Here is a 72089-nt window from a genome sequence, read left to right as displayed (position 1 = left end):
GTGTTTTCAATCCCCCAAAGGGTCATATGACGTAACCACCAAGGTGCCCCCCTTACTTCCAAGTAGGTCAGGTATAGAAACGGCCAGACAGTTCTCCACCTCCCCAGTAACTAGGAAGGGAATTGGGAGTAAGTAGATCTAACACCAATACATAATCCCCCTTTAGGGCGACACACTGAGTGGGATGCGAAAGAACAAGGAATAGTCATCTAAGGAAAAGGGGGAGGTGAGCCATGTTTCCTAGAGACAGAAATGTGGATGGACAGTAGTACTTTTGCACCCAGGGGATTGGCGAGGAAGGAGCGGTGGCCCTGTGAATTCCGGGAAAGTAGAGTAAATGGTACCGGATCGCTCACTGGTAATCAGGCCGAAGTAAAGACATGTGCCCACTCGCCAATTAATCTACCCTTATGGTGTAAGCACCCCATAGCCGGGCCCTTAGACAAAGATACGTTGGGCCCTAGCCATGCGGGCCACTATATGACACACTGTCTGCCGAGGCCTGTGAGGCTTTGGAAAAAAAAAGAAGATATCCAAACCCACATCATAGAACAAGTTTGCATTTTTACACACACAGTCACCAATCACGGTGGAGGCAAATTTCAAAAGTGCCCAATTGGTAGCACTGTAATAGAGCGGAAGTTCAATGCTCACTATGTCCTCCGAGGTAAGTTCATAGAGATCCGGAATAAGGTGGAACAACTGGAATAACCGGGATCGATTAAAAAACGGGCTGACTGCAGAAGGTTCCATTTCTACTATCTTGATGAATTTAGAGTAGGCCCGTTTCCTGTCAGTTTTGAGAGATGTTCCCACTACCAAGGGAATCCGGATCCCGGGCTCCACCAAAGATTGCCAGAGTGTCCGGAGAGGGTTAGCCCTGCCCACCACCGCCACATCCTGATGGTGGTTGCATGAGGGTGGTTCCAGAATGGTGGCAATGGAAGAATGCCCAGTGTGATGCCCCTCCCTAATATGGACATCCACAAGAGCTGGAACTTTAGGTGGGCTTATGTTATCTGAAGAATGGTTCTGGGTGACCTTGGTGGCAGAAGTGGGGGGGTCTTTTGTTCAGAGGACCATGCAGTGTCACTTGACGTGTAGCTCCATCCGAGAGAGTGTTTACTGCCACATTTCTTCCAGTGCCAAAGGAGGCTGCCTGGGGGTTCATCAATATGTGCAGGGGGGCAGGGGAGGGGAGGCTGCTACCCTTGCCTCAGTCGCCCCTAGAGGAGAAGTAGACCCTACACCAGACTTTGTCCTAAGCCTTTTTTTTTCCTGGGAGAAGAGCTCCCGAATCAGCAAGGAGAGACTGCTCAACATCAAAAGCCTCCAAAGATAGTGGGTGTGATCGGGCTGTTACTGTTCAAAGAGGGGCCCTGCATGGCCACCGGATTAGGGGTCACCTTCTTGTGGGGCACAGAAATTAGAGAAACACTAGGCTTAGCAGGCCTAACTGGCCCAGCCTTATCCAGGCCGTTCTTTCTCTACTGTAATTCGTTGTATGATGTATCACTGATGAGAGAGGGCATAGTTCTATTGGTCTGAGGTTCTTCTTGTCCAACAGAAACAAGCTGGGCCACCATACGTTTAATTAATGAATTATCCTCAGCCAGTATAGAGCAGAGTAAAAATAATGCATCAGGTTTAGCTAAAATCAGCTCCGAATGGGAGGGCCCAGCGGGCCCTGGGGTCTCCCCGGGGGGACACTTGGGACTAGCCTCTTGGGCAAATTCAGAGTCACCCCCGACCATGTTGGGGTAGTATGAGCATTCTGGTGAAACCAGTTGCTCCAAATTGGGAGTGACAGATAAATTGGAGATCCCAGAATTTATTAGACAATGCTTCAAAAGGGATTGATTGTTATCAATCAAGAAGGAGCTTTATAATAAGTTGAGTTGACCGGGTGAACCTCGCAAGGCTGTTGCATTGAGCTTGGGCTTGACTCAGTAGGGTTTATGGCTTTTGGGAGGATCTTCTGGCACTTTGGAGAAAGACAGACTCACACACAACCAGTCCGTTTGACATATCCCAATATCAGGGTCAGGCACTTAACCTTGATGACTTGCACCTGAACCCTGTTCCCTTTCCCCACTGGGATAAAAGGCGGAGCATGAGAGAACCCGGCGAGCAAGGTGAACAAGGTCATCTGAACCAGCAGTGCGGCAAGAGAATAGATCCTGTGAAATTGGAGCGACCATGCAACCAGAGCAAAAGGGGCCAAGAGGCGAGAGAAGCGCTGTTGTCCGGCCAGCAGCTGAATGAAGGTTGTGCATACTTTTCAAAGGAAACCTCCCCGCTAATGCAGAAGGTGAATGCAGGCCCTCCTTCGGGTGAACGACTGAGTTGGGAGGAGGCGAGCTGTGCTGTACCGATAGCCTTGGATTCGAGGAAATGCTGGATGAATGGTATTGAGTGCTAGTGGTGAGTGAAATATGAGACCAGCTGGCATTATCAAGTGAAAGATATCAAAGCTTTTGATGAGGTTCGCAGGGTTTCTTGAAACCGCGAGTGGAAATACATTGTAACCAGAAGAATAAATGCAGAAGTTGCGTGTGTCATAGAAAACCGTGAGGGAAGCCTGCAACATTGCAAATGTGTTTTTAAAATTGAAATATGTGAAGAATAACAGAGCGATCTGGTAATAGAATATTACCTTCTCGAAAGGCTCTGCACCCAAAGTGAAACTGTTAGATTGAAAGTAAGATAATTGGAAAAGACTGCAAATAACAGAAGGCCTTAGGAGAGGCCGACCAATGTAAAAAAAAGTCAAAGTGGTTATACGAAGGTGCAAGCAAAGTCCTCGTACAATCAAAAGTCTTTGACAAGTGGGAAACAAAGTGAACAATTGTAAAGTAAAGCTAAGTGAACTATGTTGTAAAGGCAAGTGTGAACCCGACAAAGGGACACCAAGAGAAAGCAAAGGGGAGCGAATCCCGCATTGTGATAGAGATGGTAGGCAAATGCGAACCCGACGGAGGGATGCCAAACCAAATATTTGCTTAAAAAGACATTAAGGGCCCGATTCATAGAATCCAGCGCAGAACAGGCGCAAGTGCTGGGCGCCGAGAAGGAGCGTGCGCCAGCCGTGGCACAAATAAACAATTGTGCGACACGTGTATTCATGGATTTCCCGAGGCATTACTAGCCGTGGCGCAAGGAACATCAAGCAGTGCCAGTAACGCCCCCAACACGCCCCGATGTGCAGTAAAATGCTAGTGAAATGTCTAACACGTCGCAAGCCCCCGGCCGCACCCCAGCCATATTGTGTGAAAACTCTGCGCGTACCCTGGCCGTACTCCAGCACAATTGCATGAAAACTCAGCGCTTACCCCGTGCACACCCCAGCGTAATCACCTGAAAACTCAGCGCATACCCGGCCACACCCTATTCGCTCCAAATCAACCTGCGAGACCCACACAATTCCACTGGAAGCAGAACCCTCCTGACGGGACACCCCAGCCCCCATCACCTGTGATGCCGCCCTACAGGCAGCCCCCACCACATGCGACCCCCCCAGCCCCATCACCTTAGCCTGCAGGCAGCCCCCACCACATGGGACAGACCATCCCCCATCACCTGTGACGCCGCCCTGCAGGCAGCCCCCACCACATGGGAGCCCCCATCACCTTTGACACCACCCTGCAGACAGCCCCCACCACATGGGACCCCAAGCTTGCAGGCAGCCCCCACCACATGGGACCCCCCAGCACCCATCACCCCAGCCTGCAGGCAGCCCCCACCACATGGGAGCCTCCAGCCCCCATCACATGTGACACCACCCTGCAGGCAGCCCCCACTACATGGGATCCCCGAGCCCCCATCACCTGTGACGCCACCCTGCAGGCAGCCCACACCACATGGGAGCCCCCATCACCTGTGACTCCACCCTGCAGGCAGCCCACACCACATGGGACCCCCCTTCACCAGTGACACCACCCTACAGGCAGCCCCCTCCAGACCGGACATCACCTGCATGCTGGATGCTGAGATCCCGACACATGGTCGCTCCATCGATGGCGTGTCGACCACCTTGACAGCCGTGTAGTGACACCATCCAGAACCTCCTGTAAAAAAGAATATCCTGCAAACAGAAACAAATGCATACACCTGGGCCACATCCCTGAGTGTGGCAGCTGCTCAAACACAATTGCTGTATGCAACCATCCCCCAACATACACATCACAGAAGTGAATGGTAAAGTGAGACCCTGCAGTCCATGTGACAAAGTCATGTCAATAATTGCCATGTAGAAATCGTCACACAGTGACAGAATTCAAAGCACCCTCAATGTGTGCCACATGAACAGACACTGCCCAGGCGTGTCACGGCATGAGCCTCAATGAGCTGACATTACCAGTGCACATAACCTAATAAACACATCACTGTTCCTCCCATGTGTGAAGGACATGACATCTTATCAAATCACATGTCATTATTAATGTGCATATACACAAGTGTAAGTACCTGCAAAGAGTCCAGGTAGGGGGAAGACAGTGATGACAGAGACACGGAAGTTAATAGGGGAGGTGACAATGAGATGTCGTCAGTGTATGGGATGTGGGGAAGGCGAAAAGGGGGTTGGTGGTGGAGGGTGCAGTGCAGTACATCTGAAGGACATCATAACAAATAGAACAATTAAGAAAATAAAGAAACTGCGGCCAGCTGGTGTCAAGTCCAAGCCTAAGTGTAGACAGCTGGTGTGAAGTGCAGGTAGGCGGCTGTTGGCATACATAAAAACAGTCCAAGTTTGGGGGATGCCAGGGAGGCAGTGCAGGTGTGCAAGTGTCGTACGAAAGAACCTTTGCCCAACTTCATAGGGTAGCCTAGTGACCAATGTAGATTCAGACAGGAGTTTATCAGGGCAAAGGAGAACCAAAAGCACAAGCAAAGAGGAATGATGCAAGTCCTGAATGAGTGAATGGCAATCAGACAGTGTGCTAGCCACCAAGACTGCCGCATTGGTCTGCCGATGTGTAAAAACAGAGAAATTGAAAAATTGACTGCCAGTGTAACATGCCCAACAACACCAGAGACAATGATAACAGCACAGACACATGCTGGTGAAGGCCAAAGCACGACATATGCGTAACACTGCATCAAGCAAATCCTGCTGAAATAACGTGACCATTTTACACACTCATCAGTCAACCCACCCACCACCCTCCCAAACACAGTGAGGACCAATACACAGTGATGCTGCACATGTGAAAGCCAATAACGCCTGACCGTGCACACCCAAACTCCCCCTTCACACCCAACACTGGTCATCCACATGTGCATATGCCCCACGCAAATATATCGCAAACATGACAGATGCATGCAAGTAAGCACACACATGACCAACAATGGACATTACCACAGACAAGAAACCGAGTAAGAAACCCACAAACTGGCTAAAGAAAGTGAGAGAAATGATTACTGTGAGTAAACAAAATAAAATATATTCTCCAGTTGAATTCTGTTTATACACGGTGGTCGGTCAAAAGGCCGAAAAAAAAATCTCGAATAACAAAAATCTCGGAAAAAAAGGCCGAAAAAAAAAATATCGAATTTTTATTTTTTTTATATATGTATTTTTTGGGTCAGGTAAGTAAATAAAAGGGTTAAAATAAAAAAAAATAGAAAAAAGGGGGGTCGGGGGGGGAACCCCCCCATTTCGAAAAAAAAACGTCATAAAAAAAATGCGATATTTTTTTTTTCGGCCTTTTTTTTCGAGATTTTTTTTTTCGAGATTTAGAACTTCGGTATTATGACTATAAACCGTTTATACACATTGCAAATAATAAAGCAAAATATGTACATGAAGAAATAAAAATAATGTTAAAATGTCCCCAAAAAAATCATATGTACATGAAAACCTCAAAGGATAGAAAAAATGTCCATGTCCATAAAAGTCTTTTTCAAATATAATGAAAATGAGAAAAAAAAAACATTTCAAATTAACAGAAAAACAGAAAAACCAAGTAAACTATGTACAAAAAATATGGAGCAAAGTCCATTCTACACTCCAAATAATAAAAAGATCAAAAGCAAAACCACACAAAACATTTCCGATTAACAGAAAAACAGAAAACCCAAGTAAACTATGTACAAAAAACATGGAGAAAAGTCCATTCTACACTCCAAATAATAAAAAGATCAAAAGCAAAACCGCACAATAAGAACAATGTACAAAAAATCGAGTGAAGTCCAAAATCTCCAAATAATAAACAAAAATAACGGAAACTTATATGTATGTAACTATTTACAAAGGCAGCGGGCTAGTCCTTCTCCTCACCATGCTCCCTCAATGTCTCAGCCAGGGCATCATCGCACACTGCGTCCACTTCCCCTCGGCGGGCCTCTGCTCTCACCTCGAGGGCTTGCAGGGACTCCAACATGGTCCTCTCCATCCCCTCCCACTCCCTGAAAGTCTCCTCGAGGACCTCAGCCCACCTCTCTGCCCGACGCAGTGTAATCTCTGCCCTGGCTATGGTGAGTCTCGCCTCCTGTGTCTGCTGCCTCTCTGCCCCGATTTGCTGCCCCAAATGCTCCAACACGGAAGACATCCTTTGCCGAAGGTCCACATTGGCATCCTGCCTGACCCCCGATACCTGCCTCTCTGAGATGGTATGCCCGTAGTCTTGTAGCCTTCTACTCCGAGCCTGCTGCTGCCAAATTGCCCGGTGCCTGCTCGTTAAGGACAGCCTCCAGGATGATGACAACACCCGGGGCCGTTCTGCACATGCCCTGCTACTTGGTGCCTGCTCTCCCTCCATTGCCACAGCTCCTGTCATCGGCTGGACCGGCGTGGTGACCACCTGGGCTGATCCTACGTCGACTCCCGACTCTGGCAGGGATGTGATCTCTACCAGACGGGCCGCCTGGGGTTGGACAGGTACATAGGGAGCCCTGGTGGTATCTGGGCCGGAAGGCGCCAGTGAGGACGACTGGCACACAGAGGAGGAAGACAAGGAGGGGGCTGCATTAGTGGCCAGCCCATGCACCCAAATAAATCGAGACCAGGAAATGAGCTAACCAGTTCAGGAGACGACGGACCTCATTGTGATGATGTGCAAGCCCATGATTGGAAGCCTGCACATCATCACGAATGGTGCTTGTATGCCTCGTGAGACCGGCTAGCAGCGGTTCCACCCTGTCTCGAATGGCAAGATCTGCAGGCATTGGTGTTTCCGTTTGTGTGGAAACATCTGCCACCCGCGGATGGGTACGGCCTGGGGCATGCCCCCAGGTACATCATGGTGCAGTCGCAGGCCCAGGGGCAGGATTAGGCACAAGCACCTCCACGGCGACCTGCACTGCCTCCTGCCCCTGAGTGGACTGCACCAGTCACACCCATCTCATCACCCCTGCCAGGCCCCATGGACTGGGCTGATGCGGCCTCCTCCTCCTCCTCCCCCCCCGCTAACCTGGATGCCTCCCCAGCGTCTTCCGTAGTGGATTGCCCCTGTGCATGCTCACCTGTCCCTCCCACTGCCGAGGAGTCCACAACCACCTTCGCCTTCTTGGACCTCACCTCAGCAGCTGCGGCCGATGTCTCTGACGAGGCACCAGTCTCCTCGCTCCCCAAAGATTAAATAACCTGGGGCGTGAACAGGCTTTGTGTCTGTGCCTGGTGGAGGCATCCCTGCTGTCTTGTTCCACAGCACCTTCTCTGCCATCTTCTTCCAACATTGCTGTGGGTAGGGAGACATAGAACACAAACATCAGGGCACTGTACCTATGTGTGTTTGGCACAAAACATATGCACAATGAAGTGCACTGGCAAATGTCACAACCATCATCACCCTCCAAAACACACAGGTATGTGCAATTTACACACATGCACACACATGTCTGTCCTTCACAAGAGACAATCACATCCTTGGACAATGCACTGTCAGCACCTACAAATTGTGCATGCTCCTCACATGCATCATGGGGCATAAAATGTCATTCACACACATCACCTGGCAGTCCTGAAGCAGGGCACGGAGCTATCACATCAGAGTCCACTCAATGTAAATTGGGCAGCAAGAATCGAGCACACAATCAAATGCTCCAGTAAAATCCTTCCAGGAGTGGTGGACAGTCACACACTCACTTCTCAGACAAATGCACATGTACACCATGCGTGTCCATGATGTTGACGACAGCACCCATGTGTCACACCTCTAACACGGCCACTTCTCAGACACAATAATAAAAAAAATAAAAAAAGACACATGTAAGCAACCACGTGCACGTCGTTACATGCTGCAGCATATCACACATTGCAACAGTAACACCGTTGATATGAATGAACACACATGCAGCACTGTCTGGGACATGCACACAGACATCCGTACAAGAGGCATACCTGCCATGAGGTCAAGGTGCACACTCCAACCACACATCAACATGTACATGCACTGTGGAGGGCACCAACACATGGACACTTACCAGTCGACTCCAGACGGAGCTGCAAATCCATGACATGGGCGTGCAGCGCTGCATAGAACTGCCCGCTCCAGGACCTGCATGTTGTCAGTGTTCAACCGGCGCCCCACTTGGTTGACACCAGCCTTGAGGAAGTGCCGGGCCTTGTTGTGGGTCCTGGCTTTGAAGTCCTCCCAGCGCTTGTGCACATGGTTGTAGTCCCGAGGTGCCCCCTCCGCGTTGATGGCATCCATGATCTCGGCCCAGATCATATTCCGCCCTTCCTTGCTGACTTGTGTTGGTCCGTGGAAGAGGGCATCATAATGCCCCAGGACTTGCTCCACCAGGATGTCAACTTCTCTGGCACTGAAGCTGACAGCCCTCTGCCTCGCTGCCGGGGGGTTGCCACTTGCCTCAGAAGATGTTTGTCCAGACATGGCAACCCCCGAGGCAGGTGTGGGTGGGCAAGGTGGTCCTGGGGCTGGGCTGTGGAGCGGTGGTCTGGCACATTGGGAGTCATCTGGATCAGCAGAAGTGGTCACAGGTCTGACGACAGGAGCACTGGCAATGGCTATACAGCAGGCACTAAAATTGCAGGGCACATGGGCTGCAGGCACACACAATGGGCAGGCAGAAGCAGATGGCTCCTAGGAGGCAGCTCAGGGAAGTTAGAGGCAGTAAAATTGGCTGGTAGACAGGAGCATGGGTCTTCCGTGTTTCCTGCGTGGGCAGCCGGAAACAGAGTGACTCTGCACGTGTGGAAACAGCGTGTTAGCGTGAAATCAGAGAAAAGGGCCTAAGCACATAAGTTATGTGACACGTGCTGAACATTGGGCGTTGGCGTTCAGGATCAGGATAAAGTTGTGCGTAGGAGACCATCACACGCTTGTGTGAGTTATAGCAGACGGACGTGTGGACTTTGCTGATAATAGCGTTTCCACGCAATCTCTTCACTACTGCGACAGTGCAAGCTTTTGTTTTGGTGGGGGATTGGCCTCCGCGCACACGCGTATGTACTTTTACCTTTTTTGTGAGGCTCGCGTACCCCCATTCTTAACATCACACTACTTTATGTGTCCTTCACTTATGCATTTTTTGTGTTGCTGGGTGCCACAGCGTACTGCGTAACGTTTGTTCTTTTCATGTGGGCTACCGAGGGGTCGCATGCATGTATTTTTCATTTTTGGGTGCCTGTGCGTTACGCAGCCTGTTTTTTTTCCCCAGGGGTTACATTGAGCCTTGCTGGAGCACACTGGTACGTTTGACCTCACGTGCACAGCCCCCTCACTGAAATTGCCCAGGACAATTGATAGCTTTGCCTCCCATTGCACCATTCCATCAGTGCCATGTATGGGAGGGCAACAAGTGGGAAGGGTGGGTGAGGTGGACAAGGTGGCTGAGGTGTCCGAGGTGCCCAGGGCCATGCAGGGAGAGATATGCCCCCCACCCAACAGGGCCAGGGAGATGCAACTGATGTTGATGTCACCAGCACCGGGGTCCAGGAGCAGCAGGGCCATCTGCTGTCCACACCAGCCAGGGTCAGGAAGCTGCTGGGGCAGCTGCAGCACCCACCACCCAGGCTCAGGGTCCTCCAGCCAGGCCTGTAGTGGTCCCAGCCCAGGGCCACAGAGACCCAGGGGCAGATATTCATGTATTTAAGGAGAAGGGACGTGTGGTGAAAGGTCCTGGCACCAGCACCCGGGGTCCAGGAGCAGCAGGGTCATCTGCTGTCCACACCAGCCAGGGTCAGGACAGGAAGTTGCAGGGGCAGCTGCAGAACCCACCACCCAGGCTCAGGGTCACCCAGCCAGGCCTGTAGTGGTCCCAGCCCCGGGCCACAGAGACCCAGGGGCAGATGTCCTTGTCTCTAAGGGGAAGGGACGTGCAGTGAAAGGTCCTGGCACCAGCACCCAGATATGGAGACACGCAAGAGAACCTACTGTCCCAGCATCAGTGGGTGATGCCATAGCCCAGTCCACCAGTGCTCCAGCCCCTACTGACCCAAGTGGTCCCAGCCACTCAGGGTCTGCACAACCTTGCAAGAAGGCAAAGTGTGCACTAGCGGAACAGGCTCAAACCCAAAGCACGGCACAGGATACCCACACGTCGATGAAGAGGAGCTTCAATGATGTGGAACTCCAGATCCTCATGGACTACGTGCGGGAGTACGAACGTGACATGCTCGTGCGGACAGGGAGCACACATACGCCTGCTCAGCGTATGGCCCACTGGCAGCACGTCACGGATAGAATCAATGCCTTGGGCAATGAGAGGGGCACCCCTCCTGAGGTAGTGAAGCATTGGAATGACCGCCGCCGCCAAGCCAAAGAGAAGTTGGGTGTCGCCAACGCCTTTACTCTGGTGACTGAAGGTGGGTCACCACTAGAGAACGATGAACTCACTCCACATGAAGAGATCATTAGTGACATGATTGATGTGGAGGAGATCCAAGGTGTGGGAGACCTGCCAATTTATGAGGGAATGTCCGGTGAGTGGTGATGCGTGTGTGTCCAGGACATGTGTATGTTGCTTGGATGAAGTGTTATGATTGTCTGGCAGTTCTGCCTGCATTTACATGACTGTCATGGTGGACTGACACGTGCTTGTTGTCCTGCAGACTGCATACGAACGATGTGCTGCAGAACGTGACAATCCTCATCACCACACCTGCTCACTCCTTCCATGTCACTCTCTGTCCAGCCTCTCTTAGCCCTCTTCCTGCTCCAACCTGTGATGGTGGATAGCCTGTGATAATCTTCCACTCCACACTCGTCTTCTCTCCTCACATCTCTGATGTCTGTGAGATGTCACCCTGCCAGCTGCATCTCCTCAGAGGTATTCTTTCTTTCCTCTCCTTCCCCCAGCAGCTCACTGTCTCCAGAGGACTGGCCATTCCTATGGTGGGCTACTGCAACAGCCTCTACCAAGATTCCTGTGCTTCTACTCTCTTCCCTCTGCAACTCATCCAGAACTGGACTGTGGGAATTGTCCTTTTGTCTTGGGGCCAGGTATTGTATCTCCCTAGGACTGTGATGATGGCACTGGCTGCCAGTGGCTACGACTGTTCATTTCCAAACCCTGTGCATTGTCCACAAGGCCTTATAGGTCCTGGGGCTGCATTTCCTTCAACTCCATCTTCCAAATTCGCTTCTTTTCTCATGGTCTTTAATCATCCCTTTCCTACTCCCTCACGGTCAGTAGCTTCTCATAGCAATTAGTTGGTGGTCAATGTCTATCTTCGGCTGGGGCCTCCCTCTGGTACAGCCTCCCTGCCTCAATGGAACTGGAGGTGAACCTTCTCCGGGTCCGGAGGCACTTCTCATGCTTCCTCATGTGTTGTGCTTTCTCTCCTCCTCTCCCCTGCTGGAGTCCTGGATGACTGAGAGAAAGCACTAGTCACCTGCCCACACTCTGATCTACAACACGGGCCTCTGAGCCACCAGTTGAACCCATGCACTGCCTCCCTACCATCCCCCCACTCTTGGTGGCTGTTTCCTGTATCCCTACAACCCACTACCAGCAATTGACACCTGATGTCTGCACTTACCCTTCCACTGCCACCAGCCTGCCCCATTTTCATTACTGCTTATGTAGTTGTATTTTAATTGGATGCCGTTCCCATTTACTGCACTGTCCACTCCCACTTCCAACCCCAGGTCTCCCCTTCACCGTGCCTATTCACTTGCGTGATGGCAATGTAACCTTGCCTCATGGGATGGTGTGTCTGGCTTCACTCTATTCGACCACCCTTGCATCGTTGCACCTTGTGACACTTGTGTGTTTTGAGTTTGTGAATTACATGTCATGTCATGTCACATCCATTGTACATGGCTCTGGGAAAGTAGTCAGCAAATTCCATCTCATGTAGTTTGACAGTTCAGGCATGGCTATGCTACATGGCATCTGTGTATTTGCATCAGTGATGTTGGTGACTGAACTATGCCAGTCAGGTGCTTGTGTGTGAAGCAGGTGCTACATGTGGTATTGAGCCCTTCCACACACGTCCATGGCTGCTTTCATGCTACCCTTCCCTTCCATTGACACTACGTACATGCGGGAGTTTGTGCCATGAGTGACATGGCAGGTTAATGTGTTGCATGACAACATTGTGATACCTATGTGTGTGGGCTATGCTATTTACATAGGTCTTCATTTATTTTTCTGTCCATGTGCAGGTGATGAAGCACTGGGTGCAGAGGAGGAGGAGGAACAGGATACTGAGCCGCAAACGAGCACCAGTGGAGGATGTGGTGTGGCAGCCCATGCTGAAACAATGGTGCTACAGTCCATCCCGGGCCTGACTCAGTATGATTCTGCCTCTGATGAAACCTATGGCTCTGGTGGTGAACCGGAATTTGATTCCTCTGTGCTGTTGCAGGAGAGTGCATTGAGTGTGGGTGCTGTTGTATCCCAAATGTCTGCGGGGGGCCCTCACAGGGCCAGTCAGTGTTGGTACATCCGTCTGTGGTGGTTACGGCTGCAGGGTCACACTCCACAGTATTGACTCCCGGTCCTGGGCCAGCTGATCAAGGAAGGCATGCAGTCCTGCAGCCACAGACAGCGGCATCACATCAAGGGCCAGGTTCCCTTGGGCCAGGCAGGCATGGGGTCCGCCAACGCGGTGGCCATGTAGCAGCTGGCGATACTGTCTGGGAGAAGTCCATGTATACTGTTGCACAACAACAGGGTACTTCATATGAGATGTTGGCTCAGGGCATGGATAGGGTGGCCAATTCCATGATCCCCCCAGAAAGACAGGTGGAGCACCAGCTGCAGACATTGTGGTCCACATGCCACTCACACAGGCTGCACATGGAGGCCAGCATCAGGAGCCGACGGGCAGAACTTAGAGCTCTGCAGGCATCCCTGGTTGCAGAGGGTCGGGCCCACAGGGACGCCGTGAGGGAAGAGTATAGGTCCCTCAGAACACAGGCTGCACTCAAGGCAGCTGGCAGTAGACGGTCTGAACAGCAGATGCAACAGTTGACTCATACCATCACAGAGGAAATCTGTGCATCCCGTGAGGTGTTGCATGGGGACCTCCGAGCCATCATGTTGCAGATGCAATCATCTCAGTACTGCATGGCCACTGCCATGGAGGACCAGGCCAGGGCTATGTGTGGTGAACCACCCTTACCACTACCACCTTCTAATGCTACACCAGAGGGTGGCGACAGCAGCAACAGATCTCCCGATCTATGCTAGCCGTGCGGACCATTAACCCATGAAGGTTTTTTTTCTTCTGAACATCCACACATGTGGGTGTTGATGTGCACCCTGCCCATCCTCCCTCCTGGGTGGCCCTGGTCCACCATGGGCATTTTTGATTTTTGTTTATTTGTTTCTTGTCTATTGTGCATTTATGTGACAGTGTGTCACTTTGTGTGGCATCCAAGGGCATCCACTGTAGGCTCTAGCTGGACCCATGCAGGCTTGTCTCGTGTTGGTACACTCCTTGTTTGTGCCTTAGGATCCAGACACATATGCCACTCCTGCTTCCCCTTTCCATGGGCTTCCAAGGAGTGCAGCATGTAAAAGTAACGTACACAGAGGCATTGGGCTTCCATTATATCTGTGGGCAGTATCAAGTCCGACCTCTGTATACACCCTAGTGGGATTCATGATTGTTTGTCCAGTGCATGGTTAGCATCCCTTTTTGTTTGGACATTGAGATCCTTCCTTTGTTCATGTTCCATCTTCATGTATTAGCTTGCCTATCTCCATTATTGTTAGCCTTCCTGCTGTATGCACTTTCCTGCTCTGTTTAGTTAGCAGTGCCGCACGAAAATACAAGGGTGCCATGTGCAAGTTACGACACATTGAGGCACATGTGCAATTATGATTGGTCACTGTCAGACAGATTTACTCTTGGGTCCTGTGTTTCTGGTATGTCTTACTGGCCAATTGATGTTCCTGTGTACATTATTATTTTGATGTGTGAGAGTGAGTTATTTCTGAACTTGTTCAGTTGAGCGCTTTGTGACAGTGCTGTTCTGTGTTTGTCATTTCTTTGGGCCTCATTACGCGGTAGGCGGAGGACCAAGGTGCTATTAGCACCTTGGTCCATGCCGGTAAAATACCAGCACCGCCTTGGTGGAAAGGGGAATTACTGCCCTATTCCAAGGTTGGCGGGGCGGTAATTCCCCTTTCCCCCATTGCCCTTCCCCATTCCCATTTTTGCCCCAAAGGGCTCTATGGGAATGGGGAAGGCGCTAATTACGGTGCCGCAAATTGCGGTACCGTAATTAGCACCCTGGTCCCTTTGTGGGTTGGTTTTTAACGCCTGCAAAAAGTAGGCGTTAAAGTCTCCAACCCGCAAAGGGACCTCGTAGTAAGGCGGTAAGGTTTAACGGTCACCGGTACCATTAACGGTGACTGTTAACCTTTACCGCCGTCCGTGTAATGAGGCCCTTTGTCTCTTTTGACATTGCATGCCATGGCATGGTGTGTCAACCAGGTGACATGAAGTGTGGGAGGGTTTAGGTGACATGCCAGCATTTAGATGTGTACTTTGGCATGGTCTTGGTGGCATACTCCATCTTGCATGTGTTCCTTTTGTGCACACCAGATTGAGTTAGTTTAAGTTCTAAGGGATGCACACAATGTAGCACTTCAAAGGACACATTCTCGGGGTGGTAAGGTTGGGACAGACGATTGTCCCTTTGTCATCATCGATTGTCACCTGGAATGTGCCAGGGCTGTGTGCACTCTAGCAGGGGTTGGATTTTAGGTGAAAAATGGTGCCACAAGCTGGGTACGGGCAGCCTCGCCATGTGCCCTTTCCCCTCCCATGAGTAGCCGCCGTGCATGTGGTTGGGGATGTGGAGGCACCACCATGTTCACCGGTACACCACGCCATGTTGCAACGTTGTGCAGGACACATGCTGCCACAATGATCCTGCACACTTCTGGTGGTGCATATAGTAGGTCACCCCCAGAGTGGTCAAGGAAGTGGAAGTGTGACTATAGCACTCTGAATGTGCCCTCCACTATGGACCTAGTTGCAATATGGGCTGCGTTGTATCTTACCTGGGGTGGTGTGGTGGGGTTCCGTATTGGCGTCATCATGTAGGTGCTCAGAGGGTAGGCAGTGTCCCCTGTGGCGGTGACATGGTTTGTCAGTGGTGTGGTTTTGTCTGTGTGAGACATGCATGCATTTGCAGGGCCATTTGTACTCAGCAATGAGCCATGTGTTGCCATGCCTCCCAGCTTCCAGGGCCTGGTGTAGGGGTGACATTCTGAATATGAAACTATCATGGGCGGATCCTGGATAGTTGGCATATACAGAGGTAATGATTCCCTTGGCATCACATACAACCTGCACGTTGATGGAATGCCAGTGCTTCCGATTGCGATAGATGTGCTCTGTGGCCCTAGGTGGACGTAAGGTCACATGGGTGCAATCAATGACACCAAGCACTTTAGGGAAGTACGCCACCCGGTAAAAATCCTGGACCACGGCCTGCCTTTCTGCGGGTGTTCTGGGCATGTATATGTGCCTGCGGACTGAGGGGTGTGCATTCATGATTGCCAACACCTGGTGTAGGCAGCCTGACTGCGTGGGCTGTGAAATGCTCCCAACTATGGCAGTTGTCCGCTGAAATGACCCAGCGGCCAAAAAATGCAGTACATTGAGTACCTTTTCCAAGGGTCTCAGTGCTTGGGATCACAGGGTGGGTGATGTGAGGTCATCTTCCCACTCCGTGACCAGGTCTAACATGATATGAGGTGGAAACCTATACCTGCCATAGACCTGGTCATCAGGCATCCCCAAAAGGCTGGTCCTGGGTAACAAAATGTGGGCCCTGGCTATCATCCTCCTCCTGCGGTGTCCCACGATCACTGCTGCGAAAAATTGTACATTCATCGTAGCTGTATACGCGCGTTGGTTTTTCACATGCCCTTTTTATGCATTGTTTTTCGTACGCGGTGACGCTTATGCCAGCTTTCGTGTGGCAGACGTGTTTCCGGATTTGCACGTCTCTTTCTGCGCCAGTGAGCCATGTTCGATTCAATGAATACATGTTGTTAGCGCGTGTGTGGGCATTGCGAGTATTTTACTGTGGTACTTCCCACGTAACGCCCACATTTATGCTTGTTGTTCCCCATTCCACGTGTTCTGCCCCCTTTTTAAGTGACTGCGCAAGACGGTATGCCCCTTCGCTGGGAGTCTCACGCAAGACATTTGTAGTGTCGCAGTGACGTGTTGGACCCACGCGGGTTGCTCGCAAGTCTCCAGTAAGCCTGCGCATTGTGTTCCATGGATTGACAAACGGGTTTTTGCACGCTATTCCACCTTTTTTGGCACAATTTATTCCATGAATCAGGCCCTAAGAGTTTCTGAGTGTTATAAGGTAGTAGAACTGTGAAAGTTAACTGAACTGTGATTTGAAGGCTACAATTAATTCGACAGAGGCACGCCAAGTTGATGCAAGGGAAGGTGAATCCTGCATTTTTGTTAAAGTGACTGAACAGTGGTGTAAAGACGAAGGTGAACCCAACAAAGGGGTATCATGAGGAAGCCTGGGAAGAGGGGAATCTCACATGGTGAGAGTTTGAGAAAAGTCTTGTGATGCCAAGCAAAAGACATTTTTATTTATTTATTTTATTTTATATTTATGCGGTATAGTTCAAACCTGTACTTTTCTCACATTAAACCAATCGAATCACAATAAATACATGTTAAACAAAAGATAGATAAAAAAAATATACATTGTACAGTCAAATCTTCTACCGATATAAACTCTTAAAAATTCAGAAAACTTTTCAAATAATGTAAAACTCTTATTAAAATCGATAATTCATTAGTATTTAAAATCAAGCAAATCAAGCAAAAGACAGATTCTGCCTTTTCTGAAGAAACTGCTTCCTGATGCTTATAGACTCAAGGGGTGCTCACAGTCATGCCACTGTTCCACCTTGTCCAGTGATGTAACGTGGGGAAGGGAGTACACTAATTCAGCAGTCCGGAACTATCTAAACTCTTTTGGACATTTCAGTTTGCACTACACTCTTTTGTTATACATATCATTGGGCCTCATTACGAGACAGCCGGTCCGGAAACAATGGTGGCGGTAAATCCGCTACCACCATTCTTTCCGGACCGGCTGATTAAGAGTCCTGCAGGCGGGAGGTGTCACTCCTGCCAGGTCTGACCTGGCGGTTTAACACCACCCGCCTGCAGGCCGACATGGAAACACTGGCTCTGTCATAGACGGAGCCGGTGTTTCCATGGTCCCCATGCCCATGGAGTCCTATGGGACTGCATGGGAATGGGGATTAACAGAATTCCGCCTCCGGAATTACTGGGTCACTGGGGTTGTAATGCCCCGGTGATTCCGGCAATCACAGAGGAGGAATGGTATAACAAGTCCGGCGATAACCTGCCAGAATTTCCAGCAAGGTTACCGCCGGACTCGCAATGAGGCCCATTGTCCCACACCCTCTTGTTATATAGAGTAAGTATTTGGCAATAGGTTTATTAGTATAGGCCATTTTGTTTTGACACAACACCAATAGGACAGGGTTTTCTTTACGTTGATGGTTGTTTTCTTTACTTTGGTTGTAGCTTGCTCCCATCTTAGAGTTAGGCTTAGATTAGGTGTTTTTCTAACCCTTATACTGTTTAATAGACATCCTTGTATTATACTCCTTGTGTCTGTCGTACTTCTGATAACCATGCCTTCCTTGCACGTTGCCACAAGTCAAGGAATATTGATAATGAAGTCATTGAAAGGCAAGATCTGTACAACTCTTCATATATGAAAGTTTAATATGGGGAAGATTGGAACAACATTGCCATCAGCCAATAAACATTACTAATGAAATTAACAAGCAAAACATGAACACGCATCCATATAAGGGATGCCAATGTGGGGGAAGTTAGAACAAGTAGCAACTGAAGCCAATGGAGTATAAAACAGTGAAGGAGTAAGAACTGTGTTATATTCAAAATAAAAAAGAGAATTGAAAGGTTGTAAGAAGACATGGTGAAGGTGTTGCATCAGGCAGTAAGTCTTTGTGGGAAAGATATCTGGCAGGTGAGTGTACCAGCGACCTACCAAGCCCAGAGGGAGTGATACCTGGCAGGGGGATACACCAGGTAATCCAGACAAAGTATCTGAAAGAAGAAAAGACATAGTAAAACAAGTTCCTGGCAGGGTAGTATACCAGGAAATCCTCATCAATAAGTTGCTGAGTGGAAGAGGCACTCTTTTTTTGCCATCCTTACGAAAATCATAAATTGCTTTGAAAAGATATTCTCTGTCCTTCTTAAGAAAGGCTTGTACAGGAGAGACATTTCCAATGACCTTGGGGAGCCATTGTTTGGAAGGGATGGTGTTTTCATCATCCCTAAGGAAGTGCTAAACATCATTGCTTGAGTTGCCAAGCGATACTTTGCCATCCTTAAGGCATCGTTTGTTTGAAAGATACACTTTTCATATTCTAGAAAGTGTTATGTGAAAGAGACAGTTCTACCACTCTTCAAGAACTATTTTGTAAACAATATTTCCAGTATTCAACCTGAAACATTTCAGGGGAAGGGAGTCCTCCCTTGGATAATAGGACTGTTCTGTTAGATTTATATACTTTGTTTTTGTACTTATTTTTCTGAGTTCAAAGTAGAGAGAAGGACATTTTGTTGTTCATTTTTAGTGTGAGGGTCAGATACGTTTTGGACACAAGGACAGTTTGTTTAAGTTGTACAATGAGACACAGACTGTTCCCTAGTTTTGATTTCATAGGCAGGGAAACTCTCATGTAGATAGGGATAGGAAGGTCTTTATCCAAATCCTTTTATTTTTAATAAAATGTCTGATGTTGAAAACATTACAACGTTGTGTCTGTCTCTCATTTCTGACCCCCTCACATGCCCCACTTTTATTTGGATGTTAATAAAGCTGGGTTTTGCTTTGCACTTCGTCTATTTCCGCAATTGAGTCTGGTTTGATCTGGTTCAGAACCTTTGTGTAATTTTGCACTTTCCAGGCTGTCTTAACAGATGCTAGCAGAGATGATGGTTCACTAGAGTCTTCGGATTGTCAAGGGTTCCCTGCTGTGGCCAAAAGACTACAGAAGTGACCTGTGAAGATTGGTATTACGCGCAACAGAAAGAGGTTGACCGGAGCCCCTTTTTAGAAAAATCCTGTCCCTGCAGGACACCCCGTAGGGAAGACGGCAGCTGGCAGTTAAGGGAAACTCGATAATGAAGACCCTCAGTGGATCCACAACATGTGTTGGGGTGATCAGGAAGGATCCCCATGATTGTGCGCCGTATTGATGACTAGGTGGGTGGCGAGCGGAACATGATGTTGCAATGTCATATGTATCGAGCATAGTTGATTTTGGATGGGATATGTTTTTTAGTGTTACTGGTCTCTAGAACTGTTACATATTAGATTTGCAGGCACATAGAAATATACAATGTTAAAATTACAAATGCAACATGAACACGATCCATACACAGGGATGTTCTGCAAAACATGGACACTGGGAGACAGAGAGGGTTTCAATGAGCATGCAGATTGCAGCCTGTCCTTAGATTCCACAGTAAAGAAGTAATAACATTTGCAAAACACATGCACAGGGAAATATATAAAAGGAGTTTTGATCACACAGAGAAGCATATATAAGAAGTTTAATAAGACGTTTATGTGAATCTTCATGCAGTGGGGTTTTGTGATTTTATTCTGACTTTGCAGTTAGCAGTTATACAATGCATTGTAAGGCAGCTGGGCCATTCTGGTTTTTCGTGCTTGGGGGTTTGAAGGAGGAAGAATGAGTCATCCAGTAGAAGTTCAGCTTGCAAGCAGGACAACGGTTTATAGTTTAACAGTTTCTGTAAGAAACAAATGTAATCTTGCTAGTTGCATTGAAGTCGCGTAGAGGGGGTTGACAATTTGTTTGGGCCGGCAATAAAGATGCGACCCAAGGCAAAGGTGTCCAGAGTTCAATTGTTTTCACAGGGTGAAACTAGAGGCTGTACGTGCAGGAGTAGTGATTGCATACATTAGAATGTCTTAAGAGGAGCCAGGAGTCTGGGCCGGATGAGATCGCAGTCTGTAGTTCAAAGAAAACCTGTTTGTTCAGCCCTTGCTCGTATTAGTACAATATCTGATCGGACCATGTGCAAATCACACTTAAGATTAAAGGATCTAGGCCAGTTGTAACTAAGTAATGAATTTTGTTATATGTGAATGTTTACTGTACCATGATATCACAACCTACCAGGAAGTAGAGACAAAGGAGTGGGAAAAAATGAAGGAAGCACTGAGGCTAGTGGCAGAGGAGATAGTGCTGCTATAGCAATAAACAGTTAAAGTGCAGGAAAGGGAGGAAAGGCAGATAAAGGATGTAGAAGAAGGAAGGTGGAGGCATGGGTAGGTTATTGTGAGGTTCGATAAATCAGTTATCAGAAGGGTTGAGGTAGACATAGAGTGCAAGGAGACTGCCACAGGTACAGGGGTTGAGTAGGGAGGATGGGAGATGGCACCCTATGGTAGTGCTGATTATGCTTTGTGCCTATGGAAGGTTCAGGGGATGCAATAGCTGGAGTAGATGATGAAGAGGAGGATGATTGAGATGCCGAGCAAGGAGAGCAGGGTGTAGCCGCACTACTTCCCACTCCAGTAGTAGTGATAGGTAATACTCCATAGAATCATAGGACGCTCTAGGGTACTCACATGGCCGTAGCAAGTAGTAAGGGTGAGATGGGGAAAACTCTTGTTAAATCAGGTGTAACTCATTTCATTCACTCCAGAAGGGTCAAGGAAGGGCATATTATGTCCCGTGGTAACACATGGATTGAAATAACCTGACGAAGACACTCCCTTCACTCACTGTAGTAGTGGGGACGTGGATTTATGCATTGGAGAAACATACTGCCAGTGTCCTGTTGGCCATAGGCGACATGAAAAGCCTATTTGCGGCTCTGATGGGGGAGCGGTCAGATGAGCTTTGGAAAAAAGTGGGACATCCGGGGGTCCAGTTAGACACAAACAGACATGACAGAGCAGCGTTTAATAATTATAGGGCACAGGTTTGGGGGGCCCTGCGAGTTATGTATCCGGATAAGCCAGATATAAATTTGATATTAACTAAGACAATGAAATTGGAGGATGATCCCGCTGCACACATCCAGTTTATTCAAGAGATGTGAAGAGCAGAGACAGGAGAAGGGCGGGATCAAATTTTGTATCATATGCTGAAGAAAGGGCTCCATAAGGAGGTCCAGCATGATTTAGATAAGGTGGTAGGAATGGAGTCCAACAGTTGGCCGGAGATTCAAGCACACATTGTGCATTTTTGCAAGAGAAATGGAGAGAGGCAGTGTAGAGCAGGCACAAAAGGCAGAGGTTAAGCTTGTTCAAAAGAAATAGGCAAAGATTTGTTTAGATGGGGCAGTATTTACGAATTCTATGGAGCGACAGCAGGGGCAATCGGGACAACAGGGACACAGTGAACCGGGTATGACACAAGGGAGGATGGACAGGTATGTTCCCGGTGCAAGGCCAATGAGAGGGTTTCCAAGAGCAGGAGAGGATGTCCGCGAGGGAGTGGGTCATTTGGTGGGTTCGGAGGAATGGGTCTTTGTCATGATCCCAGCAAATGAGCACAGTTCCCATTCAGAAATACAAGGGAAGCAAGGAACTTCATATCAGTCAGCGGGTCAACAGTGGCTTCAAGCTTGGCACAAAAGGCATTTGTCTCATTCATAGCATTGCACCCATAGGCTCACATAGCGCTTACATTTGTTGTTCCTACACTCAGCATGGCTGCCGCCAAGTCCATTGTAAACTCACAGCACATAATACACCTACTGCAGAGGGAGTTACTTAAGCCCCACATCCGCTGGAGCGCTCGCTTTGCCTCTTCTCTGCTGACAGCAGGTAACGCTACCAGCGATCTCCTGACAGAACCTGTCAAATCAATGAAGAAGTTAAGAGATATTAGTTTCTACAGAAAATCAACCGAATTCTATAGTTAGTGAAAAGACTTACCAAACCGAAGTATTTCCGAAGTGTTTCTTCAGTCAGCTGTTTATTTTGCAGTCTCTGCATCCTCTGTCAGAAGTTGAGACGCAGCTGCAGCATCTTCCTCACAGCAGTCTTCGTTCGCGGTCGCAGTGCCTTCATTCAGAAGTTTCCTCAGCAGTCTTTGCATCGCCTGAAGGTACTTCATCTACAGTTTTCCGAAAACCTGCAAAACAAAAGGTATTTTCGATAATGAATGAACTTTGTGTATAAGAAAGAAGAAGTTTTACATATGTTGCTTACCTGAAGTCCCAGCAAGTTATTCTTCACTTAGTTATTACCGCGCTCATCTCTGAAGGCTGCAATTACTCCGTTAAGACGAATTCACGTTTATTAAACGTTTCCTCAAAATGAGTACAGTCGCATCCATACCGCAGCATCTAACCTTTCCTGAGAACCAACAACCTGCAAAATAAAAGGGGAACATTTAGAAAGAGAGATCTCTCCAATGAAGGCACTGCTCAGAATCTGAAGAACTATATATATATATATATTTTTTCACCAAAGAAACCACCCAAGATAACTCTAAAAAGAGGCAAGAACATTATTTTGACAAGAATCTTTTGAACACTGCAGCCTCTCAAGTTAAAAGCTTCCAACCAACGCGCCCCTGTATAATACAGGAAGGAGAGCTCCACAAAACATAAGCAAAGGTGAGGAGGGAGGGATTTATCAAAGGCACACTGTAATACAGTTTTTTCCCGCCAATAGAAATTACAGTAGTTCTATTGTTATTATTGTTGTTTTCACAGAATAAGAGCCCAGATAACAGATCCTCTAGCTGAGAAGGCATTACGCTCCCGCGGAGTCCCAGGTAAGTGTTACAGAATCCGAAGCCGCACTTAAACTACTCCACCTGAGCATAATGGAGGACACAGGAATAGATCATTTATCCCAGCTTTTGGGAGAGTTAAGGGCAGAGGTCCATGCAGCTAGGTCTGAAACCAACTCTCTTAGGAGAGAGTTGGTGGTTAACAGAGAGCGCACTGAGGAATTGGGTCGCCAATTGCTACAGTCCCAAGCAGGACAGGCACCACTTCCTAGTGGGGTTTCACAGGGTCAAATCTCCGCTCCCAGTCCTCTTCTACAAGTAGTTTTACCCAGGAATATTCCCCTAACAGCCCCAGAGAGATTTACAGGGGACCCACAGAGTTTTGCAGTTTTTATGAACCAATGTAATTTACACTTTCTATGTAGACCTGGGGTCTTTCCTTCAGATCAGGCCAAGGTGGCATTTATGTTGTCATATTTGGGGGGACATGATGTGGACTGGTCCATATCCTTGGTGAATAGAGATGATCCATTACTGAGGAATTTCCCTGGTTTTCAGCAGTAGTTAGAGAAACGTTTTGCTCATCCTGCTCAGGGTCAGGCCTTAGACAATGAGCTGCTCTCTTTATGCCAACGCAACCAAGAATTGTTGGCTTATAAAGTCTCTTTCAATCGATTAGTAGCAGAAACAAATTGGCCTGAGGAGAAGAGAACCACACTCTTTCATCGAGGATTGAGAGGAGAACTCAAGGATATTTTAGCGCAAGTCGTGAATCCCCCTACAGGTTGTGCCGAATTCAAAGACCTGACCATACAGCTGGATCACTGAATGCAGAACCGGTGCTCTGATCAGGCCAGATCAGAGGCTAAATCATTTTATGTTCGTTCAAAAGACTCTGGAACTCGTCCAATGACTGAAAGTCACCCTGAGCCCATGCAGTTAGGGGTGTTCAAGGTCCCATCTCTAAAGAAGAACGAAACAAGAGAAGACAGCAGAACTTATGTCTCTATTGTGGTTCAGCAGGTCATCAATTCCACCATGGAAACCAGTTGGAGCTGTAGACAAGGTGGACAAAAAAAATCACAGAAAATGAACAGCCGGAAAACTCCAACGCCCGACAAGTGTAGAGGTCGACTTGTCGAGCCAAAAGGAAATTCAGATCTCTCATTTCGTTGTTCCAGTCATCCTAAGTAGCGACTTTCAACCTTCCAAGATGTATGCTCTGGAAGCATATGTGGACAGTGGTGCAATTGGAAACTACATGGATTACGAACTAGCAGGCAAGATGGGTATTTGTATACATCCAAAGGCTGTGGTAGAAAATATCACTGCAGTAGATGGAACTCAACTAATATCCGGACCAGTGACGAAGTGTACTGAAGTTTGGACCTTGCTTTGCCAGGAAGGACATCGGGAAAAGATATAGTTTGACCTAATTAGTGCTCCACGGTTTAAAGTGATTTTAGGAATTCCATGGCTAGAGAAACATAACCCACAGATTGATTGGCATGCCAAAACCATAGTTTTCACTGAGGAATGCAGGACATCCTGCTATGTTCAAGGCAGAACCCTGAAGAAAGAGCTTCCAGAGATTTAATGTAAAAAACCCACTTAGGGTTGATAGGAACCCTTACCCGGAGTATCAAGACTTTCAAGAAGTATTCGAAGAAGAACAGGCTAACGTGCTGCCTCCTCATCGGCCATATGATTGCGAAATCGGTTTGATCCCGGGCTCAAAAACCCCATGCAGCAGAATTTACACCCTAACTGAACAAGAAAATATTCATTTAAAGACCTATTTAGATAATTAGCTGGCCAATGGGTTCATTCGGCCCTCCAAGTCCCCCATGGCATCTCCTCTGTTTTTCGTGCCCAAGAAAGAAGGGGACCTTTGTACCTGCATAGACTACCGTGCCCTCAACCAGATCACAGTCAAGAACCCCCTTCCAGTCATTCCAGTGTTAACGGATCAAGTTAAGGATGCCAAGATTTTTACTAAAATAGACCGTAGAGGACCTTACCACTTAGTGAGAATCAAAGAAGGAGATGAATGAAAGACTGCTTTCTGCACAAAGTACGGATTGTACGAATATCAAGTCATGCCCTTTGGATTATGTAACGCCCCAGCAGCCTTCCAGAATTTTATGAACGATGTTTTGAATAAATTGCTTGTTGTCTGCACCGTAGTGTACCTTGACGACAATCTCATTTACTCGAACTTGGTCCAAGAACACATAACCCATGTAAGAGCAGTACTCCAGAAACTTCGACAACACAAGCTCTTTGTTAAACTAGAAAAATGCTCCTTTAATACGACCTCAATGGAGTTTCTGGGATTCATATTGTCGCCTATGGAAATCGAAATGGATAACCGAAAAGTTGACAGAGTTCTAAATTGGCCTTCCCCATCATCAGTGAAACGAGTCCAAAGTTTTTTAGGATTTGCAAATTTCGACAGATGCTTTATTGCAGGATTTTCACAACTGGTCCACCCAATAACTTTGTTGCTGCGAAAACACAAAACCTCCACTTGGACCCAGAAGCAGAAGAGGCCTTCCAGACATTAAAGAAAAAATGTACCACCGCTCCCGTTTTGAAGCACCCACAACCTGAGCTACCATTTGTAGTGGAAACCGATGCGTCCAGTGCAGCAATGGGAGCAGTGCTATCCCAGAAAGACACTGAAACCGGACAACTGCATCCAGTGGCCATCTGGTCCAAGAAGTTCTCAACAGCCGCATTAAACTACAGCATCACAGACAAGGAACTACTAGCAATCAAACACGCATTCAAAGAATGGAGACATCACTTGTTAGGGGCCTGGCATACTGTTACTGTTTTTACAGATCACCAAAACCTGCAATATTTGTGCAACACCAAAGCCCAGTCATCCCAACAACTCAGTTGGGCTTTATTTTTCGTAGAATATGATTTTGTCATCACTTATCGCCCAGGGGTACGTTATGGCAAGGCGGATGCCCTGCCAAGGATTGGAGAAAGGGAAGAGATTCAAGGCACAACAGAACCTGCAAACATAATTCCAGAAGAGAAGATACTGGGAGTCACTGGATCCTCTGAAGATTTGAAGGAACAAATTCTACTTAACATGACCACTTCAGAATTAGACGCTTGGGAGTCAAGAGAACCTACGTTTTGTCTTCAAGAAGGTCTACCTTATTTTCAGAGTCGACTTTACCTACCCCATCAGGAGTTGCAAAAGAAAGTTATGGCAGACTACAATGGAGCTGAACCAAACAAAGACCATACGTTGCCATGTGGTAACCCCCATATGCACTCCTAAGGGCTCTAACAAAACCCAAATTCGATAAGATGGTCTGTCAACAAGTGCCCAGCAAAAATAGCTGCTTCATTGAAGCAGACCCCAATAAATGTTCAATATGCAACTCTCATAAATCAGACATTTAAATGTGAACCATATTCATATTCAAAATCACAACATGAACATTTAAGGTCAAAAAGTTTAAAACCAAAAAAAAATTCAAGAACAGTTTTGTTAGAAATTCTTTCTTAAAGAAAAAAGAAACAAAATGTTGACAGCATCTGGATTCAAACATAAGTAATCCCAAAATTACAGTGTGTAAACCATCATAGTCAAAGCAACAAACACATGTAACTCAAATTCCTTTTATAACACAGCTGAATCGCAGGAGAATACTCCTTATCCCTGTATTCAGTATCTATAGAATTCGCAAGAGCTCCCAATGAATTTATGGTACCCTAAAGCGGATACTCAGTGGGCAGTATTTCTCAATAGTCCAAATAGCTCCTTTGAAGAAAGTACATAGCCAACGCGTTTCGCATTATACAAAATCCATCCTCAGGGCAAGGAAAGCTATCTGTTCACTGCTGCACATCGACCTACGCACGTAACTAAAAAATGTATAAATAAATGTATATCAATGAACGTGCTCTTCAATCTAAAGGTAGCTGTAGTCTAATTGAAAGATAAAGAAGCACTAACCTTCATGCTTCATATACCATATTCAATTGAGGTGAAACCCTGTTAATAAAAAGAGAGAACTGATATTAACTACTACTGTTCACTAATGACTTGAAACCACATAAGGAGCCCAAAGGCTACAAAAGGTGCATCTTGAAAGAGCTACTAATTACACCATACTGCAAAAATTCCTCTGAGGTATAGCTAATCACTAAAGGCTTAAAGCAGACAATTGCTCAGACAATATAGAAGCTGCATTGGGTTCTGCATGTATACTGACCCAGTATGGGAAGTAAATCCACACCACTGTAGGAAATGTAGAATAGTCAGACGGTTAGCAACAACTGGAAAGAACTGGAAAAAACCCAGAAAAGGGGCAAAGATTGAGCCATAAATACAAACACATTGCTAGTCAATGCCATAGCAGATCTCAAGGCGATGTAACCCTGCAAACCCTGGGCACCGTCTGAGAAAACCTGTCCCCATGCCTTCAGCGAACTCGTTAATATCAGTACGTACACACTTTAACAGACTCAATGCGGCTGACACACGTCTCCGCTGTAAAGACTTACTAGATTCACGGCATGAAAAGCTCCAAGGGACACAACCGGCCTGCAAGTAAACGCACAGCCGGTTGTCGGAAAACTAAATAGGTTCTCGTAGCAGCCCCGCGCATACGTGCCATCTTGGTGTGGGCCTAATCTGTCAGCCGCGTCAGACCCAACGGGTACTGAAGTGCCATAGGGGAAAACGCTGTGACAATAAGTAAATAAACATAACAATAAAGAGCAGGAGTACTATTGAACAGCAATAAATGGAGTTTCAAATGTTGTAGGCCCGCCTCGGGTCACCGGGGCGGGCCTCAGATGGTGTCGGGGCCTCCCGACACCGGACCAGGAGCTGCGATCACGCAGCTAATGATAGGCAGGGATCACCCTGCCTTAGCCAGATCACCGGCCTCTGTGGTGATAGCTGGGAGCACCCAGCATAGGGGCGCCGTGGCGTGGGGGCACCCAGGCCAAACAGCGCACGAGGCCACGAACACGTGGCAAGCCCTTCCCCCAATAACGGACATGCAGACACGAGTTGCCACTTCCTGGGGCTCTGCTGCACTGCCCTCGCTGTGCCAGCAGAGCCCCTTTTATTAAGCGAGCGTCATGACGAAGTCATGACGCTCACATCACAGGAACACTAGACCACCACACAACATCCCTCCTTTATTATAAACAAACAAAACCAAAAGAAACCCACCGCAAATAAAACACTATCCAGGGTTACACTTGGTGCCTTCTAGTCCACGCACCCTCTGTGTCCCCACATCATCACAGCAAACATTGGGTGCATTCCAGTCCGTGCACCACCTAAGATCTACTGACAATTCGCACATTTTAACACTGCAAACCAACAGGTGTGTTCCAGTCCGCACACCACGTGGCCTGACGGCGGGCCGCCTGAGCTTAGAAAATCCCGGGATCAAACTAGCCACTGGCGCTGCTGCAGGACAGGAAGAATACATTTTCTTCATCTTCCTCCTCTCCGGCATCGTAGTATACTCCTCTGAGACCCTCAGCCACCTGGACCGCCGCCACTCTGGGGTTCTTTCTCCCCTTCAGCTCACTCCCTCCCGCTGCCGCCACCAGGCTGGCTGGAGTTGGAGCTAGACACACCCGTGCAAAGTGATCTGCTTTCCCGCACCGTCCACAGATGTGCCCTTTCGCCGGGCATTCCTGCAGGTGTGGAAGATCCCACCCGCACTGATGACACATGGTGGCATTGGGGTCTCTCCTTGGCCAATCTCCCCTCCTCATCGGTTTTCCTCCTTGCCACTTGCCGACAGCTGCCACCTCCTCAATTTTCACTCGCTGCATGGGGGCCTCCAACTTGAGATGGTGCCTGGAAGAGTCCATAACTGAGGCCTGCACCTCTGCCAGTTCCTCGGCCCGACCGAGGTCTAGTATTCGGTCGATGGTCAGCGTCGGGTACCTCAGGACTTGTTTGCGTAACTTCGAGGAGCTGCAGCCATAGATGATTTGGGCTCTGATCTCCTCCCCCTCGAGGTTTCCCAGGTCACAGGACAGTGCAATGCCACACAGCTTCCCATGGAATGCATCGAGGCTCTCCCCTTCCTCCTGCCTCGCACACCTCATCCTGAACCGTTCGTAGTCCCTGTTGACCATGGGCCAAAAATACTCATTCAGGGATGCGATGGCTGCACTGTATGACTGATCTCTGGGCGTTAACGTCTTGAACAACCTCTGAACGGCCAGCCCGGCCGAGTACAGGAGCGTTGGGCGTTTGGCTGTTTCCTTCATCTCGACTGCAGCGAAGTACAACTCCAGGTTCTCCACCCAGGCCACCCACCGGGCCCCCAGACTTGCAGGCGCACCGAGGACATCGAAATGGGGTATTGGTGCCAACTGACCCCAACATGTTGAGGGGTGCCCGCCCTTGCTGGGCTTCAAGTAGTGTGACCCTTTAGGGGAATGGCTTTTGACGGTGGCAGAGGTGTCCAGATGGGGGCAGCCCGTCAAGGCAACACACTAGGCGAGTTCCCCCCGTTGCTGTCGCTATAGGCCCCTCCCTCAGCGCTCACTGATCATGGGCCTCAGTAACGCTGCCCAGCAGGTCTTTTCCAGCAGGAACACGAGCACTCCAACAGGAGCCGCTACCCCTGAGGCGGAAGGCAATCACAGGCAACAGGGCAGATGGACATGGAATGGCTTTCTGTCGTCACTACTGCCCTGTCTACCACTCACCAGTTGTTCTGGGGCCTGAAATGAGGCCCTTTTCTTTGTCCTGGGGCTACGCAGAGACCAGGCCCCGCCCCTTCTCGTGAGCGAAGTGGAGATGGCTTAGCCCCGCTCTGTCACTGGGGCAACGATAGATATTGCACACCACCCCTTCTCAACTACTTGTAGACGAGGTGAGCAGCTGCCCATCATCCGTTTTTTTTTTTTTCCACACAAACGTTTTTCACCCGTTGGCAGCCCGGGGCTCAGCGGGTGTGTTCGCCGCTCTGATGAAGCTCACAGGTGAGCCACGGGCGGGGCTCCAGGCTCCGCCCCCTTCCTTTGTTCTCGGCCTGGGCACCCTTCGGCTCACCCACCGGGCCGTACTGCACCCGCTTTTCTTTTTTCTGTTTTCAAGAAGGACGGCCGCACTGTGCACATCCCGCCACGCGAATCCGTCCTTGTTGGCACCGCTGCGGGCACCAGGCGACCAGTGCAGGAGCACCCCTGCAGGTCCCGGGGCCACCCGCAACGCTGCCGCTCCCCACATGTTCCTTCCCCACGGCCGCCAACTGCGGCCGTGTGCGCGGGTCTTTTCTTTGCCCGCCGCGAGTCCCAGCAGGCGGGCGCAACTTCCTCGACGCCAATGTTATAGGTCACCGGGGCGGGCCTCAGATGGCGTCGGGGCCTCCCGACACCAGACCAGGAGCTGCGATCACGCCAGATCACCGGCCTCTGTGGTGATAGCTGGGTGCACCCAGCATAGGGGCGCCGTGGCGTGGGGGCACCCAGGCCAAACATCAGACGAGGCCACAAACAAGTGGCAGGCCCTTCCCCAATAACAGACACACAGACACGAGTTGCCACTTCCTGGGGCTCTGCTGCACTGCCCTCGCTGTGCCAACAGAGCCCCTTTTATTAAGCGAGCGTCATGACAAAGTCATGACGCTCACGTCACAGGAACACTAGACCACCACACAACATCAAAGCTACTTAACGAGGGCAAGTGCATCTGCCCCCTAACAGATGAATATCAATCCCCTCTGGGATTAGTACATGTAGAGCAGAATAAAAGGGCCAGAATTGAGGAAAGCGCAGAACGAGCTCTGCTCTGGCCCCATTAATGGCCACATACACTATCTCTTCCACTCACTGGTGGGGTGCCAGGTGCAGCACGCCCCCACCTCTAAAACTGGTACACCAAGATGCATAAGCTCAATCCAGCGTAAAGGCAGACAAGGGGGAAGTGCAGACGCAATTCTGCTCTGACCCCCCTGCCGACTGGAAGGTGCACAAACGATTGTACACGCCTGTGAATACAGAGACAGGCGTGCTTCCAGAATCAAAAAATAATAAAGGCAAAACGTATAATACAGAGTCTTAATTGTATGCAAACATGCCCCCGTTCCTGTGTCATCTGGAATCCAGTCTCAATCCCCTGTGTACGGAGGCTCCGACTAGTCATGAACACACCTAATAAAACTTGGTGTGTCAAAGGTAAAGCTAATTCCCGGAGTCGCCCAAAAAGCCATCATCTCGCAGGAAAATCCTGCTCACAGTCTAGGTGGTTAGCCACAAATCAATGAGCGACAGTGTTCACAATATTCAAAGAGAATCCCATAATTCCACAGTGTGATAATGATACATGAGTGTAATGAAACACAAATAACTCAGGGGGTAATTCATAGAATTCAGCGCACAAGTGGCGCACGCGGCTGGCGCACAGTGTGCACGTGCGAATCCCTGCGCCAGCCGCGTGCGCTAAAATCCATTTCCGCGCACAGCGTATTCATGGATTCCAGCCACCAAAACCAGCCGTGGCGCACAGTGGCGCAGCGACCCTGCAGCAGCGCCAGTTATGCCCCCAAGAACGCCTCTCGCGCAGGGAAAAGCCATCAATATACCCAATCCAGCGCAAAGGGCTCTGCTAACCCTGTACCAGCACGACAAGCGGGCTACGTGTATCACTGGGGTGCGCGGGAAGTACCTCACGCGATTGGCCCCGTGCGAGCAGGGTACGCGTATTTCAGGGGTGCGCTGGAAGTTCCACACGCGATTTCCGCAGGGTACGTGTATTTCAGGGGTGCGCGTGAAGTTCCACACGCGATTTCAGCAGGGTACGTGTATTTCGGGGTGCGGGGGAAGTTTCACACGCAATTTCAGCAGGGTACGTGCATTTCAGGGGTGCACGGGAAGTTCCACACGCGATTGGGCCCGTGCGAGCAGGGTACGCGTATCTCAGGGGTGCGCGGGAAGTGCCACACGCGATTTCAGCAGGGTACGTGTATTTCAGGTTGCGGGGCAAGTTTCACACGCGATTTCAGCAGGGTATGTGTATTTCAGGGGTGCGTGGGAAGTTCCACACGCGATTGGGCCCATGCGAGCAGGGTACGCGTATCTCAGGGGTGCACGGGAAGTGCCACACGCGATTTCAGCAGGCTACGTGTATTTCGGGATGCGGGGCAAGTTTCACACGCGATTTCAGCAGGGTACGTGTATTTCAGGGGTGCGCGGGAAATTCCACACGCGATTGGACCCGTGCGAGCAGGGTACGCGTATCTCAGGGGTGCGCGGGAAGTGCCACACGTGATTTCAGCAGGGTACATGTATTTCAGGGGTGCGCGGGAAGTTCCACACGCGATTTCATCAGGGTACGTGTATGTCAGGGTGCAGGGGAAGTTTCACACGCAACATCAGCAGGGTACGTGTATTTCAGGGGTGCGCGGGAAGTTCCACACGCAATTTCATCAGGGTACGTGTATTTCAGGGTGCGGGGGAAGTTTCACACGCGACATCAGCAGGGTACGTGTATTCCAGGGGTGCGCGGGAAGTTCCACATGCAATTCCATCAGGGTACGTGTATTTCAGGGGTGCGCGGGAAGTTCCACACGCGATTGGCCCCGAGCGAGCAGGGTACGTGTATTTCAGGGGTGCGCGGGAAGTTCCACACGCGATTCCATCAGGGTACGTGTATTACCGGGGTGCGCGGGGAGGAACACACATGAATTGCACGTGTGGGTCCTCCCAGGTGTTCCCTCTACACCCTCCACGGCCCCTGCAGGTGACTCACACCACAGGGGCCTACCCTGCACATGTCCTGCAGGCACCCCATCCACCATGGCCATGCCCCCCAGCCAACCCACATGTCAACTTGCACTACTGCCCACCAACGCATGTCCCCCTGCACCCCCAGCCACCAGGGGCACCCTCCACCAGGCCCCCACCCATGTCTCCCACCACCCCCAACCCCCAGCAGTGCGGGTCACCCTCCACCAGGCCCCCACCCATGTCTCCTACCACCCCCACCCCCCAGCAGTGCAGGGTCACCCTCCACCAGGCCCCCACCCATGTCTCCCACCACCCCCACCCCCAGCAGTGCAGGGGCACACTCCACCAGGCCCCAACCCATGTCTCCCACCACCTCCAACTCCCAGCACTGTGGGGCACCTGCCAGCAGGCCCCCACACATGTGCAACTCATGTTCACCACCCCCACGACCCCCCAGCACTGTGGGGCACCTGCCAGCAGGCCCCCACCCATGTCCAACTCATGTCCCCACCCCCCCCCCACCCCCCAGCACTGTGGGGCACCTGCCAGGAGGCCCCCACCCATGTCCAACTCATGTTCCCCACCACCCCCACCCCCCAGCACTGTGGGGCACCTGCCAGCAGGCCCCCACCCATGTCCAACTCATTTCTCCCACCACCCCCCAGCAGTGCGGGTCACCCTCCACCAGGCCCCCACCCATGTCTCCCACCACCCCCACCCCCAGCAGTGCAGGGTCACCCTCCACCAGGCCCCCACCCATGTCTCCCACCACCCCCACCCCCCAGCAGTGCAGGGGCACCCTCCACCAGGCCCCCACCCATGTCTCCCACCGCCCCCGCCCCCCAGCACTGTGGGGCACCTGCCAGCAGGCCCCCACCCATGTCCAACTCATGTCTCCCACCACTCCCACCCCCCAGCAGTGCGGGTCACCCTCCACCAGGCCCCCACCCATGTCTCCCACCACCCCCACCCCCCAGCACTGTGGGGCACCTGCCAGCAGGCCCCCACACATGTGCAACTCATGTTCACCACCCCCCGACCCCCCAGCACTGTGGGGCACCTGCCAGCAGGCCCCCACCCATGTCCAACTCATGTCCCCACCCCCCCACCCCCCAGCACTGTGGGGCACCTGCCAGGAGGCCCCCACCCATGTCCAACTCATGTTCCCCACCACCCCCACCCCCCAGCACTGTGGGGCACCTGCCAGCAGGCCCCCACCCATGTCCAACTCATTTCTCCCACCACCCCCACCCCCCAGCAGTGCGGGTCACCCTCCACCAGGCCCCCACCCATGTCTCCCACTACCCCCACCCCCAGCAGTGCAGGGTCACCCTCCACCAGGCCCCCACCCATGTCTCCCACCACCCCCACCCCCCAGCAGTGCAGGGGCACCCTCCACCAGGCCCCCACCCATGTCTCCCACCGCCCCCGCCCCCCAGCACTGTGGGGCACCTGCCAGCAGGCCCCCACCCATGTCCAACTCATGTCTCCCACCACTCCCACCCCCCAGCAGTGCGGGTCACCCTCCACCAGGCCCCCACCCATGTCTCCCACCACCCCCACCCCCCAGCAGTGCAGGGTCACCCTCCACCAGGCCCCCACCCATGTCTCCCACCACCCCCACCCCCCAGCAGTGCAGGGGCACCCTCCACCAGGCCCCCACCCATGTCTCCCACCATCCCCACCCCCCAGCACTGTGGGGCACCTGCCAGCAGGCCCCCACCCATGTCCAACTCATGTCTCCCACCACCCCCACCCCCCAGCAGTGCGGGTCACCCTCCACCAGGCCCCCACCCATGTCTCCCACCACCCCCACCCCCCAGCAGTGCAGGGTCACCCTCCACCAGGCCCCCACCCATGTCTCCCACCACCCCCACCCCCCAGCAGTGCGGGTCACCCTCCACCAGGCCCCCACCCATGTCTCCCACCACCCCCACCCCCCAGCAGTGTAGGGTCACCCTCCACCAGGCCCACACCCATGTCTCCTACCACCCCCACCCCCCAGCAGTGCAGGGGCACCCTCCACCAGGCCCCCAGCCATGTCTCCCACCACCCCCACCCCCCAGCAGTGCAGGGGCACCCTCCAACAGGCCCCCACCCATGTTCCCCACCACCCCCACCCCCAGCACTGTGGGGCACCTGCCAGCAGGCCCCCACCCATGTCCAACTCATGTTCCCCACCACCCCCACCCCCAGCACTGTGGGGCACCTGCCAGCAGGCCCCCACCCATGTCCAACTCATGTTCCCCAGCCAACATGTCATCACAATCTAGATCCCTGGTCCCTATGGTCAGCCTCCAAATGCGAAACACCCACCCGAGTATTGCATCCACCCACTCATAATTGGCAATTACATGACAGAACACCAATTGCAAGTTCCGAAACAAACACATTTCCCTCACATACACCCAATGGGTGTCAGTGAATCTCAAAACCCATATCATGAAATGCATGAAACCAATGAGATGATACTACACATTGAAGTATGATAAAAAAATATGTATTAAAGCAAACATAAATAGAATCAAAAATAAAGAAACATAAATGTGAATGTACAAAAATTAAAAGAAGCATGTCCGTGAAAAAAAGCAAAACCAAAAATCATATTCCAAAGTAATGGTGTCCAAAGTCACTGTCCACAAAACAAAATCCAATGGGAAATAAAAAAGAAAGCCATTGCTCCATGGTTAAAATGTGAAAGAAAAATACAATCCAACAGTGAACTATGTACATGGGAACAAACCAGGGTCCATTATCCCAACAAAAGAAAGGAAACCCATCTAACTACACTAACTAATAAAATAAACTATATACAAAAATGTGGCCAATGTCCGAAAGGTCCAAATTAAATCCAAAAAAAAATGAAACCTAACACTACCTACATAACTATGTACAAGGGTAGCGTGCTAGTTTGACAGCTCACTTGTGGATGTCCCGGGCCAGGGCATCATCGAACTCCTGCTCAATGTCCCGGAGGCGGTCCTCCTCCATGGCCCCGAGGGTCCGCAGGGCCGTCAACGTGTCCACCTCCAAACCCCTGCAGATTGCTTCGAGGCACTCGGCCCGCCTCAGGGCCCTCCACATGGAGTTCTCCGCCCTGACCATTGTGAGCCGTGCCTCTTCCGCCCGCTGCCGCTCCGCATCTATGGCGTGGCCCAACCGCTGCCACACGGAAGACACTCTCTGTCCTGGGTCCTCCTGCCCTCCGGCCGATGCCAGCCCCTCCGATGTTGGCTTCATGGCTCCTACCACGTTGCTGCTGCTGCTGTGCCTCTGCCCGTGCACTGCCTCCTGCTGCCTGCACATCCTCCGCCGGCTGGGGTGCAGTCGTTGATGTGGCCACCCCTGCTGGACGTCCGACTCCCGACTGTGGCAGGGATGCCTCCTCCACCAGCCTGGCCTCACCGTCAGAGGCAGCTCCACAGGGCACACAGGTGACAGATGGGTGGGAAGATGGCACGGAGGACGACTGGCGCGTAGGGGGTTCAGTTGAGGAGGGGGTCGTAGCAAGCCCCATCATACGGAGGAATCCGGCCTGGGTGACCTGTCCCAGCAGGCTGACGTGGTCAACGAGCCATTCGAGATGACGTGCAGTCTCCTCATGAAAAGACTGCAGGTCACCTCGCATGGCCCGTTGACGCAACGCCACACCACTCAGAACAGGCTAAACCCGGACCCGGATAGCCACGTCCGCAGGCAGAGGAAGGCCAGTTGACGTGAGCTCATCCCCTGCCTGAAAACGGGTCTGGACGTAGGCATCCCTGCTGGTGCAAGATGATGCAGGGACAGGATCAGGGACAGGATTGCACACAGGCACCTCTGCGGCGGCCTGTGCTGCCTCCTGTCCCTGGTCCTGCACTGCACCACTAGCACCAGTGGGATCCCCACCTCCAGACCCCGTCTCTGTTGCTTGCACGGCCTCCTCCTCCACCAAACCCCCCACCAACCTGGATGACTCCGTGGCATCTTCCCCTGTTGGGCCCTGTGGGGTCCCAGCTGCCCCTTCTGCTGCCGAGGAGTCCAACTCCAACCTCTGCCTCTTGGACCTCCCCCCGGCAGCTGCGGCCTGGGATGCGGCACCGCACTCCTCACTCCCCGACGAGATGACAACATGGGAGGGGAGCCGGGCCTTGCGTCTCCGGCTGGCGGTGGGATCCCCTCCGCTGTGCTCCACAGCACCTTCTCCGCCCTCTTCATCAGTTGACGCTGCAGACAGGGAGAAATAAAACACAGGCATCAGGGCACTGTACAATGGACACATACACATGACAGTTGTACATGAGTGGCATTGGCAAACCTCAGACATGTCATCACAATCCCCAACACACATGTCATTTCAACTCGCACACATGAGCCATACCACAACTGCCAGCACCATCCATACACATACAACAGCATGAGCAGGCAAAGGTGAGCCAGACATCACATGCAACACAGGAAGTGCACCACACATGTACACACACCACCACACTTGCATGCATGTGTACACCTCTGCCAAGTGTCGCAGTGTTCAGACGGGCATCCATGTCACATCTGCCGATCAGGCTTCCACATGCCGCTGTCACATGCATCCATGTTGCATCACTGTTGCACCCTTGTCCAATACACACACATGCACATGTGCACAGTGCTGATACATGCAGATGAAAACAACATACATGCGTGACATCACGGACATGTCTACTTACATACACATTCATCCAAACATGTGTGCCCACACAACTGCATTTGGCATGCAAGCCTACACACACAAGCACCATCCATGTCTCACACATTCCAGCCCTCACATGTGTTAGCCCAACGGCCCTGTACACCCCCACCCATACTCGACCCCATACAAACAGATGTGCAACCTGCACACTACTGAAAAATCACCACACGCACAGCTCACAATCAGGATGCATGTACACTTACCGCTCGACTCCAGACGGGTCTGCCTCTCAAGGACCTGGACGTGGAGCGCTGGGGATATGCGTTCCAGGACCCTCATCTGTTCTTCCGACAAGTGGCCCTGGCGCCCCTTGGCATCCGCTGCCTTCAAGAGGCGCCGGGCCTTGTTCAGGGTCCTGGACCTGAAGTCCTCCCAGCGCTTCTTGACATGTTGTAAGTCGCGGACTGCCACCCCCTCCGCGTTGGTGGCAGTCACGATGTCAGACCAGATCCGAGTCCGTCCTTCCTTGTCGGCGCGGGAACTTCCGAAGAGGGCATCATACTGCCCCAGGACTTGCTCCACCAGGACACCAACTTCGGTGGCGCTGAAGCTGGTGCCCCTCTGCCTCTCTGGCCGGGGGTTGTCAGTGGTCTCAGATGGTGTTTGCCCCGACATGACAACCCCAGAGGCAGGAGTGGGTGGGCAACTGGGTCCTGGGGCTGGGCTGTGGAGCGATGGAATCCCAGTCGGGAGTCTTCGGTTCCAGCAGGGGTGGTCACAGCAACAGCACCCCTGGCTGATGTGCAGGCAGCAAATGGCAGGGCACGTGGGCAGCAGGCAGTCAGGCAGCAGCAGATGGCAGGTGGGAGCGTGCTCGGGGCTCTGGGGGGCAGTGGTTCGGCCTTCTGGGCAGGAGCGTGGTCTTCCGTGTGCTTACGCGTGGCCAGCTTGATACGGAGTGATTTGGCACGTGAAGAATCTGCACGTCAGCGTGTAATTCGAGGAAAGGCCCTTAGCGCATAAGCGCGTCTGCACGCATATGCATTTTCATTGGACAGAAGGCCCCTCAAGCGCAAGCGCCCCTGTGACGTGACGTGTACAGGCGTGCATGGGCATTTCAGCGCGCGTGAAAAACTGCACGTCCGCGTGTAATACGAGGAAAGGGCCCATGCGTGTTAGTGACGTGACGCGCGCGTGCGTTTCCCTCAGCACGGGTTAAAGGTGAGCGGGCCCAGCAGTTCGCTGTACGTGCCTTTCGTGGAGACCGACGTGTGTTGCTGCTTCCTGTTGTTTCGCGCGCCATCACAACTTCACAGCTATCAAGGACGTATCTCTTCTTTTGGCGGGGGTATTGGCTACGCGTGTTTTTCTGCATTGCGCTAGTCAGACGGTGAGTCGCACACGCTCTTTTTCCCACTGCGGATGCCCCTGTGTATCGCACCCATTTTCGATGTCATAGTAGCCTGCGTGTCCCACGCGTACGCGTTATTCGTGTTACTGGGTGCCACCGGGTACTGCGGGAGGTTGAATCCACGCACGTAGGCTGCAGGGTTGCGTGCACAGTTTTACTGCAGTTTTAGGGTGCCTGAGCGTTGCGTGACCCGTCACCACATCACCGGGGTCACATACAGCCTTGCAGGTGCAGGGGGGCTGTTAACATCTTGCTTCCCACCCCCTTCACCCCAATTGCCCAGGTCAATTGTGGTGTACACCTCCCATTGGCACCACTCCATCTGTGCCAGCACTACTACATCTGTGCCATGGTTGGGAGGGCACCAAAGGTGAGGGGCGCCTCAGCTGGGCTTCCTCCTCGTGGCGGGCGTGGTCGGGGACGTGGCCGTGGTGACCAGGGAGTAGGGAGAATCCAGGGTGTCCAGGTCAGCCACAGAGGGGGAAGAGGCAGGGGTGCGCCACTTGAGCACAATGTTGTGCCATGTGTCGGTGCAGCCATGCCACCACCCCCTGTGGTTCCGGGGGATGCAGCTCCTGCATCTGGCACTGGCACCCGTATGACCCGGCAGTCCGTTCCATCGACTGCCACGGGCCCAAGGGTAGTGGTAGCTGCAGGTGCAGCTGTGGACACCGCCACCCAGGCTCAGGGTCTGCCAGCGCAGGCTGCGTTGGCACTTGAAGAGCCCTTGGTAGATCTCCAACAGGCCAGGGGGGAAACCATAGGGGCACGCCGGGCTACTCAGACCAAGACACGTGTCCCTGGGGCAGTCATGTCATCTGCTGCCCCAAACAGCCGGGTGTTGGCAAGTGCAGGGGCAGATGCACCCAACAGCACCCCGGTTGTGAGTCTGCCAACCAGGACCGTTGCGGTCAATGACCCTGCCACAGCTGATGTTGCTGCGCAGGGTCCATTAGTGGGCACCCAGCTGCCACTGACACAAGTCAGGCCTTTGGTCATCCCTCCACCTGCCACTCCCTTGGCTCAATCCACCGAACCCACTGGCCATACTGGTCAGGGCGGCATTAGCCAGCCAGGGTCTGCGCCACAGTCCAAGAGGAGGAAGGTTGCACCTGCAGCACAGGCTGGGACCCCACACACAGCCACGACCCCCTGCACGTCGAGGAAGAAGCCTTTCTGTAAGCAGGAACTGGACTTCCTCGTGGACTACGTGCGGGGCCACAGCCGTGACATGCTAGTGGGTGCCAATAGTCAGACTACGGCTGCCCAACGTGACACCCACTGGAAGCATGTTGCGGAACATGTCAGTTCATTCAGCCATGAGGTGCGCACGGCGCAGGAGTGCAAAAAGCGTTGGAATGACATCAAGCGCAGCACTAAGGCTAAGCGTGCCTCTAATTACAACTTGACTCTGGTGACTGGCGGTGGGCCTGCACCAGAGGAGGAAGAGCTCACCCCGCATGAGGATCTCGTTGCGGAGTTCATACCACCTGAATTGGTCGAAGGAGTGGGAGAGATGCTGGACTTTGATGCCCAGTCCAGTGAGTGTTGATGCGTGTTTGTTGAGGACGTGTGTGTTTCACTTGTGGGATGTGTTGTGCATGATTGCTGCTACATGTGACGTGTACATGGTTCTGATGTGTAAGTAATGCAATGCTTCCGTCATGCATGTCTCCTCTGCCTGCATGCGGGACTCCATGTAGGCATGCTCCCTTGCCCCTCCTCCGCCACTCTGCACCCCAATTCCACCTTTGCACTGGTCTGCTTCAATATTGCCAATGTGTAGTTTCTTGTTCATGTGTCCTGTGTAGATGCTAACTTCCAGCGTAGAATCTGCCAGACATATGCCGTGTGGTACAGCCTTAGTACTCGATGCAGGGTATCTCACTTGTACTGTGCATGGGTCAGATGTCCCGCAGGGACATGAGTGCCCATTCATGCTCCATGTGCATTGCACGCATGCCCCTATGTGTCCTTGACTGGATGATCACTGTAATATGAGTCCTTGGTTACATACATTGCCTGCCAACTCATCAGCCTTCCCATGTCAACTGTGGCTCAGTCCTGCGTTGCACACATGTTTAGGCTCTGACAATCTGTGTGGCTCACAGGCCTCAGCTTGTTCAATGGCCAATGACTCTGTCCAACTCTTGTTGTGTCTTCTTCACACGTGGGCGGCCTCCGGAGTTTTCATCATGTGTCCTGCCTACTGTCCCAGCATCATTTGCAGTGTTGTCATTTGAATCACATTAAGCTGTTGATGCCAGTCAACACTGCCTGTCAATACACAGGTGTATGGTCAGCCTTTTGATACCATGCTAGGCATCCCTGCTTTGGTACTGGGGTGGAGGGGTGCTTGGCTTCTAGATATGGTACACATTGAATGCACAATGCACGTGATGTGTGAATTTGACATTGCACTGCCTTCACATTTCCTGGCACACACCATGGAGTGCTTGTACATGTAGGTAGTGAGTGGCGTACACATTTTCTGCACTGCATAGACCCACTTCCATGGAAACTGCCACCTTTCAACAGGTCTGATCACAGAAGCTATTCAAGTAGACCCAGCATGCATGCCAGGTCATATGTTGTGTGTCACATGTCTGCCGGATGCCTTTGCTGTCGGTGTGTGTGTGTGTCGTGTGCTTCTGACATGTGTAGTGAGCTTTTTTCTCTCTATTTTTCAGGTGATGACGCAATGGAGGCAGAGGATGGTGTTGTCATGCCAGACACAGGGTTGGTAACACCACATCAATCCGGCACTAGTGGGGGTCGTGGGGTGGTAGGCCACGAAAACCCCCAAGTGCTGCAGTCCATCTTGTCTCTGGCTGCCTATGAGTCCAGCCTTGATGGCGACTCTGACGTCCATGTTGAGTTGGATGAGCATCAAGTCCATGTGTCAGGGGTGAGTGATTCTGATGTGGACACTCCTCTGTCTGCGACACCTGCACTGAGGGATCAGACAGTCTTGGTTCCTCCGCCCATGGTGGATCGGGACGCAGGGTCACCCTCCACACCAGTCACTGATGTGCCTGGGACATCACGTCGACGGGGGCATGTAGTCGTGCAGCCGCAGGCGGTGCCAACACAGCGAGGACCCCCGGTCCTTGGGTCCCGCAGGGGTCAAGCCCGGCAACGCGGTCGCTGCGCGCAACCGCTGTATACTGAGTGGGAGCAAGACATGACTGCCAATTCCGAACGGCAGGGGGCAGCAATGGAGAACATCGCTGAGAGCATGGAGCGTGTGGCCCGATCTCTGCTCCCCCTGCTAGGCAGGTGCTTCTCCAGCAGCAGGCGGCACGGTCCACGGCCTGCTCGCTCAGGCTGGGCATGGCGGCCTCAGACAGGGCACACCAGGCTGAAATGTCGTCTCTGCGTCAAGCAATTGCTGCTCACGCAGAGGCGCACATGGATGCCCTGAGGGAGGAGTATGCTTCCCTCAGATCCACTCTGGGTGTCCTTATGATGTCCCAGAGGCAGCAGGCAGAGGAGAGGTTTGCACAGCTTGAGCGTACCATCTCGGCTGAGCTACAGGCTTGCCGGGAGGTGCAGCGGTTGTCTAGCCAGGCCTTGCAGGAGGAACTCCGTGTTACACGTGCTACCTTGCAAGAGGAAGCACGTGTATCACGTGAGGTTCTGCATGCAGACCTATGTCACATTGCCACACAGAACCAGGCTCACCCGTCCGGCAGACTTGCTGCCGACGAGGGGCAAGCTGCGGCTAGGCGTGGCCAGGCTACTGTGCCACGTCCTCCTTTACAGGAGGAGCCAGACTCGGACGACCATCTATCTCCCACATAGGTCAGGCTGTGCAGGCGTTGAGCCCATGGAGGTTTTTTTTTTGGCTCAGCATCATCGCATGTGGATGTTGAGCAGCACCCTGTACCTCCTCCCTCCTGGGTGCCTCCCCTCCCCCCCGGGTCGTATGTGGCCATTTTTGATTTTTCTTTTAGTTTAGTTAGTTAAGTTTCTGTTTGATAGTTAGTTTAATTAGGTAATGTAGGTTTTCCATTGTTAGTGTAATTAGTTAATAGTTGATTTAGTTTAAAATTGCTAGTCTATTGTGCTTTCATGTGACGGTGCGGTGCTTCGTGGCTTTTGAAGGCATCCACTGTCTGTTCCAGCTGGGCCCTTCATGGTTGTCTTGTGTATGTGTTTGCTGCTTGGGGTCCTTGACTCACATATGCCACTCCTGCCTCCCTTATCCATGGGCTCGCAAGGATGGTTCGGTGTTACAGCATATTACACAAGGGATTTGGACTGTCATGTCTGTGGCATGTCTGGTGCTGTGTGACTTGTGTTGACACCCCTACTGGGGATGATTTTGGTGTTATTGTCCACTGTTCAGCTTTTGCTAGATGGGGTGTGTCATGATTAATGTGTACATTGATTGCTATGCATTGTGTAGTATGTTTCATATCTTTCCTGTACACATGCTTGTTGCAATTCATGCTGTAGATAGTGTTCCACACTTTGGATGTGAAAGACGGACTGATGGTGTGATTTGTGATGTGACTCTCTGACATGGTCAAGTAATGAGATGCCTGATGAGTCACACACCGATGACTTTGAAGCATTAATCATGTGTTTCATGCCCTTTCTGCAGGGGGATGAGCCTCCAGAGCACCTTTGCCAGCAGAAATGGCCCATTGGACGACGGAATTCTGGACCCGTTTTTTGGTGCCCACATGCACATGTGTGCACAAGCAGAGGCACAGTGATTGCAGACCCACATCCTAGAACTGCTGACATGTTCCAAGGAACTCCAGGCAAGGTGAGCATCACAGGGGGGCCACGACACAGCAAAGCTTGCACCAGGCGAGTTGCACATGCAGGCTTAGTCACAGCACTGAGGGTGAGCTTAGACGAATATTGGTGTTGAAGCACACAATGCAGCTCAGATGTGTTTGTGGACTGATGGCTGTTGATAGTAGGGTTGTCTGGGACACATGCAGGGGCAGTGGCACATACCCTCCGGTACACCAAGGTCCATTGAGGCACTTGTATCAACCATGTAGCCTTCCGAGACATGGAAAGGGGCAGCTCACAGGGACATACAGCAAGGGACATACTCGGGTGCAGTGCATGTCTTTTCCATGTACTTTATGATAAATGCACTGCCAACTTTGTTTCGGTCATGGTGGTACGCAACTTGCTCTGTAGTCATGGCTTGCTATATGGGTCTGTCTGCTTACCCAGGGAACATTGCATGTTGTGTGAATTGTGACACATTGGTGTTCCATTTGCCACGGACCCACCAGTGGCTGACTTACTGCATTGACTGTGTATGACCCGTCACAGGGGTGATGTTATATATGGGTACGAAGCATCGACCCCAGATTGTCTGTTTGTAGAGTAGTTTGTTGCTATGGGGCATGTTTGGTGTTGTGTTTTTGTGTAATTGGCACGTACAGGTTGTTGACTGTGGCTCTCTTTGCAGCATTGCAGTGCTCCTGTAACCGGACCTGAGAGTGCGCAGGCAGGAGGCCAGCACTCAAAACCAGAGCTAAGTGTCTTGTTGTTTTTCTTTCGAACTGCTCTGCATAGGCTTGCTGGGGAGTGTACTAATGCATGGATGTATGTGTGGTTCAATTTGGTATGCTTTTTCTCCCTAATCACCCGTGATCCTATGCAATTTTGAACCCTGTACCCTCTACCCAGTGTTCCTGCTTCCCGTACCTATCCAAGCAACGTTCCCTGACCCTCTTTCCCCGCTGGGGTTGCGGATGCCTGTGTAAGCCCCGAACTTGCAGGCGCCAAAACCCTAGAGGGGGTGGTTGGTTCGTACCACTCCTGAGCCTGGACTACAGAAGGCCATAACAATGATGTCCAAGTTTGTTTGGATTGTGTATGTGTTCATGCAGGTAGTACATTTTCGTGCATTCCCTAGTTTCATGTGTCATTCCTCCTCCCCTCTCCTGCCACTCATTCCAGTCATCCAGTGTGTTAACACCTGTCCCGACTGCATACCCCTGAACCTCCTTCCCCACCAGGGTCTCAGGGGCCTGTGTGAGTTTGACCTTGCAGGCACCCGGGACATGGTGGGGGTGGTTGTTTCGTGACACTCCCGCGTCTGTACAGGGGACTTGTGACAGTACACATCCGTTCATGGTGCATCATCCTATGTCATGTACCACACATGTTTCACATCCTGTCGTGACATTGTTTTGCTGTGCTACCTTGGTTGTTGCATCATTGTGGTAGTACTTGGCCTTTGTGTGGTACTGCTACGTCAAGTCATCTACTGGAGGGTGTTCTGGTTCGTTTTTCTGGCTTGGATTTTGTGATTTTGGACATTGATTATGAGGGTGCAGGCACCTTTTTACACACAAGGTGGGAGATGGTGACGAAGGGTAAATGTGATCCTGTGGCCAGGTGGAATTGAGGTTTGAAGACTCCATGACACAGGTGCAGTTGTTCAGTGGGTCATGGTCATTTGTGAGGGAGCGGGGGGGTTGTTGTTGATAGTTGCCTTGCCCTGCAGTGTGATGGGAACTCTGACATTGCAATGGTGGTATCCTATGTACATGTTGTGTTCTGCTGATCAATGCCTGTTCATGTGTTGTGTTTTCCTTTCAGGTGCGAGGGGATCGTTGTGGTTTGACATGCTGGGGTGTACACATGGTGAAGGTTCACATGTGATGTGTAGAGAACACTAATGGTCACTTGAGTGCACATGCATATGTGGAGTGCATGTCCTTGCAGAACCACACACTTGCACTCTGATGCACTACATGTACTCCCACCCTTGCATATCCACGTGTACACTGTTTGCCTTCTGGTGCCCACTGTGTCCCTGCAGCACATGTTCTGTGACCGATTGTGGATCCTGTACATGCCTAATTTGCTGTTTGATGTGGTCTGTCACTTAGATGTGATGCTCAGGGTGTGCATCACACACAATGACTGTTCACTGTGCTGTGCGCTGAGCAGTGTGTTGCAGGAGTAGGACACTGCACACATGAGCTGCAGTGTTGATTTTGCAATGCACAATGTGCATGTAGACAGGCATTCATTGTTCTGTTACGTCTACGACTCTTGTAATGCATTTGGAAATGACTTATTTTGGGTGGGAGATTTTGTTGGTCTGTCATTTCATCTGATTCCGGGTCAGGCATCATTGTCTGATGCCACTGTACATTTAGGACATGGCAATGTGTACCTTATCGTTACTGTGTTGGTGTATGGGTATTGCTTGCCATGTCATGTTGTGGTTTGGGAGGGTTTGAGTGACATGACAGTGATGGCCATGGCCTGTTTTGCAGGTGTGTGTGATGCACACCTTGCATGTCAGGGTCATCCGCTTCTCAGAGCAACTAGCTGGGGGTAGATTTCTCTCCGCGGCAGGGCCCTCCCCCTGGAACAGACTTCCTGCCTGACTTGAATTTGAGGGGAACCATCTCCAGTTCTGGAAGCACCTCAAGACCTTCCTCTTTGCTTCTGCTTTCTCTCTGCCTCTCCCTTGCAGAATTCTTCACTGGAACTGCACTGGAGCTGCAACTGGGCCACTCTCACCGACCTCGGTCCCTGGCCCAGCCACTCTCCACTTGCACTGCCTCCCTGGCAACCCCTGCACTGCGGTACTGTCTCTCTATCCCTACAGCCCTCCCTTCCCAGCACTTGTCTGCACTTACCTTTGCAGTTGCCACCAGCCGACCTATGTATTATTTTTTTGGGCTACTTCCCCTGTACTGGACCCCCCCTTCCCCTTGCACTTTTCCCTTCCCCCTACCCCTGCACTTGCACAATCTCAATGACACCTGGCCTAGTAGTACCGTTGTCTGTCTTCCCTTGTTCCCCCCTCCCTGCCTCATCGCGCCTTGAAATACTTGTGTATGGGCCATATCATGTCATATGTCATATGTGTGCCTTTTGGTCACACAGGATAGCTTGTGTTTAAGTAGCTAGGGATGTATACAATGTGGCACTTCCATGGCAACTATCTCAGGGTGGTAGGGTTGTGACAGTTGACTGTCTCTTTGTCATCATCGATTGTCACCTGGTATGTGCCAGGCCTGTGTGCACTCCGCAGGGGTGGGAGTTTAGGTGAAAAATGTGGCCACAAGCTGGGTCCGGGCTTCCTCGCCACGTGCCCTGTCCCCTCCCATGGGCAGCGCCTGTGCCTGTGGTTGGGGATGTGGGGGCACCACCATGTCCACCGGGACACCCTGCCGTGTTGCAACATTGTGCAGGACACATGCTGCCACAATGATCCTGCACACTACTGGTGGTGCATAGAGTAGTTGCCCACCAGAGCGGTCAAGGGAGCGGAAACGTGACTTGAGCACTCCGAATGTGCGCTCCACTATGCCCCTGGTTGCAATATGGGCAGCGTTGTATCTTACCTGGGGTGGTGTCGTGGGGTTCCGGATTGGGGTCATCATGTGGTTGCTCAGAGGGTAGGCACTGTCCCCTGGGGAGGTGATAATAGTTGAGATTATTAGGGTTTGGATATTTGTCTGTGTGTGACTTGCATGCATGTGCAAGGGCATTTGTACTGACCTAGGAGCCATGTGTCGCCATGCTGCCCAGCTTCCAGGGCCCGGCTCAGGGCGGACATTCTGTATATGAAACTGTCATTGGTGGAGCCAGGATAGTTTGCATAGACAGAGGTGATGATTCCCTTTGCATCGCATACCACCTGTACATTGATGGAATGCCAGTGCTTGCGGTTTCGGTAGATGTGCTCAGTGGCCCTAGGTGGACGTAGGGCCACATGGGTGCAATCTATGGCACCGAGCACTTTGGGGAAGTGTGCCACCCTGAAAAAATCCAGGACAACGGCCTGCCTTTCTGCGGGTGTTCTGGGCATGTATATGTGCCTGCGGACTGAGGGGCGCGCTGTCATGATTGCCAGTACCTGGTGTAGGCAGCGTGACTGCGTGGCCTGTGAGACCCCCCCCACTATGGCAGTGGTCCGCTGAAATGACCCAGTGGCCAAAAAATGCAGGACATTGAGCAGCTTCTCCAAGGGGCTCAATGCTTGGGAGCAAAGGGTGGGGGATGTGAGGTCATCTTCCCACTACCTGACCAGGTCTAGGATGATATGGGGTGGAAACCTATACCTGCCGTAGACCTGGTCGTCAGGCATCCCAAAAAGGCTTGTCCGTGGTGCGAAAATGCATGCCCTGGCTATTCTCCTCCTCCTGCGGTGTCCCACGATCAGTGCAGCGACAAATGGGGCATTCATCGTAGCTGTCTATACGCGTTTGTTGTTTGTGCGCACTTTTATGCTGTGCGCGGGGACGCTTCCGCCTGCCTTCGTGTGGGCGGACGCGTTGACGCCTGTGCACGTCTTTTGCCGTGCGCGGGTTTCCCGTATTCGGATACGTGGTAAAACTGTACGTCCGAGTGTCATCGCGTGTGATCGGAGGGGAGTGAGCGTACACGCGATTGGCCTGGGTACGTGTGTTTCGGGGTGGCAGGAAGTTCCAGACGCGATTAGCCTGGGTACGTGTGTTCCGGGGTGCGCGGGAACTTTCACACGTGATTGGTGGAAATCCACGTGTGTTCTGTCATCACGTGCAATGAGGGAAACACCCGCGCACGTCACAGACGCGCTCACGCGCTAAGGGCCTTTGGTCCAATGAAATCGCATATGCGTGCTGCCGTGCATACGCGCTAAGGGCCTTTCCTCGAATTACACGCTGACGTGCAGATTTTTCACATGCCAAATCACTACGTATCAAGCTGGCCACGCGTAAGCACACGGAAGACCACGCTCCTGCCCAGAAGGCCGAACTACTGCCCCCCAGAGCCCCGAGCACGCTCCCACCTGCCATCTGCTGCTGCCTGACTGCCTGCTGCCCACGTGCCCTGCCATTTGCTGCCTGCACATCAGCCAGGGGTGCTGTTGCTGTGACCACCCCTGCTGGAACCGAAGACTCCCGACTGGGATTCCGTCGCTCCACAGCCCAGCCCCAGGACCCAGTTGCCCACCCACTCCTGCCTCTGGGGTTGTCATGTCGGGGCAAACACCATCTGAGACCACTGACAACCCCCGGCCAGAGAGGCAGAGGGGCACCAGCTTCAGCGCCACCGAAGTTGGTGTCCTGGTGGAGCAAGTCCTGGGGCAGTATGATGCCCTCTTTGGAAGTTCCTGCGCCGACAAGGAAGGACGGACTCGGATCTGGACTGACATCGTGACTGCCATCAACGCGGAGGGGGTGGCAGTCCGCGACTTACAACATGTCAAGAAGCGCTGGGAGGACTTCAGGTCCAGGACCCTGAACAAGGCCCGGCACCTCTTGAAGGCAGCGGATGCCAAGGGGCGCCGGGGCCACTTGTCGGAAGAACAGAGGAGGGTCCTGGAACGCATATCCCCAGCGCTCCACGTCCAGGTCCTTGAGAGGCAGACCCGTCTGGAGTCGAGCGGTAAGTGTACATGCATCCTGATTGTGAGCTGTGCGTGTGGTGATTTTTCAGTAGTGTGCAGGTTGCACATCTGTTTGTATGGGGTCGAGTATGGGTGGGGGTGTACAGGGCCGTGGGGCTAACACATGCGAGGGCTGGAATGTGTGAGACATGGATGGTGCTTGTGTGTGTAGGCTTGCATGCCAAATGCAGTTGTGTGGGCACACATGTTTGGATGAATGTGTATGTAAGTAGACATGTCCGTGATGTCACGCATGTATGTTGTTTTCATCTGCATGTATCAGCACTGTGTACATGTGCATGTGTGTGTATTGGACAAGGATGCAACAGTGATGCAACATGGATGCATGTGACAGCGGCATGTGGAAGCCTTATCGGCAGATGTGACATGGATGCCCGTCTGAACACTGCGACACTTGGCAGAGGTGTACACATGCATGCAAGTGTGGTGGTGTGTGTACATGTGTGGTGCACTTCCTGTGTTGCATGTGATGTCTGGCTCACCTTTGCCTGCTCATGCTGTTGTATGTGTATGGATGGTGCTGGCAGTTGTGGTATGGCTCATGTGTGCGAGTTGAAATTACATGTGTGTTGGGGATTGTGATGACATGTCTGAGGTTTGCCAATGCCACTCATGTACAACTGTCATGTGTGTATGTGTCCATTGTACAGTGCCCTGATGCCTGTGTTTTATTTCTCCCTGTCTGCAGCGTCAATTGATGAAGAGGGCGGAGAAGGTGCTGTGGAACACAGCGGCGGGGATCCCACCGCCAGCCGGAGACGCAAGGCCCGGCTCCCCTCCCATGTTGTCATCTCGTCGGGGAGTGAGGAGTCCGGTGCCGTGTCCCAGGCCGCAGCTGCCGGGGGGAGGTCCAAGAGGCGGAGGTTGGAGTTGGACTCCTCGGCAGCAGAAGGGGCAGCTGGGACCCCACAGGGCCCAACAGGGGAAGATGCCACGGAGTCATCCAGGTTGGTGGGGGGTTTGGTGGAGGAGGAGGCCGTGCAAGCAACAGAGACGGGGTCTGGAGGTGGGGATCCCACTGGTGCTAGTGGTGCAGTGCAGGACCAGGGACAGGAGGCAGCACAGGCCGCCGCAGAGGTGCCTGTGTGCAATCCTGTCCCTGATCCTGTCCCTGCATCATCTTGCACCAGCAGGGATGCCTACGTCCAGACCCGTTTTCAGGCAGGGGATGAGCTCACGTCAACGGGCCTTCCTCTGCCTGCGGACGTGGCTATCCGGGTCCGGGTTGAGCCTGTTCTGAGTGGTGTGGCGTTGCGTCAACGGGCCATGCGAGGTGACCTGCAGTCTTTTCATGAGGAGACTGCACGTCATCTCGAATGGCTCGTTGACCACGTCAGCCTGCTGGGACAGGTCACCCAGGCTGGATTCCTCCGTATGATGGGGCTTGCTACGACCCCCTCCTCAACTGAACCCCCTACGCGCCAGTCGTCCTCCGTGCCATCTTCCCACCCATCAGTCACCTGGGTGCCCTGTGGAGCTGCCTCTGACGGTGCGGCCAGGCTGGTGGAGGAGGCATCCCTGCCACAGTCGGGAGTCGGACGTCCAGCAGGGGTGGCCACATCAACGACTGCACCCCAGCTGGCGGAGGATATGCAGGCAGCAGGAGGCAGTGCACGGGCAGAGGCGCAGCAGCAGCAGCAACGTGGTGGGAGCCATGAACGCTCGGGGCCTTCAACATCGGAGGGGCAGGCATCGGCCGGAGGGCAGGAGGACCCAGGACAGAGAGTGTCTTCCGTGTGGCAGCGGTTGGGCCACGCCATAGATGCGGAGCGGCAGCGGGCGGAAGAGGCACGGCTCACAATGGTCAGGGCGGAGAACTCCATGCGGAGGGCCCTGAGGCGGGCCGAGTGCCTCGAGGCAATCCGCAGGGGTTTGGAGGTGGACACGTCGACGGCCCTGCGGACCCTCGGGGCCATGGAGGAGGACCGCCTCCGGGACATTGAGCAGGAGTTCGATGATGCCCTGGCCCGGGACATCCACAAGTGAGCCGTCAAACTAGCCCGCTGCCCTTGTACATAGTTATGTAGGTAGTGTTAGGTTTCATTTTTTTGGGGATTTAATTTGGACCTTTCGGACATTGGCCACATTTTTGTATATAGTTTATTTTATTAGTTAGTGTAGTTAGATAGGTTTCCTTTCTTTTGTTGGGATAACGGACCCTGGCTTGTTCCCATGTACATAGTTCACTGTTGGATTGTATTTTTCTTTCACATTTTAACCATGGAGCAATGGCTTTATTTTTTATTTCCCATTGGAATTTGTTTTGTGGACAGTGACTTTGGACACCATTACTTTGGAATATGATTTTTGGTTTTGCTTTTTTTCACGGACATGCTTCTTTTAATTTTTGTACATTCACATTTATGTTTCTTTATTTTTGATTCTATTTATGTTTGCTTTAATACATATTTTTTTATCATACTTCAATGTGTAGTATCATCTCATTGGTTTCATGCATTTCATGATATGGGTTTTGAGATTCACTGACACCCATTGGGTGTATGTGAGGGAAATGTGTTTGTTTCGGAACTTGCAATTGGTGTTCTGTCATGTAATTGCCAATTATGAGTGGGTGGATGCAATACTCGGGTGGGTGTTTCGCATTTGGAGGCTGACCATAGGGACCAGGGATCTAGATTGTGATGCCATGTTGGCTGGGGAACATGAGTTGGACATGGGTGGGGGCCTGCTGGCAGGTGCCCCACAGTGCCGGGGGGTGGGGGTGGTGGGAAACATGAGTTGGACATGGGTGGGGGCCTGCTGGCAGGTGCCCCACAGTGCTGGGGGGTGTGGGGGGTGGGGAACATGAGTTGGACATGGGTGGGGGCCTGCTGGCAGGTGCCCCACAGTGCTGGGGGGTGGGGGTGGTGGGAGACATGGGTGGGGGCCTGGTGGAGGGTGCCCCTGCACTGCTGGGGGGTGGGGGTGGTGGGAGACATTGTTGGTGGCCTGGTGGAGGGTGACCCTGCACTGCTGGGGGGTGGGGGTGGTGGGAGACATGGGTGGGGGCCTGGTGGAGGGTGACCCGCACTGCTGGGGGGTGGGGGTGGTGGGAGACATGGGTGGGGGCCTGGTGGAGGGTGACCCTGCACTGCTGGGGGGTGGGGGGGTGGGAGACATGGGTGGGGCCTGGTGGAGGGTGCCCCTGCACTGCTGCGGGGTGGGGGTGGTGGGAGACATGGGTGGGGGCCTGGTGGAGGGTGACCCTGCACTGCTGGGGGGTGGGGGTGGTGGGAGACATGGGTGGGGGCCTGGTGGAGGGTGACCCGCACTGCTGGGGGGTGGGGGTGGTGGGAGACATGAGTTGGACATGGCTGGGGGCCTGCTGGCAGGTGCCCCACAGTGCTGGGGGGTGGGGGTGGTGGGGAACATGGGTGGGGGCCTGTTGGAGGGTGCCCCTGCACTGCTGGGGGTGGGGGTGGTGGGAGACATGGGTGGAGGCCTGGTGGAGGGTGACCCGCACTGCTGGGGGGTGGGGGTGGTGGGAGACATGGGTGGGGGCCTGGTGGAGGGTGACCCGCACTGCTGGGGGGTGGGGGTGGTGGGAGACATGAGTTGGACATGGGTGGGGGCCTGCTGGCAGGTGCCCCACAGTGCTGGGGGGTGGTGGTGGTGGGAGACATGGGTGGGGGCCTGCTGGCAGGTGCCCACAGTGCTGGGGGGTGGGGGTAGTGGGAGACATGAGTGGGGGCCCGGTGGAGGGTGCCCCTGCACTGCTGGGGGGTGGAGGTGGTGGGAGACATGGGTGGGGGCCTGGTGGAGGGTGACCCTGCACTGCTGGGGGGTGGGGGTGGTGGGAGACATGGGTGGGGGCCTGGTGGAGGGTGACCCGCATTGCTGGGGGGTGGGGGTGGTGGGAGACATGAGTTGGACATGGGTGGGGGCCTGCTGGCAGGTGCCCCACAGTGCTGGGGGGTGGGGGTGGTGGGAGACATGGGTGGGGGCCTGGTGGAGGGTGACCCTGCACTGCTGGGGGGTGGGGGTGGTGGGAGACATGGGTGGGGGCCTGATGGAGGGTGACCCTGCACTGCTGGGGGGTGGGGGTGGTGGGAGACATGGGTGGGGGCCTGGTGGAGGGTGGCCCGCACTGCTGGGGGGTGGGGGTGGTGGGAGACATGAGTTGGACATGGGTGGGGGCCTGCTGGCAGGTGCCCCACAGTGCTGGGGGGTGGGGGTGGTGGGGAACATGGGTGGGGGCCTGTTGGAGGGTGCCCCTGCACTGCTGGGGGGTGGGGGTGGTGGGAGACATGGGTGGGGGCCTGGTGGCGGGTGGCCCGCACTGCTGGGGGGTGGGGGGGGTGGGAGACATGGGTGGGGGCCTGGTGGAGGGTGACCCGCACTGCTGGGGGGTGGGGGTGGTGGGAGACATGAGTTGGACATGGGTGGGGGCCTGCTGGCAGGTGCCCCACAGTGCTGGGGGCTGGGGGTGGTGGGAGACATGGGTGGGGGCCTGGTGGAGGGTGCCCCTGCACTGCTGGGGGGTGGGGGTGGTGGGAGACATGGGTGGGGGCCTGGTGGAGGGTGACCCTGCACTGCTGGGGGGTGGGGGTGTTGGGAGACATGGGTGGGGGCCTGGTGGAGGGTGACCCGCACTGCTGGGGGGTGGGGGTGGTGGGAGACATGAGTTGGACATGGGTGGGGGCCTGCTGGCAGGTGCCCCACAGTGCTGGGGGGTGGGGGTGGTGGGAGACATGGGTGGGGCCTGGTGGAGGGTGACCCTGCACTGCTGGGGGGTGGGGGTGGTGGGAGACATGGGTGGGGGCCTGGTGGAGGGTGCCCCTGGTGGCTGGGGGTGCAGGGGGACATGCGTTGGTGGGCAGTAGTGCAAGTTGACATGTGGGTTGGCTGGGGGGCATGGCCATGGTGGATGGGGTGCCTGCAGGACATGTGCAGGGTAGGCCCCTGTGGTGTGAGCCACCTGCAGGGGCCGTGGAGGGTGTAGAGGGAACACCTGGGAGGACCCACATGTGCAATTCACGTGTGGTGCTCCCCGCACACCCCTGTAATACACGTACCCTGATGAGATCGCGTGTGGAACTTCCCGCGCACCCCTGTAATACACGTACCCTGATGGAATTGCGTGTGGAACTTCCCGCGCACCCCTGTAATACACGTACCCTGATGGAATCGCGTGTGTAACTTCCCGCGCACCCCCGAAATACACGTAACCCGCTCAATCGCGTGTGTAACTTCCCGCGCACCCCCGAAATACACGTACCCCGCTCAATCGCGTGTGTAACTTCCCGCGCACCCCCGAAATACACGTACCCCGCTCAATCGCGTGTGTAACTTCCCACGCACCCCCGAAATACACGTACCACGCTCAATTGCGTGTGTAACTTCCCGCGCACCCCCGAAATACACGTACCCCGCTCAATCGCGTGTGTAACTTCCCGCGCACCCCCGAAATACACGTGCCCCGCTCGCACAGGCCCAATTGCTGTATGTTGCCACTTTTGTAATGCGCAGGGACTCTACCGCCTGCCTTCGTGTGGCAGACGTGTTTCGGCTTGTGCGTGTCTTTGGCTGTGCGTGGCTTTGCCCTATTCGATTCCATGAATACGTGTGGTTCGAGTGCATGTGGGCGTTCCGTCTGCTTCCCTGCAGTACATCCCCAGTTATGCCCTTATTTTCGCACGTTGTTCCCCATTCCGCGCGTTACGCCCCGTGTCCCGCCCACTTTCTGGTGTATGCGCCGAGGTTGTGCGCTTTCACTGTGCGCGTCGCGCACGCCTTTCGGGATGTTGCAGTGACTTGTGCGCCATGCACGGGTTTGGCGCACATCCCGAGGTAAACACGCGCAGGGACTTCCATGAATCGCGCGCGTGCACGTGCGCCTGTTTTTTTGCGCTTGCGCCTGCTTGCACCAAGATTTTCGGCGCACGTTTGTTCCATGAATCGGCCCCTCAGAGTCCTAGCTCATACATACGTACATAACTGATCAGTTATGTAACCATACATAACTGATCAGTCACATCAAGACCACAGGTACAGAAGAGAGTCAGTCATGATGCATCCCACTGTACATCTTGTAAAAGAAAAAGGTTCCAGAATCTGTACATCAATATTAGCCTGTACTGGCTGAGTGGCACTAACATTCCACATCGTAAAGTGGACCCTATCTCTCGGGAACAACCCGCTCACACTCTAATAGCCAAATCTGGCACTATGTACGGTAAATTAACAACAGTGCAAAGTATGTCAACACATTGTTTAGCCATAGGATTACCAGCTCAAATGGCCAAACAAGAACCAGATTGTATAGCTCATTAAGAGGTGCCACCCTCAAAGGGGACCATCCATTGTTTAGATAAAGCACATCAAATCAAAATCCACATTCATACCCCTTGGGCTAAGCGAGTCCAGCAGATCAATCCACACTATTTCTCTTTGGAGGAGCTTCCAATGTAGGTCCCCCCCACAGGAACCGAATCTAATTTGTTCGAGTATGACACACTTAAGCTGCGTGACAGTGTGTCGTGCCTGGTGAAAATGGGTAGCCACTGGAGATTTTTTGGTTATTGGTACGGATGCTGGACTTGTGCTCCGACCACCGCGTCTTAGCTTTCCCGGTTGTCATTCCTACATAGTAGAGTCCACAGGGGCACTTTAATCCATAGATGACATTCGTGGCATCGCAGGTGCAAGAGTGGTTCAACGATATAGGTTTCCCAGACTGTGGATGCGTGATGCTATTCCCTCTGATCACATTAGCGCAGTGTGGGCAATTCTGACAGGGTATAGTAAACCTGTTCTTAGTCATCGGTGTATGTATCTCCGCTTTCACCAAACTGGACCAAAGCGCTCTATTATTTCTATAGGCGAACCTCGGTACTTGAGGGAAAGGTTGTTGCAAATAGGGATCCATTTGCAGCATCCGCCAATTGTTCTGAATTATTCTCCTGATTATACCACTCTGGGTGGAGTGCGTGGTCACATAGACCAAGGAATTACCTTCCCTTGGAGGCTTAGGATTTAGTTGTCAACCTCCGGAACCTCGGTAGGTTTATCAATGATGTTAACTACCTCCTTGGCTTCCTCCTCACCTGAGTCTTCTGGCGAAGTGTCGTGGCGGAATACCTTTTTTCCAGTCTTCTTCTTTTTAGAGAAGAGGTATGGTCGTCCGCGGTGGGAAGCCACCCTGATTCCCTGCCAAGCAGGGAAGCAAGAGGCTTCCTTCCCGCAGGGACCGGGTAAAGAGGGAAAAAAGCGGATGCTTAAAAAAACCCTCGGAGAACAAAGTCACGATCCTGTAGCTTTTAGAGAGCGAAGTGCAGCAATTCAGTAGACCCGATGTAAGAAGCAGAATGGCTGGATCGAGGGTCTTGAGCAGGCGATGGAAAGCGAAGCAGGTCCTTGGAAGAATCCAGTAGTGAAAAATGAAGGAGTAGGGGAGGACAAGGGGCACAGAGAAAACCAGAAGGTGGCGGAGCGCCACGGAAGGGAAAGAAACAAAGAAGGCGAACGGCGAAGTGACGCCGACTGGAGATCAAAGGGTAGCAGATTTGGAACGAGGAAAAACACAACGGAGCAAGCAACTCGGAAAGAAACAAAGTTGCAACGCACCGAACCCGGAAGTGGGCGGTGCTTAAATAGTGAAGCCGGGAAAATGAAAAGGAAAGACTAGAGCGGCAACCTGGGAAAGGAACAGGGAAAAGCAATGGATGACCTAATGGCGCCGCCAACGCCAGGCGTTCCATAGCCTCCACCGGCGACTAGACGCCGGCGGCATGACAGTATGCCCCCTTCCAATGGGATACCTCCCCGGCTTGCCTGGGAAGAGACGGTGAAACCTCTGAACTAAAGACGGGGCATGGACATGGGAGACAGGTTCCCAGGAATCCTCAGAATGGGGGTAACCTTTCCAATGGATAAGGTATTCCAGGCGCCCACCCCGAAAGCGGGAGTCCAATATGGAGGCCACCTCGTACTCTTCCGGGGGTAGAGTAACCGGAGACGGAACAGCCGGAATGGAGCGGTGATAGGGATCTGGCCTAAACTCCCTCAAGAGAGAGGAATGAAAAACAGGGTGTAAGCGGTTCATGTGTTTGGGTAAAGAAAGCCGATAGGCAACTGGGTTGATCCTACGCAGGATGGGAAACGGGCCCAGGAATCTGGGAGACAACTTAGAGGGGTGAAGCCAACGTGGGAGGTATTTAGTGGATAACCACACTTTGGTTCCCTTCTGCCAAGTGGGGAAAGGCAAGCGCTTGGGGTTAGTCTGGTTACAATAGCGCTGACTACTTGCCCGAAGACTATTGATGGCAGTCATATGGGCTTCTTGCAAAGAGAGGAGAAGGGAGTCTACAGAAGGGACCGTAGAAGGGACAAGAGAAAAGGAAGGAGTGAAACTGGGATGATATCCATAAGAACAGTAGAAAGGGCTAAGCCCAGTGGCACTGTGAACAGCGTTATTGTAGGCAAACTCTGCAGTCGAGAGTAAACTAACCCAATTGTCCTGCTGGTTGTTGGTGAAGCAACGTAGATATTGCTCAAGAGTAGCGTTTGTCCTTTCTGTTTGTCCATTGGTCTGGGGATGGAAACCAGACGATAGTGCACGCTCAATCCCCAGTCTCTTACAAAGTTCTCTCCAGAAGTGTGACGTATATTGGGATCCTCTGTCTGAGATTATCTTACTGGGGATTCCATGTAAACGGAACATCTCTCTTGCAAACACGGTTGCCATCTCTGCTGCCGTGGGTAACCCAGCCAAGGGTGTAAAGTGGGCCATTTTAGAGAAACAATCGACCGTGACCATGATACAGGAACATCCCTCTGAAGCGGGCAGTTCTACGATGAAATCTGTGGAGATAATACTCCAGGGTCTCTTCGGTACCTCACTCTGCTGTAGGTAACCAATGGGTCATTGGGTAGAATGCTTGGATCTACAGCATACAGGGCAAGAGCGGACATACAAGTCCACCTCTTTCGACATATCTGGCCACCAAAAACTCCGCCGAAGAAGTTCCAGAGTGTTCTTCGCCCCTCGGTGACCAGCCACAAGATCGTCGTGACACCATCCTAGTGCGGTGCGTCGAGTCTGGGAATCAGGTAGGTAGAGACGATGTTGCTTGAATCCCAGGCCATCCTGTATGGAGATGTCATCTGAGTGAGGAATGGTATGAGAAATTCCCTCAGATTGTGTGCCTTTACGTACCTTCTCCAAAAAAGCATGTACGGTATATATTAATCTTACGTCAGTTAGCAGTAAACTGGGAAGTTCCCTGTTCGCTACACCGGAACATGGCCTCCGAGAGAGTGCATCTGCTAGAATATTCTTAGATCCCGGGAGATAGGTCAATAGAAAGTCGTACTGGGAGAAGAAATGGGCCCAACGGGCCTGACGTGAATTGACGCACTCCATATTTTGTAGGACTTTGAGGTTCTTGTGATCCGTCCTTATTTCAAAAGGGTGTGTTCCTCCCTGTAGTAGATGACGCCATTCTTCGCAAGCCGTCTTCATGGCCAGAAGTTCCTTCTCAATAACAGAGTAATGTGATTGACTTTCATTCAAAGTTTTGGAAAGATAGGCTATTGGGTATTCAAGACCAGCATGTTCCTGTAAGAGGACTGCACCCAAGGCAGCTGACGAGGCATCGGTCTCAACAATGAATCTTAATCCTTGGTCGGGTTGCCGAAGGATGGGTGCAGAACAAAACTTCTCCTTTAACAATAAGAAGGCTTGATCAGCGTCTTGAGTCCAGGAAAAAGGTTTGGACGTCTTCTTGAGTAGACTAGTAATAGGGAGAACCGTCTCCGAGAATCCCTGAATGAATTTGCGATAGAAATTCGCAAGCCCAAGGAACCTTTGGATGTCCTTAACAGATTCCGGAGTAGGCCAATGCAAAATAGCTTCCGTCTTAGTTGGATCCATGCGGATGCCTTCCGCAGAAAGAATAAACCCAAGGTAGATCACCTGAGAAACTCCAAAGACACACTTCTCTACATTGGCCTTGAGATGGTGGTCCTGTAGCCTTTTAAGAACTTGAATGAGATGAGTGCTATGGATCTGTGCGGTTTTTGAGAATATCAAGATATCATCAAGGTAGATTATGACACTATGAAAAAGAAGATCAGAGAATGTTCTGTCCATAAAACGCTGAAAGATAGATGGAGCATTAACCAAACCGAACGGCATTACTCGATACTCGTAATGACCGAACGGAGTCCGGAACGCAGTCTTCCATTCGTCCCCAGGATGGATGCGTAAAAGATGGTAGGCTCTTCGAAGGTCGATCTTAGTGAAGATCCGTGCTCCCTGCACCGCCTCTAGGATATCCTTCATGAGAGGCATGGGATAACGGTCTCTTACTGTAACTTGATTTAGGCCCCGGTAATCAATACACGGTCTTAATTCATCTGTACCTTTTTTCGGAACAAAAAACAAAGATGCCCCCGCAGGCGAATGGGAATGTTGAATGAGACCGTATTGTAAATTTGAGTCCAGGTAGTCCTTGAGAACTCTCTTCTCCTTGAGTGAAAGAGAAAACATGCGGCCAAACGGAACCACTGCATTGGGAACCAAGGTGATATGGCAATCTTCGGGTCGATGTGGGGGTAGTTCTTGAGGACCTTCTCCCTCAAAGACCTCCGGATAATGAAGACACTCCTTAGGAATATTGTTCACGGATCGAACATCAGTCAGGGTAAGAGGGTCTGGAAGAGTATGGATAGTTGCAGCCACGGATTATATTGAGCAAGACTTCTTGCAAAAGCTAGAAGAAAAAGACAGTTGGTTCTTGGTCCAATCAATCGTAGGGTTATGTTTCCGGAGCCAGGAAACCCCCAGGATGACAGGGAAGTGAGCAGCTTGAATCAAGTTGAATTGGATGGTCTCAGTATGATGGAGAATCTTCATGATCATGGGTGCGGTGGCATGAGTGATAAGACCGGAGCTTAGCGGTGTACCATCAACGCCCTCAACCTTTTGATCTTCCTCCTTCTCCAGACGACTGATACCGGTCTTGTCAGCCCAGACGGCGTCCATAAAACATCCAGCTGCTCCGCAGTCTAATAGAGCTAGGACCTCGAATGTCTGATGTAGGTGGTTCAACTGGACTGCAATGACCATGAGCCGATTGTCTTCGGAGGAATTGATGGTAGGTGTTATGGACAAAGAGACATAGGGACCAGGATAGCCCCCTCGGTAACTGGTCCCTACTAGTTCCGAGGTATGGCGTTTCCCGACCTGCGGGGAGGTACGTCCGAACAGTCCCTCAGAACATGGGTGTTGGAACCGCAGTACATGCATAGATTGAGGTCTCTGCGCCGCTTCCGTTCTTCGGGGGCAAGCGGTCCCCTGGTAGTTCCGATCTGCATGGGCTCGTCTCTTACCGAACCCGAGGGAACGGAACAGGACGTAGCCAGGTTAGAGGTAACGGGAAAACCACGTTGTCTCCGCCGCTCAGACCGTCTTTCCGATAACCGAAAGTCGAGCTGGAGTACCGTGGCCCAAAGCTCCGTGAGTGTAGAAGGGCGGCTAACCCTAGCAAGTTCATCCTTAAGGTCTTCTCTGAGGCCTCGACGAAAGATTGTGTATTGGGCATTCTCTAGCCAACCCGCATCAGCCGCCACCCTTTTAAATCGGGAAATATAAGACAAAAGGTCCATGCTTCCCTGACGGATATCCAGTAGCTGTTCACTGGCTAATAAGGTAGTCTCTTGTTGTTCAAACGCAAGTTTGAACTGGGCGGTAAATCCAGCATAATCCTGAAGAAGAGGACTGGCACTGGTTACCAAAGGGGCTGCCCAAGCCAGGGCATTCCCGGTCAAATTGGAAATGAGGAACCCTATGCGGGCTTGGTCTGAGGCGTAAGACTGAGGTCTAAATGTGAAATAGATCACGCAAGCCTCCATGAATTCCTTAAATTTGTTAGGTGTTCCGTCGTATTTGCCACAGGATAATGGCATAGGAGGGAGATCACTGCGTGACTGCTCAAAGCGGTCCAACCTCTGTCTAAGGGTAGTGTTCTCCGTCTTTACTGCCTGTAACTCTTGAGTGAGGTTATGTACAGCAGTTAGCAGTTCTTGCACCTGCTCAGGTGAGGCCATGGTTCTTAACTGTTGGCGTTGCAAACTGTCAACCTCCGGAACCTCGGTAGGTTTATCAATGATGTTAACTACCTCCTTGGCTTCCTCCTCACCTGAGTCTTCTGGCGAAGTGTCGTGGCGGAATACCTTTTTTCCAGTCTTCTTCTTTTTAGAGAAGAGGTATGGTCGTCCGCGGTGGGAAGCCACCCTGATTCCCTGCCAAGCAGGGAAGCAAGAGGCTTCCTTCCCGCAGGGACCGGGTAAAGAGGGAAAAAAGCGGATGCTTAAAAAAACCCTCGGAGAACAAAGTCACGATTCTGTAGCTTTTAGAGAGCGAAGTGCAGCAATTCAGTAGACCCGATGTAAGAAGCAGAATGGCTGGATCGAGGGTCTTGAGCAGGCGATGGAAAGCGAAGCAGGTCCTTGGAAGAATCCAGTAGTGAAAAATGAAGGAGTAGGGGAGGACAAGGGGCACAGAGAAAACCAGAAGGTGGCGGAGCCCCACGGAAGGGAAAGAAACAAAGAAGGCGAACGGCGAAGTGACGCCGACTGGAGATCAAAGGGTAGCAGATTTGGAACGAGGAAAAACACAACGGAGCAAGCAACTCGGAAAGAAACAAAGTTGCAACGCACCGAACCCGGAAGTGGGCGGTGCTTAAATAGTGAAGCCGGGAAAATGAAAAGGAAAGACTAGAGCGGCAACCTGGGAAAGGAACAGGGAAAAGCAATGGATGACCTAATGGCGCCGCCAACGCCAGGCGTTCCATAGCCTCCACCGGCGACTAGACGCCGGCGGCATGACATTAGTCCATAGGAGTCCCGGGAGGATAGCTCAGTGGCAACGTGTTCGCCTTGGAAGCAAGACGACACGAAGCAACACAGGTTCGATCCACGGGTCTGCCCTTAGAAACCTCTGGGTATTTAAGTGTGTTATAAATACGCACTAAGACAAACAACTATGCAACTAAAACACACAATTCCTGTAACAGCGCCTCGATGCCCGCGGGCTGTGTGAGCACTTTAAAAATGCTAAAAATGCTTAAATTAAATAAATAAAGAAGTGTCTCCCTTTCTATTGTGCTTGCTCTAGCCGCAATCCCCTCAATGGATGTTGCATCATACCCCCTGGCCTTGAGGATTGATGACTGCCGCATATACTCAGATGGTTCAGATATATTTCTTCTGTACCTTAAGAATTGACTCATCGGTACGCTGTCAATAGTTCTCCGGGGATGGAGGCTGTTCCTATCTGTAGTTTTAGTGAACACTTGCGTTTGGCGCTCTTGTTCTTTGGTATAAACTTCAATGTCAAGGAAATGAATCACAGATTGGCTGGTTTCAACTGTGAAACGGATCCAAGCGTGCATTTGGTTCATCATTTCAAAAAATGCCTGTAGTTCTTCGGCCGGTCCAGTCCGGATCCTAAATATGTCATCAATATATCTTACATATAGAGACAGATGTTGTTGCCACCTTGGAGATAATAGCACGTGTTCGTGCTCAAGGTAGTACATGTAGATATTAGCATAGCATGGGGCCATAGCCGCGCCCATGCTTGCTCCAGAACTCTGAAGAAAAAATCTGTCACCAAATTTGAAAAAATTGTTATTCAAGACAAGTTTAAGCAAAGTGAGTACCAAAAGCCAGTCACCCAGACAGTTCCCGGATCTTAATAGGAGCCATTCGACTGCTTCCATGGCTGTTAGGGAGAATTCTCCAGAATGGCCAATTTCCCTTACCTACTGAGTCCCTCAGCAGCTTTGCTGGATTTCTAGGATTTTTTTTTTCACCTGGTAAGAGTGTGAGCCTTTTTTTCCCACTCTTACATGAGCACCACACACCGTGGGTAATAATAAGCAGCGCTCAGATACCTGAGGGTTCGTAGCGCTATATAAATGCCAAATTATTATTATTTATTATTATTATGTGTTTTGCTGTGTGTGTTTAACATTTTTGTGTTCATAGACTGTGGAGCTTCACCTACTCCATAGGCATCATCTTTTTAATGTGTGTTACACAGCACCTTCAATGCAGTGACACAGGGTTGTCTTTTTCAGACTTCCCACTTTAAAATCCATTTTCTGGGACTGACTACTGTTTCCCAGAACATGTAAAGTTGCCATTGACTTTATTAGTCTTTTTAAATCCACAGACCCAGTACAAACTATGTTACATAGAGTCCTGGAAAGGGTTAATAGTTATCCCTTTTTGGCTGTTTCTCATGGAACATTATTTTGTTCCCTTTTCATTAAGATTTGGCTGGTGGCAGTGGTATCTACCATATTTTTCCTACCGCGGTTTACTTAAATAGCCTTGGTACTGTTTTAGGCTATCTTGGTAGCCTCGAGCTTAAACCCGCTCGACCACATTTACTGTTATTTGGTTCTGGCTGGCTTTATTCGCCATTTCTTTTTATAAAAGTATTTCTCATGTTTTACTCTGCACGCCAAACCAGGTTTGGTTCCTTTGTTCGCCGACCTTTGGCGGGCTTCTGCACCGAAGTTCTCCTTAGGTGCCCGAATGTCTGATGGGGACAGGATTTGAGGGAGGGGTTTGAGACTCCCTGCACAGGGTATCCTTCGAGGCCCATGTCGCACTCTGTGTGATTGGCTGTGGTGGCTGTCCCGTCGGGGCAGCCACCCTGCTCGGTGATTGACAACCAGGCTGTGTGAATGGGGGAAAACTGCATAAAAAGCAGGTCTCTGGGACTGAGAAGGTAGAATCGCCGTCGGATCGAGAGAACCGAAGAGAAGCTGACAGAAGAGGGCCACTACCATGACTGAACCTCCCGGTGAAGCCCTCCTGCGGCTCCGAATCTCCAAACTTCGACGATAGGGAAGATCTGCAAGGAATCTTCTCCTCTTGAGCTGGTGGGACCAACCAGTTCACCAAACTGCAAGCCAGGCCTCCCTCCTCTGGTCAAATTTGCTGTGCACAGCTACAGTGAACCAGATAGCCAGCAGGACTGGACCCCGCTTGGGTTTTAAGGAGCACACCGTTTATTCGTTGCTTTGCTCTGCTGCTGGTTTCTTCCCTGGGCAGTGCAGGACCCTCCAGTCTTCCTACCTCGTGTCAGTACGACAGTCGCTTCAGGAACCGCCAGCCTACAGGACCTGCCAGGAACGTCTGCCTCGGCTACAGCCTTCTTCTCCCTTTAAGGTACTGTTCCAATCTGGTCGTACGTTCCGTCCGACCGCGGTAAAAGTGCTTGAAATCTTTTACCAATCCGAGGACTTGTCCTTCTCTATTCTTTAAAGCAACTTTTCGTCCGACCAACTTCGTTCTGAACTCTTGGCAAAGACTTGACCGCAAACTACTCTGAACTGTGTGATCCTCTGCAAAGACTTTGGTCCATTGACTTTGGCCCTGGCCTCTTGATTTGATTTCCTCAACGTAGTTGCCTTTTCTAGATTGCCCTGCTTGCTTACTTGTTGGTGCTGCTCAACTTTTGTCTAACTTTGTCTTTCCCTCCCTTTTTAATTTGCTGGAGTGCCATTTTGCTCACACTTCATTTTGAGCTACTTGTCCAGAATTCATTGGGTGGTGTGTAGTGTATTAAGATTGTGATTTTTCAACTGCATGATACTAGTGAAGTGTTTTATAACTGATGTGTAAATAAATGTATATTCTTTTATTCAGAAACTTTGAGTCAGTGTTTCTTTGAACCATAGTAATTGCTGTCCTTTGTGTAACCATTGATAACTGCTCACTTTACTCTTGAGATAAATCTGGCTGCTCAGGCATCGCTACCAGTTTACTGTGTATTACGGGCTTGTACCAAAGGTGAATGTGCACTGTCACTTGTAGTATTAATTGTGTGTGGTGTTGCCAAAGGGTAATGCATATGATTCTGCCTAACAAGGCCTGCTTCGTGGACTATGTTTGTATACAGGGAAGTGACGCCCATTGTGAAGAGGATGTCACGTCCCACCTGAAATTGCACATCTTTCAATTTCTGTAGAAAATGCATAGTATCTCTCAAATATGTAGCCGTGTTCTGTATGAGAGGCTGCAAAATCTTATCCAGGCATTGTGCCAAGGGTTCCAACAGACTGTCTGATGCTGCAATAATCGGTCACCCCGGTGGGTTAGAAAGTTTCTTATGTATTTTTGGCAGAATATATATAACCGGTGCTATAGGATGCTTATTCTCTAGAAACTTGCGAGTCTTCTCAGAAATGGCTCCTCTGTTTTCCGCCACATCCAGTACTTCCTGTATCAATTCCATCACCTTTGCCGTAGGGTTAAACAATATATTTTTTTTATTTATTATTTTTTATTTGATTTAGCTGACAAAATGCAGCCTTTCAAAATTTTAAAAAAACATACAACATCTTAGTCATAAAATACAAAATATACAGTTTGCATCACTTAGACATAAATGAAAATCTGATTTTAAGAAAAACATCTAAATTTAAAAATTCATCATTTTTTAAAAAACATTACTACATAAAACTTTCAATTTCCTTCTAGGTCCCTTTAGGTTCTATACCAATACTCCTCAATTTTACTTTTTTACCACCAGCTCGCTAATCCATTTATATCTGCAGTTTCAAGTATAATCATTTTCTATTAGCCAAATTTGAGAAAAGTCAGATTTTTAATGACCTAAATAGTCTCAGTAGCAGCAATGTTACGACAATCATTTAGACCTAAAGATTCTATAAACATTATTATTGCAATATTCATTTTGGCTAATTGACTATGATATCGTTTTTCCCATAGTATCTCATGATCTACAATACAATATCCACTAAACATGTGTTTCAAGAATTGGCATCTTTTCATAATTAATGCAGGGCATGCAACAATTAAATGTTTTAGGGCCTCATTATTAGCCGGTAGGCAGTAAGGGTTTACTGGTACCGGTAAGGGCACCGGTACCGGTAAAACCTTACCGCCTTACTACGAGGTCCCTTTGCGGGACCCGACCTTAACGGCTGGTGTAGACCAGCCGTTAAAGTTGGGACCCGCAAAGGGACCTTGGTGCTAATTACAGTACCGCAATTTGCGGTACCGTAATTAGCTCCTTCCCCATTCCCATTGAGCCCTATGGGGCAAAAATGGGAATGGGGAAGGGCCATGGAGAAAGGGGGAATTACCGCCCCGCCAACCTTGGAATGGGGTGGTAATTCCCCTTTTCTCCATGGTGGTACCGGTATGGTACCGGCGGCAGCTATGGTGCTAATAGCACCATGGTTTACCGCATTACCTGTAATGAGTCCCTTAATGTCTCTAATTCCAAAGGGACCTTACAGAACCTGCAATCCCCATTGGTGATGATTTTACTCATTACCCGAATTTCATTTGTTAGACAGACATTCAATCTTATTCTTAAATATCCAAATCTGTTTTTAGGATCTGGAAATTAAATCAAATATTGTTCTGTTTTATGCAACTATTTGATTGCATACGCCTGGCTCTTGAATAATCTCAATTTGACACAGGCATCTATAGTCTTAATCCAATCAAAGAGACATCATTTCTTCTAAGCTCTTACTGGATTGTTCATTAATAGGTCTTTATCAATGCCTGCTTCATTCATACCGCTGGTTAACCATTTTCGCCACTTAATGATTTTATGACTATTTGCATTTAGCATAAACTTTCCCATAATAAACAACACACCATTTTTTTTCAGTTACCATGAGATACTTACGATATAGAGATAAAACTTTCCATAGATAAATCGCGTTCAAAGACACCATTCCCATCTCATGCCGTATCAGGCATATTGACACAGACAAAGGTACACCGCAAATCGTTTTCCAAAAGCGACCTTCCATTTTGGACCATATACTCTCAGATATAATATCTCGAGTTTTAGATGCATAAGTGAGGATCGGCCCAACCTTTTGTTTATAAAAGGTCATTGCAGGCATTAGGGAGAACTTGCCATACTTGGCTTGAATACTTTTCGTTTGAGATATGCCAGTGGACAACTTTTGATGTAGGTCTCTAAAAAATGGCTTATCATGTATATCGTTGCTAATTTGAAGGCCTAGATATTTATAATCAGAAACAATTTCAATTGCAACATTCTGAATGGCCCACAAATTCTTTGGCCAAAAATAATTTTTCTCACGGCCCAATATCATGATTTTACATTTTGCATGATTTGTTTTTAGACAGTTTTCATTTGCATAGTTGCTCAAGGATGCCAAGAGCTCTTGCAACCCCGCTGGAGTTTTAGCCAACAACACCAGTTCGTCGGCATAAAACAACCAGGGGATTGCTTGTCCGCCTATACGTGGAGCATCAGCTCTACAATTCCCAAAATCATGTTGAACTGCGGCCATAAAAAAATTAAACAGTGTGCTTGCCAGAATAGACCCCTGCTTCAGGCCTCGACATGTTGACATCGGATCCGATAGAGTTCCATCTGAGGCTAGTCTAATTTGCACAGTAGTACCAGAGTGCAATTAATTTATCCAAAATATTAAGTACTCTGGGCAATTTGCATTACTGCATTTTTTTAATGGCAATTTTCTACACACCGAGTCAAACGCTGCTTGAAAGTCAATAAAAGCAAGATAGATAGTTTGACTCTTCAGCTGTTCTTGTTCTTTAATTGTTTGCAATATGTGTAGATTAATGGCCGTTCCCATCCCCGGCATAAAGCCTGTTTGATTTGGATCCCTTATACCACCATCATTCAACCACTTGTTCAAATCTCTCAGCAAAAGGCTAGCAAAGAGTTTGCTAAGTATAATAAAAATAATAATAATAATTTGGCATTTATATAGCGCTACAAACTCTCAGGCATCTGAGCGCTGCTTATTATTACCCACGGTGTGTGGTGCACATTTATCGACCTCGGAAGGATGAAAGGCTGAGTTTGGCCCTGCCGCGATTCGAACCTGCGTTAGGAAGCTCTGCACGGATGTCAAAGCGAGCGCTCTACTCGCTGTGCCACTTGACCGGCGTCTAATAGGGATATCGGCCTATAGTTGGCTGGGTCCTTGTTATCTCCCTTTTTATAAATCGGAATCATAATGGATTTTTTCCAAGAAGGCGGTATGCAATGAGTTTCGACTATTTGATGAAAGATGCACAACAAAATATTTGCCCAAGCAATAGGATGTTTCTTAATCATGAAATTTGATAAGCCATCAGGGCCAGGTGCTCGAGATGTTGATAATTTTGATATGTGAAACAGTATATCATCTAAATCAAATTTTAAATCTGTTGCTTGTCTACCAACTACTGCTTCACTCTTCATTGTTAGGTTGGTCTCAGTATATAGAGTGTTTTATAGAAGGAAGCCCATACTTCTTGAGGAATTGGATTCAGTTGGTAGATCATCTGTTCATTATGCTGCATAGATTTTCAGAGAGACCAAATCTTAGCTGAATTTTTCGACTTAAGTCTATCCAGCATGTTTTCAGAGTCGTTTTGATACATTAAAGCACGTCTTGATTTCAGCCATTTTTTGTATTTACACTTCAGGGATCTAAGCTGAGTACTCCTTTGCAGGAGGCTCAAGTGTAGCAATTGTGTTTTATCCTTCCTATATTGAGCCTTGTGCAAAGACACCTCTAGATCAAATGTATGCAGGGTTATTTTGTCACCTGTTTTTACTTTATTTTTCTTTATTGCAAACATCTGCATTTCTTCCACGTATGTTAGGCCATTTAACTTAATCCCTTTTCGTCGATCATTCTCTCTCGCTGCAAGATTAATATTTAATTTTTGCAGCGAGTGAGGAGACCACTTGAATCTATTATGGGCTGTATTCAAGAGCAAATTAGTAGCAAGAGAGTTCTCATACTGTTTCTCTTGGAAACTCCAAGACCATTGCATAGATTGAATGTCGTGGTCACCGGCCTCTTGGGGCAGAATTTAAAATGTTGTTATTCTGGAAAATAGGCAACCATCAACAAAAGTGTAGTCAATCATTGCTGTTTGCATTCCACAATGCCACGTCTTATTTTGCGGTGTGTCCCCTTCGTTGGATCCATTCAATTTGAATAAGTGGCGCTCTTCCATTAAGGAATTCCATCTCAGAGCAACCGATTAGAGAGGTTTGCCATTTTGTAGATGACAGGTTATTTTAAGATCACCAGTGATGATTACATGATCACAGGTTGGATCTAAAACTGTCATATTCAAAAGGTCCTCCAGGTCTGCAAAAAAATGTTCTTCTGATATAGCCCTATGATTCCAATATACATTTATTAGCCCTATGGTCCTACAATCGATTTTTATTCTCACCATTTGGAGGAAACTATTGGGAGAGGACCAAGGATCTAGGGAAATATAGGGGGCTGTTTTTATGGCCACCATAATGCCCGCCATGGGTCTACCTTTCACAGGAGCAATTGCAGGGACCAAGGATATAATATGATTGTCCCAAACCGGGGCATTTGATAGCCATAGCTCCTGAAAAGCCAATATATCATAATTCCCCAACATGGTATTCTTAGAGTTTGTCAGATGTTTAAAATCTCTCGTATTCCACGAGGCTAACGAGAGAATGTTGGAAGGGTAAGCTAGTCAATTTTTATTTGATCTTATTTCCATGTAATCAATTCGTCTTGTACCCTCATTTACAATACTCATCTGTCGGTTGAACTGTTGGTTGTTCAAATTAGAATTTGACTTAGATTGATATTGATTTCTTGACAACATGGCAGGCATCTGCTCAACCTCCAATTGACTTAGCAAGAGAAAACCCAGATCATACAAGTCCATTCTGGCCAACCACAATGCATTCTTAACAAAGCCTGATTTCAAACAGAGCTTAACTACTGACGCATTGTGATGTAAAAACTCGATTTGGTCAATATAAAACAATATCTCCTTATAGGTTTTCGTGTCGGCGAGCTGTCTTTAAATTTCATTGATGTAATCCTGTTTATCCATAAGGACCAGGGCACCCCCTTTATCGGCTGGTTTAAAGATGATATTAGTGTTATCCAATAGATTCCTCAGGGTCTGTTTTTCCCTCACTGAGAAGTTACCATGCCCTTTATTCGTAAAGTGTAACTTTTTGAACTCCTGAAGGACAGTTTTCTCAAACACTGACAAAATGTGATTCTGCACAGGTGGATTAAAAGTACTCTTACGTTTGATTTCAAGGAACTCAGGTGGATCTTCTGGGCTGGAATCCTCAACCAGAGAATCAAAAAACACTCTGAGCTTCAATTTGTGCATCAACCTAAAAAAGTCAATTTTCTCTTTAAGGAGCGTACTGTTACTCTGTGGGACGAATGAAAGGCCTTTCATCAAGACCTGTAATTCCATACTCAATAAGTGTTCACTCAACCTAATACTTTTGACCATTGAAGAACTGGCCCAGAATCTGAAGACCTTGGATGAGGACATCGAAGGCATCAAAACATCATTAAGTAAAGGTCTTTCAGAAGATCAACTTCAGGAAGCCCTGGATGACGTCAATCAGAAACTGCAGAGATAAAGAACAGGAATTAGAAACTAAGAAGATTAGGATGTTTAGATGTGATACTTTGGATTTGGATTAGACATTGTCTATACTTGGCAAGAATACAACGGCCACCGCCCTAGTAAACCCTATCTGAGCCATACACTGAAGCAGGGGCCATCTGGTGTGGAGACTGCTTCGTCTGATGCTTCAAGTACAGAAAGAGAGGCTACACCCAGTGTCGCTACAGGGGTGGCTAATGGCTCACGAGAGGAGATACCAACTCAAGACGGAACCCGTTTTTTAGAAAAGGACCCACCAGACGAGGAGGTGAGAAAAAATCCACAGAGAAAGAAGCTGAAATAGAAGAACTAGTAGCTAATATTTCTTCGTACCCTCTCTCACGTATGGAATTACAGGTCTTGACGAAAGGCCTTTCCTTCGTCCCACAGAGTAACAGTACGCTCCTTAAAGAGAAAATTTACTTTTTCAGGTTGATGCGCAAATTGAAGCTCAGAGTGTTTATTAATTCCCTGGATGAGGATTCCAGCCCGGAAGATCCACCTGAATTCCTTGAAATCAAACCTAAGATTACGTTTAATCTGCCTGTGCAGAATCACATTTTGTCAGTGTTTGAGAAAACTGTCCTTCAGGAGTTCAAGAAGTTACACTTTACGAATAAAGGGCATGGTAACTTCTCAGTGAGGGAAAAACAGACCCTGAGGAATCTATTGGATAACACTAATATCATCTTTAAACCAGCCGATAAAGGGGGTGCCATGGTCCTTATGGATAAACAGGATTACATCAATGAAATTGAAAGACAGCTCGCCGACACGGAAACCTATAAGGAGATATTGTTTAACCCTACGGCAAAGGTGATGGAATTGATACAGGAAGTACTGTATGAGGTGGAAAACAGAGGAGCCATTTCTGAGAAGACTCGCAAGTTTCTAGAGAAAAAGCATCCCATAACACCAGTTATATATATTCTGCCAAAAATACATAAGAGACTTGCTAACCCACTGGGGCGACTGATTATTGCAGCATCAGACAGTCTGTTGGAACCCTTAGCACAATACCTGGATAAGATTTTGTAGCCTCTCATATAGAACACGGCTACATACTTGAGAAATACTATGCATTTTCTACAGAAATTGAAATTTGTGCAATTTCAGGTGGGACGTGACATCCTCTTCACAATGGACATTACCTCCCTGTATACAAACATAGCCCACGAAGCAGGCCTGGAAGCAGTCGAATGGCTCCTATT

This window comes from Ambystoma mexicanum, chromosome 11 (genome assembly GCF_040938575.1).
Source record: "Ambystoma mexicanum isolate Mex_15411 chromosome 11, UKY_AmexF1_1, whole genome shotgun sequence".
In the NCBI taxonomy this organism is placed as follows: Eukaryota; Metazoa; Chordata; class Amphibia; order Caudata; family Ambystomatidae; genus Ambystoma; species Ambystoma mexicanum.
Note: the sequence above shows the minus strand (reverse complement) of the source record.